At 43.9% G+C, this 60,529-nt stretch overlaps 2 protein-coding genes across 3 annotated transcripts; both read left to right on the top strand.

Moving 5' to 3' along the window:
- The first annotated feature begins 226 nt into the window (after positions 1-226).
- LOC115200065 (synapsin-1) lies at positions 227-20,518 on the top strand. 2 transcript variants are annotated; one of them, XM_029762764.1, is made up of 13 exons: positions 227-1,269; positions 4,973-5,030; positions 6,607-6,698; positions 7,253-7,409; positions 10,981-11,070; positions 13,176-13,238; positions 13,360-13,502; positions 13,694-13,768; positions 13,856-13,958; positions 14,083-14,232; positions 14,420-14,489; positions 14,637-15,228; positions 17,689-20,518. In XM_029762764.1, exons 1-13 carry the CDS (start codon positions 950-952, stop codon positions 17,822-17,824), a joined length of 2,049 nt encoding a protein of 682 aa, XP_029618624.1. In that variant the 5' UTR covers positions 227-949; the 3' UTR covers positions 17,825-20,518. The 2 variants fall into 2 exon arrangements, with proteins under 2 accessions (XP_029618624.1, XP_029618625.1); XM_029762765.1 differs by having other exon boundaries at positions 228-1,269; positions 17,727-20,518.
- A 30,499-nt stretch (positions 20,519-51,017) lies between these two features.
- LOC115200064 (apical junction component 1 homolog) lies at positions 51,018-59,056 on the top strand. The gene is made up of 2 exons (XM_029762763.1): positions 51,018-51,201; positions 54,118-59,056. The coding sequence occupies exon 2, from the start codon at positions 54,172-54,174 to the stop codon at positions 57,421-57,423; it is 3,252 nt and encodes a 1,083-aa protein (XP_029618623.1). The 5' UTR covers positions 51,018-51,201; positions 54,118-54,171; the 3' UTR covers positions 57,424-59,056.
- Positions 59,057-60,529: the final 1,473 nt, after the last annotated feature.

Genomic DNA, 60,529 nt, shown 5'->3' with positions numbered 1-60,529 from the left:
AATTGCAGCCTATGATAATGCATCACAAACTCTCTAAAATCAATTCGTTTCTTTTAATATCAAAATGTAACCAGATGCCTCAACATATCGCTATTGTTACCGCTTTTTTCACTTTTTTCCTTCATCACGAGCATAAACAGATGGCGCATTTCCTGTATAAATTGCTTTACCACATCACAATTATTCATTTCCTACACTGTCTAAAGCAATGATTACATTGTAGGAGGTGAAGTGTCTGTTTTATTTCTCAGAATGCCCGCAGTCATTCCCCCGACACGAAAGCTACGCGCCTATCAATAGTCTCTCTTCAGCACCACCCTTCATCCCAACCTGCCCCGCTCGTCTCAAAGGATACAGGGGAGTGACGCAGGAGGATAGAAGGAAAAACTGCGCCGAACCTCGAAAGAAGGATTGGGTAGGGGGTGCTGCAATAAGACAAATTATGTACACCCAATTGTAAGTCCCGGATCCTCCTTTCATTAGAACTGAGACCGAAGCACGTCCTGTCTGGTCAGAGGACGTGGAAGCCAGACTCACCTGGTATCTATTTTACGCAGCCACCCACGAATCTTTTGATGGATGCGAATCGAATGTGGACAATTATTTGAGGTAGGCGAAGGTTAGATATTCGTGTTGACTGTTTTCTCACCGTGACCAGTAGACATATCCTTCCTCGAGTCAATTGAACAGGTCTAAACCTTGAAGCAGGTACAGGCCACTCCATCGGTAGAATTATAAAAAAACGAATTTAATTGAGATACCCATTTTGACAACCTAACCGTTTTTTCTTCTGCGACTCAGGATTGATTCATTTCCAACTGATCCTTCTATTCAAATGGAAAAATAGGTTTGGTTATAGGCTATTGGTAGGTTAATCCATCCATTGTTAATTTGCATCAGAGGGGAGGATTCGCCATATACATTTTCGTATACTTTTTTGATCTTCAACATGAATTACCTGCGTCGTCGGCTGTCGGACAGCAATTTTATGTCCAATTTGCCCAATGGGTACATGACTGACCTACAACGCCCTGACCCGCCTCAGCAAGACCCTGCAGTAGTGTCGCCTGGACCACCAGAGAGGCGTATGTCTACCAGCCAGCATTCTGAGGGCACTGGAAGCGGAGCTGGCTTTTTATCCTCCTTTACTAAAGCTGTCAAACAAACCACTGCCGCTGTCGCTGAGAAAGTCAACGAGGTAGCAGACAAAGCAGGCGTTGCCTCTGGTGCCAAGATACTCCTGGTTATTGATGACCAACAGACAGACTGGTAAGGAGAGTGATGTGTAAGGTTAGACGCCATTATACTCAAATGTGGGCCAGTAGCCTATGCTTCCAATAAACAGGTCATAATTAGGATATACTTCATCTTTACTATAGTCATAACACACACACGCATGCATATAGAGCGAGACAAAGTGAGACTAATACAGTGTATATGTCAAAGACAAGGTTTCCACAGTCATTACCTAAACAGGACACAGAAATTGCTCGTTTGCACCACCAGCGCATTCCAGGTGGTCTCGCGTGTGCCAGGCATGGCAAACGAGACTATGCTACATATTCAGATGGTTCTGTCGTGCATAATGTCATTTTTGTTTTGTTTTTGGTATGCTTAAAGGGATGGTTCACTCAAATTACACATTGGTTTCCTTTCCCTGTAAGCAGCCCATGGACAAGGTATGCCCGTGTCACACCCTGGCCGAGAGCTTTGACTTAACTAATTTCAGTACCATAGAACTGACTACAACACCCTAGGTTTACACCAAGAGCATAGCATCAGGTTATTTGAGAATGGGCTTGAGTGGAAATACATGAAAGGTAAATCAGAGGCAGGTAATATGTCAGACACACTGAGAAATATGACTGTCTACTTAGTACCTCTGCCTAGCTTTGGCAGTTATAGCTGCTATATGTAACTTTTTGGGTAACCCGACCAAGTTCACATAGAAAGATAAGTTCTTGATTGTCATTCTCATTGAAAGTCTAAGTGGTAGATCTGTTCTATGTTTGCTATTTCTATGCTTCCCTCTATTAAGTTTTGTTTTGGCGTCTTTTCATTTCGGTTTTGTACACCAGCTTCAAACAGCTGAAAATACATTTTTGGTTATGGAAAATATATACTGCTCAAAAAAATAAAGGGAACACTTAAACAACACATCCTAGATCTGAATGAAATAAATAATCTTATTAAATACTTTTTTCTTTACATAGTTGAATGTGCTGACAACAAAATCACACAAAAATAAAAAATGGAAATCCAATTTATCAACCCATGGAGGTTTGGATTTGGAGTCACACTCAAAATTAAAGTGGAAAACCACACTACAGGCTGATCCAACTTTGATGTAATGTCCTTAAAACAAGTGAAAATGAGGCTCAGTAGTGTGTGTGGCCTCCACGTGCCTGTATGACCTCCCTACAACGCCTGGGCATGCTCCTGATGAGGTGGCAGATGGTCTCCTGAGGGATCCCCTCCCAGACCTGGACTAAAGCATCCGCCAACTCCTGGACAGTCTGTGGTGCAACGTGGCGTTGGTGGATGGAGCGAGACATGATGTGCTCAATTGGATTCAGGTCTGGGGAACGGGCAGGCCAGTCCATAGCATCAATGCCTTCCTCTTGCAGGAACTGCTGACACACTCCAGCCACATGAGGTCTAGCATTGTCTTGCATTAGGAGGAACCCAGGGCCAACCGCACCAGCATATGGTCTCACAAGGGGTCTGAGGATCTCATCTCGGTATCTAATGGCAGTCAGGCTACCTCTGGCGAGCACATGGAGGGCTGTGCGGCCCCCCAAAGAAATGCCACCCCACACCATGACTGACCCACCGCCAAACCGGTCATGCTGGAGGATGTTGCAGGCAGCAGAACGTTCTCCACTCAGACTCTGTCACGTCTGTCACGTGCTCAGTGTGAACCTGCTTTCATCTGTGAAGAGCAGGGCGCCAGGGGCGAATTTGCCAATCTTGGTGTTCTCTGGCAAATGCCAAACGTCCTGCACGGTGTTGGGCTGTAAGCACAACCCCCACCTGTGGACGTCGGGCCCTCATACCACCCTCATGGAGTCTGTTTCTGACCGTTTGAGCAGACACATGCACATTTGTGGCCTGCTGGAGGTCATTTTGCAGGGCTCTGGCAGTGCTTCTCCTGCTCCTCCTTGCACAAAGGCGGAGCTAGAGGTCCTGCTGCTGCCCTCCTACGGCCTCCTCCACGTCTCCTGATGTACTGGCCTGTCTCCTGGTAGCGCCTCCATGCTCTGGACACTACGCTGACAGACACAGCAAACCTTCTTGCCACAGCTCGCATTGATGTGCCATCCTGGATGAGCTGCACTAACTGAGCCACTTGTGTGGGTTGTAGACTCCGTCTCATGCTACCACTAGAGTGAAAGCACCGCCAGCATTCAAAAGTGACCAAAACATCAGCCAGGAAGCATAGGAACTGAGAAGTGGTCTGTGGTTACCACCTGCAGAACCACTCCTTTATTGGGGGTGTCTTGCTAATTGCCTATAATTTCCACCTGTTGTCTATTCCATTTGCACAACAGCATGTGAAATTTATTGCCAATCAGTGTTGCTTCACAAATGGACAGTTTGATTTCACAGAAGTGTGATTGACTTGGAGTTACATTGTGTTGTTTAAGTGTTCCCTTTATTTTTTTGAGCAGTGTATTTCAAAGGGGTGTAGATGGTACAATGATTCTCTACACTATACTTGCTTGTTTTGTCCCATTAACTGAAGTTAAACGAACTATTAGAATTTTAGCAACCAGGAAAGCGATTTCTACATATTGAACCTTTAATATTTTGTTGTGCATATAGAACAGTATTACCTCCAATTTACACAGTTGAAATACAGCAGGCCCATCTTTTTGGGCTTGTGCCTGCTGTAACTAAAGTAAGCTAACTGGCAAGCTACGCTGTTGTTGCTAGCTAGAATTTGTAGTAAGCCTTTGTTGACACTTGGCATTAACTGGATAACTAGTGTAGCTAGAAACGTAAATAACAATGGATTCATTTTTGAAATGAAGCAGCTGCCTGCTAGCTGTTGAGAGTCAGTGGAGTAGATAGCTAGATATGTTGTGCTAAATAGTGATGCTAACTTCAGCTAGCAAGCAAACTGGCAGTATGGGATAATGGAGAGTGAATTAAATTATTTATTCATCTTAAGATAGCTAGCTTGGTAAAGCATTTAGTGTTGTGTGCATTGTGCTTCACTTACCCATTCGTTTAATATGCCAGCCAACTAATGAGCAGTTGCACATTGTCAAACTGAACCTAACAAAAATAATGATTCTTCAAGCCCAAAACTCCAATCCTCAATGTGAAAGATGTGGTCTTGCTCTAGATTTCTATATTTATTATGAAGCGTTATTGTTTGTTAGGAAGCTCATTTATTTCTTTCCCAATTTTGTATTTTATCAACTATTTTAGCGTCGCAACAAAATGGAGGGATACATAAAACACAATCAAATTGAATCCAACAAAAACAGGTTTCAGTGGAGGGAAAGCATTTCCATGATGACCTTAATTTAAATCATCTCATCCAAGTAATACCTCTCTTCACAAAACCAAGGCTGCGCCTTCCGCTGGACTGCCCACCACCAACAGTTTATAAAGGGGCAGGGAAAAACAGTGAGCCAATCACATCACTCAATGAATCGAGCAATAAACAAGCTCTCAGTTAGGAGCATATGGGCAGCTAGAATTTGCACATCATGTTCAAATCATCTATAAGTGACTTTGTTGAGCTTCACACTCAATTTGAGATACTTGTGTAAGATACAATGATGATTTATTATTCCAAAATAGTTAATGTTTTTCTGTTTTATTTGATGTACGTACATGTCACCATCGTTTGAGTATGCTTGTGTGATAGGAAAGCATTAAAAACTGCTGTCCAAAGTAGGCCACGTTGCTATGCAAGTCAAATATTTTTCTACCCCTCTTGACCCCCTCTTCTCTATAGGGCAAAGGTCTTCAAGGGTAAAAAGGTTCATGGTGAATTCGACATTAAGGTGGAACAGGTGGGTTGCTCTTGCACCATTGTTTTTCTCATTGTCTCTTTTCCCTGTAGAATTATTTTGGTGACTGGTTTTTCCATACAAGGCATTAAAGACGTGCTTTTTAGCTTGACATTTTTGTAGAATAAAGGGGTGTTTGCGTGAAATAAAGAAGGACAATTTAGAATAGAGTTGATTTTATATTTGAGTCATTTAATAGATGATGTTATCCAGAGAACCATATTGTAGTGAGTGCATACATTTTCATTTGTGCTGGTAACCCATGGGAATTGAACCCACAACCCTGGCGTTTTATGTGCCATGCGCTACCAACTGAGCCACACAGGAGTTGGAGAGGTGATTTGAAGTAATACAACACCCAATGAGACTCACAGGTAACCTCATGATGGGCATTATTGAGTGTAGGGATTGAAGCACACAGATAGACAACCCTTGCATCTAGTGACATTATCAGACTGTACATTGGTGCTGCAGACCTGCACTTACTATATGCAATAAACAATGAATCAAAGAAAACACAAGACATGATTCACATATTGAACTATGTTAAGTGGACTGAGAGTTGGATAATCATTAAGTGTGATAATATGTTGTCACTCTGAATCTCATAACAATATCTATGGAAAATAAGATGATATTATGGACCCCAAAAAATGTATACCCGGTGGTGGAGTTAATACTACCATCTGTGCTTTGTAAATGAGGACTTGAATATGTTTTGGGATTCTTTTTTCCATGTCTCCTATTTCTGTCTTCTCCTTTTATGTTGCATTAGAGTGTTTCCGCTATGTGCGCCATGAGTCTCTCAGCAGGAATAGCCCTGTGCAATGAATGTCTCATTATCTGCAGAGGTGATAGTCGTTACCCTGTACAATCTTCATAGTATTTGGGGACAAAGCCATTGAATTAATACAGTAGGATATTCCACACCATCTGTCTTCTAGATCCAGCTGTCTTAACTCTATCATCTAATTTAATCACGTCTGACAAACGTCGATTTCTGGAGTGAACTATAACCTTAGAATGTCCCTGTTATTAGAATCACAATGCTGTTTGACTGGGATTGCAACCTGGTCTCAGAGCATTTCGTATTATTCCGTACATTATGTTACGAATTTGCAAAACATACAATATGCTAAGAGTTAGGGTTAAGGTTAAGTTTAGGAGTTAGGTTAAAGGGTTAAGGTTAGGGTTAAGGGAAGGTTTAGCTAAAAGGGTTAAGGTTATGGTTAGGTGAAGGGTTCGCTAAAATGGTTAAGGTTAGGGGAAGAATTAGCCAACATGCTAAGTAGTTGCAAATTAGTTAGTTAGCTAAATACCTTAAATTGTCTGGGATGAGACTCAAACTCACAACCTTTGGGTTGCTAGATGTTTGCGTTATACGTACACTCATCCAGCCCTACCAACCACCTTACTTTAGTTGTTGCCTTAAGTAACCATCTGTCTTATGTAACTATATGAAACGTAACATACTAACAACGTAATCATACTAAATGTGGAGTATCTCAGATTTCCATACAGAATAATACAAAATAATCGGAGACCAGGTTGGGGATTGACACTGATGTTTTCCATTCAGGCTGACTTCTCTGAAATCAACTTGATAGCTCATGCAATGGGGGCCTATAGTGTTGATATAGAAGCAATCCGGAATGAAACCAAGGTCACCAAGTAAGTCTACTGTACATCCTTTGAATACAGTGTTCTACATGCTGTTTAAAGGCTGAGTGCATTCAAAAACATGATTTTCATGTGTTTTATATTTCCACACTATGAGGTTGGAATAATACTGTGAAATTGTGAAAATTATGACAATGCCTTTTTAGTGTAAGAGCTGCTTGAAAAGACCACCTGACATTTCTGCCTGTTTTGGTGGGATGGAGTTTTGGTCTGCCTGGTGACAGTCCTAGCTAAATTCTTGCTTGAGAAATTGCTCTTTCTGAAGAAGCTATTTTTGTTTCTTTTTGACCATTTTAATTGAAAACTGTCACAGCAAGGTACTTAATTGTTACCCAGAAATGATTTGATATTGAGAAAAAAACTGCTGCAATGGATCTTTAAGATAGTTATTTAAAAAACAAAGATCATCAGTGTGTCATGATTGCTGGACATGCAGGATTTCTTGCAAGTTTCAAGTACAATACCAGAATAAAATGTTCATATGTCTGTCTGAATATAATGTATTGGTAATTTGTGGAATTGTTTTGTATTTTCTATTTTGCAAGATGTTTCAGGCCTGACTTTGTGCTGGTTAGACAGCATGCCTTCAGTATGGCCAAGAATGGAGACCACCGACACATAGTGATTGGGTTGCAGTACGCTGGTCTCCCAGGTGTAAACTCTCTGCACTCTGTCTACAACTTCTGTGACAAGCCATGGGTGGTAAGTAGTGTTGCCCGGTATACTGAAACTTATTTTTTGATGCTAGAACATAAAAAATGGTTTGGTACTAGAATTTTTGTTACTTTTGGTACTTCTATCAAATGTGTCTAACGTTGTCTAGTAATTGAGAGAGGATCAAGTCTGTCTATCAGCGCAGCCGATGTCCCCTTTTAGAGCAAGCGCACCGTGCCTGCTCCACTTAAGGAGTCCTTATACATTCTGGCAGAACTCGGCTATGCGAAACGAACGTCTGTGCTTGCGTACTCCCTAAAGACCTTCGCTTGAAAAGAAGAAAAAAAGCGGCAATATACTGTTGTTTGTCCCTCTTGACCCACCATAGCAATAACATACCCAGTAACACTTTCTCAAAATAGGTAGAATTAATCTAAAATAAATCCAAAATCTATAATTAATTTAGACGATTTTGCCGAGGAGGTCCTTTTACATCAATCTAAGATGTTTGGTGCAGTATTTCTCAAGTGGAAAAATTTGCATGAAAACTAGTCTTCTCTGGTTGAATGACAACGAGCACTTAAATTGAATAATCCCGTCCATAGCTCCCACCCCTACTAGGAGTAGTACTGTTGACCAATCACCGATGAAGGGGCGTAGACTTTGGCTACCGAACCTCAACTTGAGTCAAGAAAACAAACCCTGCCAAAGACCAAAACGTCAGAAAATATCATCATAATATATGCGCAAACTGTTTCGTCTGGGAAGCATACGGTAAGCTTAACTCATTGCTAGTTCTAGCCTGTCCCGAGGAACCACTGCACAGTCTGGGCTGCATCATGTTAGCTCCCCACTCCATTGTGCTGCAGAAAAGTTAACACACTTGAATAATGGAACACTGCAAAATGTTGTAGGCTAACTTTCCATTCTAGCTTACAGTTGAAGCTAATATCAATTCACTACCCTACTACTACAAGCTGGTTTCAGTGGTGATTTTAGCATGTACATTTTTCATTGGGGCAAATGTTTTTATATATTATGTAGACGCATTCCAGCAAAGCCAATAAACAACACAACAGTAAACAATACATGAATTGCACTATAATGGTGACAAACAGTGCCACAAACTGTTAGGGCCTACATAAAGCTGTCCCAACAGCAGAGCTTTATTTTCAGCATCATGGAGTGAATTCTTACCACCGCTACACCTCACTATCAGCTGAGCATTATCTGGCAGCAAAACAGTTCATTCAACCTCATTTACTGACTTAAAAAAAAAATATATAGCTGATATGGCTGACTTGCTTAAACAAATGTTGTTTCTACTGACAATTGAGATGTACAAACTATGGCATAAGGGAAAGAGGCAATTCGTAATTTCGATTAAGACATTAATGAGCGAGCTAAGACGGACCTAGTCAATATAATTATTTGTTCAGCGCTTTTGAAATGTACAGTGACAGTATTCCAAACATGGGCCGCTCTTACAGTATTTTCCCTGTACACCAAGTCAGAACCGTAGGATAAATACAGGAGGAATATAAGCAGACAATTTAAGCTCTTTAAAATATTAGATTATGACATTTCTCTAAAACAGGCTATAGGCTACATGTGCACTACCAAGTCAGAACAGTAGACAAAGTTATGAGGGGGAAAGGGACCAAATTATTAGAGTGAGGCACATGGGCTACTAACAGCTAACTACACAACATAGACTTTGTATTACTTTCTTAGCTACAGTATACATATCCTCCTGGCATATTACATAATTTATGCAGCAGCATACAATACATTTTTGGACTCACCTTGTTGGGCCTTGCTCATTTGAACAGGAAGGTGGCTCGGACATGTGTGCAAATTTTGTCACCAAAGTCTGGCATTCTCTGGATTTATGGTGCTTTCAAGACAACTGGGAACTCTGAAAAAAAACTAGGTTGAATCATGACGTCAGTGATCTTCAGAAAGAGGCCAGAGTTCCCGACTTGGAATGACCATTCAAAACGTATTTTCCCAGTCGGAGCTAGTTTTTTTCAGAGTTCCCAGTTGGCTTGAACTCACTGAAGTCTGAGATTTCCCAGTTCCGAGTGTAACAGTGTAGGTTCCGTCCCAACCTGGGCTCGAACCAGGGACCCTTGCACACATCAACAACTGACACCCACGAAACATCGTTACCCATCGCGCCACAAAAGCCACGGCCGTTGCTTCAAGTCTCAGAGCGAGTGACGTCACCGATTGAAACGCTATTAGCGCGCACCACCGCTAACTAACTAGCCATTTCACATCGGTTACACAAGTTTCCAGTTGTTTTGAACGCAGCGAAAGTCATGGTGTTGCATGTGAATGTTTATCCTTTTAAGTTTGGAAAAGGGACCCTTTTACCCAGACTTGGACCACACACCCTCTTCACTGAATAGCAGGCTACCGATTGCTTTGCAACGCTTGCAGTTAGCCACTGATTCCTTACAAACCACTCATTGTTGAATTTGCGATTTCCAACTTGTTGTGGAATGTTTATGTCAAATGGCTGATGAGCACCGAGCCAATCACAGTGCAACTACAGAACATTACCAACCCCTACACTCTGTATTTTCTGCTGGCTGCCCCACCACCTCAGAAAGCACTGAGCTAGGCTGAAACACCTGCATTTTGGAGCTGCCTTACTCAAGAAAGAAAAAAAGAGACCATGTTTGTATGCAGCTTTATTAACTCAATTATAGATTTTTTACATTGTTTGCAAACTGATATGTGACAGGTATTAATGCTAAAATAACATGCAAAACAGGCAACGGCTAGCCCCACCTGCCCTGAATGACGGGTCGCCACTGGCTGATTTCAAAGCGGATTGTCACCAAAAACCATTCAGTCATTGCAAAAAACGTTATTCGTTCACTTCGTCTCCCACACCTCAGTCACATCTCTCCTGTTTCTCCCTGTGTGTGAATGACGTCATTTGATCTTAAAGAGACAGTGCACACTTTGATAAAAGAAGAGATTGCTTCTTCTATACAAATGTTTTTGATCAGTACAATAAAATAGGTCCCAAATAGAAAGGAAACAGAACATTTTTCATCTGTAGCCCCATGAAATCAGCAAAAATAAGCTCAATAACTCAATGCATGCACACATTCCTATTGAATATGCATTCACCTGTATTGTGAATAGGCCTAGTCTACAGCTTGATTTAATATTTAGATTAACATTATGTAGTTAGATTGGTAAAAACAAAGTCAAATTGTTTGTACGCTTGTATAATTGATTCATTAATACATACATGGCTGTCTCTGAAAAATTGACATCAAACATTTAAAATGTAATGATATTTGAACTCAAAAGATCTGTCTGGATCAAGTGCCATTATGTGACTTAAGCTAATACGCCTTCTTTTTCTGCCATGGTATCGTTTTGGAATCCTTTTTAATATTGTTTTGGTATCGAGTATCGTGATGTATTGTGATACTAAACCTGGTATCAGTATCGAAGTCAAAATTCTGACAACACTAGTGGTAAGTATGGCAATATAAAGCAGATTAAAACGTTTTTTTCTTGAGCTAGACAGATCATGACTATTAATTTTACTGTAAAGGTAACGTGTTTTCTGTATTATCATGTCTTGTTTCAGTTTGCTAATATGGTGAGATTGTACAAACAACTGGGACCAGAGGAATTCCCACTGATCGAGCAGGTTTACTATCCCAACCACAGGGAAATGGTGGGTGTTCTGCCATCTGCTTCTCTCTACTCCTCCCCCACCACGGCATGGCCATGTCCTCACACTAAACAGACCTAAGCACAGACTATTAGGTTGCCCCTCTGTTTGGATGACACACATGCTTCTGTGGCCAGTAAGACAAGGACAACGGAATAGCTAGTTCACATCTATTTTCTCAGATCTAATTACAGCATTCAATCTTAATACTGGCTCTGATTAGACTCATAGTGCATGTTTACAGGTCCTAGTTGAGCCAGAGTGGATCTGATTATTCCTGTGCCCTACGGATCCCCTCAGTAGCACTGCACTGAGATCAGTGTCTGCGTTGCCGCAGTGCTGTCCCCCTCCATGACTACAGTCGCAGGCCTGCTCTCGGCTCAGCTCGCCTCTACGATCAACATGAATCACTCCATAATCACTCCAGTTTTCCTTTTCCTTTTTGGGCTCATGCTGGCCTCATGAAGTAGATGTACACTACCTTTCAAAAGTTTGGGGTCACTTAGAAATGTCCATCTTTTTTTAAAGAAAAGCACATTTGTTGTCCATTAAAATTTACATAAAATTGATCAGAAATACAGTGTAGACATTGTTAATGTTGTAAATGACTATTGTAGCTGGAAACGGCAGATTTTTCATGGAATAGCTACATAGAGGCCCATTATCAGCAACCATCACTCCTGTGTTCCAATGGCACGTTGTATTAGCTAATCCAAGTTTATCATTTTAAAAGGCTAATTGATCATTAGAAAACCCTTTTGCAATTGTGTTACCTCAGCTGAAAACTGTTGTTCTGATTAAAGAAGCAATAAAACTGGTCTTTAGACTGGTTGAGTATCTGGGTTCGATTACAGGCTCAAAATGGTCAGAAACAAAGAACTTTCTTCTGAAACTCGTCAGTCTATTCTTGTTGTAAGAAATGAAGGCTATTCCATGCGAGAAATTGCCAAGAAACTGAAGGTCTCGTACAACGCTGTGTACTACTCCCTTCACAGAACAGTGCAATCTGGCTCTAACCAGAATAGAAAGAGGAGTGGGAGGCCCCAGTGCACAACTGAACAAGAGGACAAGTACATTAGTGTCTAGTTTGAGAAACAGATGCCTCACAAGTCCTCAACTGCCAGCTTCATTAAATAGTACCCGCAAAACACCAGTCTCAACGTCAACAGTGAAGAGGCAACTCCGGGATGCTGGCCTTCTAGGCAGAGTTGCAAAGAAAAAGCCATGTCTCAGACTGGCCAATAAAAAGAAAACATTAAGATGGGAAAAAGAACACAGACGCTGGACAGAGGAGTTCTGCCTAGAAGGCCAGCATCCCGGAGTCACCTCTTCACTGTTGACATTGAGACCGGTGTTTTGAGGGTACTATTTAATGAAGCTGCCATTTCTCAGAACAAGAATAGACTGACGAGTTTCAGAAGAAAGTTCTTTGTTTCTGGCCATTTTGAGCCTGTAATCGAACACACAAATGCTGATGCTCCGGATACTCAACTAGTCTAAGGAAGGACAGTTTTATTGCTTCTTTAATAAGGACAACAGTTTTCAACTGTGCTAACATAATTGCAAGATGGTTTTCTGAATGATCAATTAGCCTTTTAAAATGATAAACTTTTAGCTAACGTGCCATTGGAACGTTGGAGAGATGGTTGCTGATAATGGGCCTCTGTACACCTAAAAATCTGCTGTTTCCAGCTACAATAGTCATTTACAACATTAACAATGTCTGCACAGTATTTCTGATCAATTTGATGTTATTTTAATAGACAAAAAATGTGCTTGTCTGTCAAAAAGAAGGATATTTCTAAGTGACCCCTAACTTTTGAACGGTAGTGTACAGTAAATGTTTTAATTACAAGGGTTCTCACTCAGTTGATTTCACTGTATCATCTTATCTATCTAGCCCATTAACTTGATGTGGCTTTCTTATTTAGCTGTATCCTGACTCTTTTAGCAAAGAACAGCAACTTTGAGTTTATAGTTTACTCAATTAGCAATTTACTAAGAATCTCTGTGCTGCACAGTCCCTTTAGTCAAACAAACCTACATATCTGGAGACTGTGTAGTATGATGTTTGCCAATGGAGGATGTTGTGTTGTCTTTTGCTCCAGATCACCACTCCTGGTTTCCCTGTGGTGGTGAAAATGGGCCACGCCCACTCAGGGATGGGGAAGGTAGGATTGGACTGCTCTTGTTACTGTTTTAAATGAGATAATGTAGGCCTGGATCAGTGTTTATGCTTCACAAGTCATTACTATGAACATAATCTATTTCAATCGTATCTTTACCCTGTAGGTGAAAGTGGACAATCAATATGACTTCCAAGATATTGCCAGTGTTGTTGCCCTGACCAAGACCTATGCCACATCTGAACCTTTCATTGATGCAAAGTACGATGTCCGCATCCAGAAAATTGGAGACAATTACAAGGCCTACATGTGAGTGAAATAAATGAGCTCCTTTGTTTGGTGTGACTGAGGTCAATCCATTCTACAGATTTCCAAGCTATTTAGCACAGGCTACAGATCAAAGGCCAACAAGGTCCATTTAGACTGCATATCCCAACATTGATGTGAATTAGATGATCAAGAGAGAACATGCTAAATGGTAGATCTTGTCTTTTTAACAGGCGGACATCGATTTCAGGGAACTGGAAAACCAACACTGGTTCAGCCATGCTGGAGCAGATAGCCATGTCAGACAGGTGAGTGCTATCACAGACTGGGCCTTTGTGCATCAGACAGACAGCCGTGTGTTTCCTAGTTAGTAACAGTGTTCTCCAACATTGTAGGTATCGAATGTGGGTGGACTCCTGCTCTGAGGTGTTTGGTGGTTTGGATATGTGTGCTGTGGAGGCTCTGCATGGGAAAGATGGCAAGGATTACATCATAGAGGTAAAGGATTAGAAGTATTTTTAACTATTTACATTATGTTGCTCTTATACCTGTGTAGTAACACTGTATTTACATTGGCAACAACATTGTATTAACATGTCATTTCCCCCTCTCGTTCCCTCAGGTGGTGGGCTGCTCCATGCCCCTGATTGGAGACCAGCAGGATGAAGACCGTGCACAAATTGCAGAATTGGTCGTCTCCAAAATGAACCAGACAGTCCCACACACTGCAAGTCCCTCTCCTGTCCGCCCCACAGCTGCACAGCCCGCACAGGTGACACACTGTTGCTAACCACAACTCAGTTTATTACACTTAAATGAGTCAACAATTGTCAAAAGGCGTGTGTTTAGATGAGTGGTCTCTTTTGTTAATTGGCCAGTATATTTGGTCAATTGATCAACTAAAAGTGAATTTGTAACCCATTAACTCTGTGTCTCATTGTGATATGTTGGCCATTCAGAAAGCTGCATCCCCTCAGCCCATCTCACAACCCAAAGTGCCACAGGCTCAGCAACGCCCTCCTCCCCAAGGTAAGAAAATGGCTCTATATTAAGGCCCCAAATCCCAATTGACACTGTTTGCTTTTGTTCATTAGCTGGTAATAAGATAGCTACATAGTTGTTTTTAAATGACTGCTTGATAGGGACTCTAGATAAACAGTGCTCTGTCTCCTCCAGGTGGCCCACAACAAGCCCCCACCAGCACTACTGCCCCTCGCCAAGGCTCCCCCTCCCAGCAGCGCCCCTCACCCCAAGGCCAGCCCCCTGTCCAAAGCTCCAACACCCAGAGCCCCTCTGCCCAAGCAACACAGCAGGCCAGACAGGCCAACCCAGCAGCTGGGGCCCAGCAGCGTCCCCCAGGGCAGGGGCAGAAACCCTCCTCTGGTCCGGGCTCTCCCCAGCGATCCATGAGCCAGGGGGGCTCCCCTCAGAGCCAGAGGCCACAGCAGTCAGGTCCCCAGCAGCAGCAGAGACCCCCCCCTGGAGGCCCGGGCCAGAAGTCCACAGGGGGCCAGCCCCAGCAGAGGCCCCAGCAGAAGCCAGGTCAGCCCGCCAGGCAGCAGTCCCAGGGAGGAGGTCCCCAGGTCCCACAGCAGCAGAGGGCTCCAGCCCAGCAAGGTCGCCCCGGGGCCCCTACCACTCAGCAGCCCCGCCCTAGTGCCCAGGGCCAGGGAGGCCCCGGAGGGAAACCTCCTCTGCAGCAGAAACCCCAGCCCCCTCTGAAGCCCAGCCATGACCACCCTGCTATGGGAGCCACCCCCCCACTGAAGTAAGCAAAGCTCTCCTAAAATATTCCAAAACATTCAATACAATATATTTTTTGCTAAGTGTATCCCAACTGTATTACTCAATAGCTCAATATTTCAAATCAAATCAAATTGTATTTGTCACATGCGCTGAATACAACATTTCACCTTACAGTGAAATGCTTACTTACAAGCCCTTAACCAACAATGCAGTTTTAAGAACAATACCTAAAAAAAATAAGACATAAAACTAACAAATAATTAAAGAGTAGCAGTAAAATAACAATAGCGAGGCTACATACAGGGGGTACCGGTACAGAGTCAATGTGCGGGGGCACAAGTTAGTCAAGGTAATTGATGTAATATGTACATGTAAGTAGAGTTATTAAAGTGACTATGCATAGATAATAACAGAGAGCAGCAGCAGCGTAAAGGGGAGGGGGGCAATGCAAATAGTCTGGGTAGCCATTTGATTAGATGTTCAGGAGTCTTATGGCTTGGGGGTAGAAGCTGTTTAGAAGCCTCTTGGACCTAGACTTGGTGCTCCGGTACCGCTTGCCGTAGGGTAGCTGGGGTCTTTGACAATTTTTAGGGTCTTCCTCTGACACCGCCTGGTATAGAGGTCCTGGATGGCAGGAAGCTTGGCCCCAGTGATGTACTGGGCCGTACGCACTTCCCTCTGTAGTGTCTTGCGGTCGGAGGCTGAGCAGTTGCCATAACAGGCAGTGATGCAACCAGTCAGGATGCTCTCGATGCTGCAGCTGTAGAACCTTTTGAGGATCTGAGGACCCATGGCAAATCTTTTCAGTCTCCTGAAGGGGAATAGGTTTTGTTGTGCCCTCTTCACGACTGCCTTGGTGTGTTTAGACCATGTTAGTTTGTTGGTGATGTGGACGCCAAGGGACTTGAAGCTCTCAACCTGCTCCACTACAGCCCCGTCGATGAGAATGGGGGCGTGCTCGGTCCTCCTTTTCCAGTCGTCCACAATCATCTCCTTTGTCTTGATCACGTTGAGGGAGAGGATGTAACATCTTCCTGTTGTTTTTGTCAGATGTAATATGACACCAGTCAGCCACACAGGATGCTCCATATATCTCACTCTAGATAAAGATGGTTATATAACTGATGAGAGGATTCTGTGTTCCAGATTTAGCTTTCATTTCTTTTTATCTCCACCATGGGGACTGATGTGCATGATCCTGTTATTCCTGTAGGCTAGATATTGAGATAAATATTGAATTTGCAAATAATCTATGTTTTGTAATGGGATATGTTATAAGATCGTTATTTGATCGACATTACAAATGTTTGGACTGGGTATGCATGAATCACTCATATGCATAAGTCTTGTGGACTGTTTTTGTATTATGTAAAATCATGCTCAAAGGAATGTTTTTTCACACTTCGTGTACTGCACACTATTCAACAAGCCTTTTTCCAGTGACTGCCATCATCTAGAATTTCCTGCACTCCTTCAACCCTTTTGTTTGTCAAACCTTGGGAATTTGTTGTAGCCTATATGTTGTGCTCCCCTTTATCATTGCTCTACAAAATAATTTGCAGAAACTGTAGAAGTGTGTGTTAAAAGCTTTTACAATCAAGCATGCGATTATGCGCATGGCTGATCAAGTTTTGATTCAGATTATTCTTCACAGGATTCAACAATAATGTGTCCAATTTCAGGAAACACTGAAAAAGTATTACTTTTCCATTGAGGATCAGGAAATTACAAGGACTATTTATGATCATGCTAGATTTGATGGTCTCATTGACGAGAGGTTGGTATTAAGTACCATCAGGTATGGCCATGTTGAATTTTTTAGTAATTCTCTGGTGATGAATGAAACATGAAGTTTAGTTGATGCATCATTTAAAACTAGAGCAGTGTTCGCAGAGAAAGGAAGAGAGGAATCGCTACTAGGATACACAACAGTCGGTGTTTGGCGTTCGAAGGTGCTCTTTGGTATAGGAGTTAATTGGTCATAAAAAAACAAACAAGGAAGACCAAGGCACTCGTCATGTCATTAAAATACCTTTATCATTACAGCATGTTCAATAGAACAAAGATTTAAAAGAGCAGTGTTCCTTAGTGCATGTGATAGAGGGCCCAAATGTGGAAGGAGTAAGAGAAAGTGTTGTGTAGTACATTAGGACTGCATGAGGAATATGGCTTTAACAAGCCATTAACAGTCAAAGCTGCAAACAATTCCTTGAATTCATTTCTCTTTGTGCCCTCCAGAACTAGGAACCCTGGTCAAAATCAAAGTTGAAAAAGGAGCATGCCATTTGTCCATGACTGATCAAGTTGAGCTGATCAATGCACTGAATCAGTTATGTAATTAATTCTATTACATACTGAAAGAACTCGTGTCTCTCTCTCTCTCTCTCTCTCCTGCCATGCCCTAGTCTTACCATTCCATGAGTTTGCTGCATGACGTTAATAGCCTCTTCCTCTCCTCTATTGCCATTTCCTCTCTTTATAGCAAGTCCCAGTCTCTTACCAATGCCTTCAACATTCCAGAAACCCCAGCCCCGCAGGCCAGCCTTAGCCAGGATGAGGTGAAGGCTGAGACCATACGCAACCTACGCAAATCTTTTGCCAGTCTCTTTTCAGACTGAGAGATGGAGTAAGCCCCCCTCCCACACCGACAGAAAGACAGACAGACTGAAAGACAGACCCTTCCCCGCCAATGTGCAAAGGACCAACAGGACTTCACCTCCCTATTAAGGACATTGATGTACATTGATGTGAACATTCATTATAAAACATCCACTGCCTATACATTTCAAGACCACACATAGAATATAATACAGCTAGGTTTGTTGGTGTCAGTCTGAAACATTCCCAGTCACCTTCACATTCAAAATGATTTGTACACACACACACACACACACACTTCTCTTGTTGTTGCACGTGTGTTTAAATTTCTGAAAAAAGGGTGAAGATTCTTGTCCCTTTATAGTTTGTGTTGTTATATAATGGGACATTACATTTCAGTAGGTGGCCTGTGTTACTACAGTGACTGTTTGTATGGTATGTATTGAACGATATCTGCTTGGTCATCCTTTGATCATTTTGAATGTTTTTTTTTATGCTAATAGTGGGATCAATACACTGGTAATCTTCATGAAAGTGTTGCCAGTTTTCAGTTGTTACTGTAAAATCATAGTGACACATTTGACCAACTTTTGGTTGGCTCTCAAATGAACCATCACTAAACCATCACAGTAGGCCACTTCATTGTTACAGTAAAGCAACACTATAGCTGTTTGAGCTACCCATTTATTCTAAGTGATGTTGCTTTAGATGCATGTCAATAAAGGAGGTATGGTTGCAGTTTCAACCACTCACTTTGGCGCTGGTAATCGTGTTGTCACATGTAATTAGCTAGAGTAGTTAGCATTGCAAAAGTATGTGTTGTTTTTGTGAGAATGCCGTTGCTGCCTCCCTCTCCCTTCTCCTGTTACATTAGGACAAAACCCCAATAGCACTCATCTTGGAAAACATGCCTTACACAGAGTTCAGTCAGATCAAATGGTATTGTCTCAGGGATGTCCTGGTGATTGTGACACACGCGTGTCAGGAGTCAGGTCTTCCATACGTTGCACTGTAATTAGGATAGTGATCTACTGCAAATGATAGCAAAAGCATGTGTTTTTATTGAGGTAGAATGTATTTGTTATTTGAAATGTATTTGCACATGAAGTATAACAAAATCATACTTGAATACATGAACCAAGAGATGTTTTTTTTAAAATGTTAATGTCAGTTTGTCAGATTGCAGAGACACAGCCATCTTAGTGCTCTATTTTACCAGCCCACAAGGGCCTGGAATGCTGCTGTCTCTGGTGTCTGGGTGCCTGTGCTGTCTGTTCCCTGGTTCCCAACAGGGTCACAGCTTGTGAGCAGGAGGCCTAGTCCAATGAAATGCTCAGCCAAGGAATGTCCCATGGATCATGTAGGCAGTGTAAAATAAATGCACTGGGATTCCCCCTGTGGGTTATTCCACTGCATTATACTTCTGTTTGATTTTCTACTCATAACACTTTCTCCCCAAAATATCAGTCAATGACCCCTTTGATAATTGGTCAGAAAAAGAGCCCATTGCTGAGACCTCTTTCAAGGGCACTAAACATGTCTTCCAAAAAGAGTGTGTTCCATGTCAACATGGCAATATGTTGTTTTGGGGCCAATTCGGAAAGTCCCAATCTCCTTGCAGAACCCCTGTGCATCGGCCCCTTTGTGTATCCACAGTGACCCCTTGTGATAAGTGGTGCTTAAACGTGTTCATGTTGTTCTGTAAAACTGTCAAACCAAATAGAAATGTTGTACAGATAGTGACATACAAATTATGCAGATTCGTCACCCCCCCCCCGCTGCTGGCTGTGCTTGTTAATATTGTGTGTTTTCAATGAATACTTTTTTGCCATTTCTGTCATTCATTTTTGGGGATTAAGCCCTTTTTTAGTACTGGCATTTATGGTCATGGATTATTTCTACTTTTTGAAGAAGCTTTTTTTAACTTCAGTTTCTCTTCTATTCTTTGTTTTTCGAACGTCTATTAAACTTCTTATAATAGGACTCAATGTAAGTCATAACTCAGCAAACAGAATTGTCATGGTATACCATTTTGTGTGGATCACAGAAACCTCAAATGATACCTCTTACAAATCTGTGAAATTGACTTGTCTAGATGAAGGCGTGATTGGCATGCATTGTTACTGTTTTACTCTGCTCTCTGCCTCTGCTTGTAACAGAGTGGTATGCTTTCCCTCCCTATAACTCATAGCTATGTTTGGAGTTATAATCCTCCTGTGGATTATACATTGGGGTGATAATTACAACAAGTGGTTATCTTGATGAATCCTATTTGTTGATATTCATAGACGTGTTTGTTGACGTGGTACATGTTTCTTTTAAATATTTACATTCTTTTTAATGGATATATTTGAATGTATGTTTACAATTGGTAGGCTATGCCTTTTTCCTTTGGTAAAGTGGTTTTCCTGTTTCTAAATGCAGATGTTTTATTTTGGAAAGGTTTTATCTGTTATCTGCACTATGAATTTCTGTGAAATTGACTGTCAATATTGATGCCTGCCAGATGTATAAAATAAGAAATCTATATATGTATCTAAAATAAACAACAATCAAGAGGAAATATTAAATATATTGTAAATCATGGTGGAGTGTTAAAATACATGTAGAAACGTATCGTTGATGTTATTTGCAATGTAGCTGAATAATTATGTGAAAATGACTATGCTATCAACGTGCACATATTCAATAAAGTTCAAGACCAATAGTAACATTGATTAAGCATTTTCTTTATGTTCAAATGAGGAATGATTCAGATGAAGAATAACTTATGATTGAGTAGATACGATATCAGCAAGCCCAGTGCAAAACTGTGAATGGCCAATGGCTCATTTCCTCTGTGGAATGATAGCATAGTTGCATACAGTACACACAGAGAGATAAGCTATTCTATACGTAAGGTTTGACTCAATAACATTGGTGTAATAAGGTTTAGCTCTACCAGTGTGACCACAAGGTGGTGCAGGGTTGCAGTCTGACTGACCAGCCAGTTGAACGCTCAAAGGCCTTTACAGTATGTACTGTGAACTTTACCACACGCACAATGCACCAAAATGAGATCCTAGTTTCAAAATACAGTATCTAGAGTGGAGTGGCCTAAATTATTGGTGTCTTTTCTGATAATGTCTTTCTTATCATATTGTTGTAAGGACAGAAATAATGTTTTATTGCTTGGAGAACATGTTATAAGAGAAAGAGACATACAATAAATAGTATACCACAGGTTGGAGCCAACTTAACAGGAATAAATGCAACAGGCTTGAACCATATTACAGCAACAAGAGCTGTAGAGGATATTGTAAACGTCTGGTAACCTTGTAAGATTTCTACTTTCATGCATGATATGCCAGCTATATGAAATGGATAATAAATGAAGTATGGTGAGACAGAAAATACGATTTGGTGCCAGCATTACTACAAAATACTATCCACTTTCAAATGATCATATTCATTCAAACTGAGCCAGCATGCACAGAAAATATCTAAAGCTGATCATGGTAGGGCTTCTTTTTTTATTACAGTGCAACAAGTATGTTCATTCAAGGCTCATATACAGTACAAGCAAACACACAAGCCCTGTAAATTCAATAGAAATGTCTTACATTTACATTTTACATTTAAGTCATTTAGCAGACGCTCTTATCCAGAGCGACTTACAAATTGGTGCATTCACCTTATGATATCCAGTGGAACAACCACTTTACAATAGTGCATCTAAATCTTTGGGGGGGGGGGTTAGAAGGATTACTTTATCCTATCCCAGGTATTCCTTAAAGAGGTGGGGTTTCAGGTGTCTCCGGATGCGAGCTTCAACTGGAAGCCAGTGGAGAGAGCGGAGGAGCGGGGTGACGTGAGAGAACTTGGGAAGGTTGAACACCAGACGGGCTGCGGCGTTCTGGATGAGTTGTAGGGGTTTAATGGCACAGGCAGGGAGCCCAGCCAACAGCGAGTTGCAGTAATCCAGACGGGAGATGACAAGTGCCTGGACTAGGACCTGCGCCGCTTCCTGTGTGAGGCAGGGTCGTTCTCTGCGAATGTTGTAGAGCATGAACCTACAGGATCGGGTCACCGCCTTGATGTTAGTGGAGATCGACAGGGTGTTGTCCAGGGTCACGCCAAGGTTCTTAGCACTCTGGGAGGAGGACACAAGGGAGTTGTCAACCGTGATGGTGAGATCATGGAACGGGCAGTCCTTCCCCGGGAGGAAGAGCAGCTCCGTCTTGCCGAGGTTCAGCTTGAGGTGGTGAGCCGTCATCCACACTGATATGTCTGCCAGACATGCAGAGATGCGATTCGCCACCTGGTTATCAGAAGGGGGAAAGGAGAAGATTAATTGTGTGTCGTCTGCGTAGCAATGATAGGAGAGACCATGTGAGGATATGACCGAGCCAAGTGACTTGGTGTATAGTGAGAATAGGAGAGGGCCTAGAACAGAGCCCTGGGGGACACCAGTGGTGAGAGCACGTGGTGCGGAGACAGATTCTCGCCACGCCACCTGGTAGGAGCGACCTGTCAGGTAGGACGCAATCCAAGCGTGGGCCGCACCGGAGATGCCCAGCTCGGAGAGGTGAGGTGAGGTCTTACCAGACAAAGGCAGCATCTACCCCATCCAGCCAAATAGATCTAGATAATATTGTTATTACTGCTTTCCCCTCTTGGTCTCTTTACTCTGGACAGAGGACTTGCTTCATGGCTTGTTTGTTTTAAGCTTTATTTTGTATATTAATAATCCAAGTACTGTCACGACTTCTGCCGAAGTCGATGCCCCTCCTTGTTCGGGTGATGCTCGGCGGTCGACGTCACCGGTCTTCTAGCCATCATTGATCCATTTTTCATTTTCCATTGGTTTTGTCTTGTCTTCCTACACACCTGGTTCCAATCCCATTAATTACATGCTGTGTATCTAACCCTCTGTTTCCCCTCATGTCCTTGTCGGAGATTGTTTGTGGTTATATGTTCGTGAATTTTCGTCTAGGTGTGCGACGGGTATGTTTACCCATGTTTATTTTTATGTACGTTGGTTTTTGGAGTTTGTTTTATATAAATTAAACTACTCCAGTTACACCAAGTTGGTTTCTCCTGCACCTGACTTCCCTGCCGCCTACACACACGACAATGACAGAATCTCCGACCAAAATTATGAAGTCAGCAGGAGAGGATACCCCGAACATGGAGATGGAGGAGCGTGTCCAGGAGCAAGCGAAGAAGCTTCACCATCTGTGCGCCGCCATGGATCGCGTTGTCCAGAATATGGACTGCTGGGAGAGACAAGGAGTTCTTCCAGCGCCTCCACCAGCCCAACCGGGGTCTATACTGCGCGCCCCTTGTCAACCTGAACCCGGTGGAATCCGTATATCCATGCCTCAGGGGTACGACGGAAATACTGCCGCCTGCCAGGGTTTCCTCCTCCAATTAGACTTTTATCTGGCCACAGTCCACCCAGTTCCATCAGACCGTGAGAAGAGTTTCGCCCTCGTCTCGTGCCTCACCGGGAGAGCCCTGGAATGGGCCAGCGCTGTGTGTGGAGGAGGAGATGCGGCGTTGGACCGTTATGAGGAGTTCACCCGCCGTTTTTGGGAAGTCTTCGACCACCCACCCGAGGGCAGAGTGGCGGGTGAGCGCCTCTACCATCTGAGGCAGGAGACGTGGAGCGTCCAGGATTTTGTCCTGGAGTTCAGGACCCTGGCAGCCGATGCGGGATGGAATCACGGGGCCCTGATCGACCATTACCGCTGCAGTCTGCGTGAGGACGTCCGTCGGGAGCTGGCCTGCAGAGACACCACCCTCACCTTCGACCAGCTGATGGATCTGTCTATCCGGCTGGACAACTTGCTGGCTGCTCGCGGACATCCAGGTCGGGGTCTGGTGGTTCCATCCTCCCGCACCCCCTCTCCTATACCCATGGAGCTGGGAGAGAGGGTGCACAGGGAGACTGGAGGGGGTTCCCGCTTGTGCACCATCTGTGACCGCAGAGGTCACACTACTGGTCGGTGCTGGGTAGGTTCTTCTGGGAATCGATGTAGCAGGCAGGGCGCTCTGGCGCCACCCCAGGTGAGTAGGCACCATTCTCATCCAGAGCCCTCAGTTGCTCATATATTTGTGTCTGTCACTTTTCCTGATTTTAATATATATATATATTTTCCCCCTCGTTCCCAGCATAAGGCGCTAGTAGATTCAGGCGCGGCTGGGAATTTTATTGATCAAGTGTTTGCTCATAGTTTAGGGATCCCCATTGCACCCATGGATGTGCCTTTCCCCGTTCACACATTAGATAGTCGACCATTAGGGTCAGGGTTTATCAGGGAGGCCACAGCTCCTTTCAGTATGGTGACGCAGGGGGTCTCAAGGAAAGAATTTGTATTTTCCTTATTGACACTTCTGCGTATCCCGTGGTGCTGGGTCTACCTTGGTTAACGTGTCATAACCCAACTTTTTCTTGGCCACAGAGGGCTCTCACGGGGTGGTCACGAGAGTGCTCAGGTAGGTGTGTAGGGGTTTCCGTTGGTGCTGCTACGGTGGAAAGTCCAGACCAGGTCTCCACCGTGCACATTCCCCCCGAATATGCCGATTTGGTTCTCGCATTCTGTAAAAAGGCGACTCAATTACCACCCCATCGACAGGGGGATTGTGCGATAAATCTCATGTTAGACGCTGCACTTCCCAGGAGTCACGTGTATCCCCTGTCGCAAGCGGAGACGGTGGCTATGGAGACATATGTCTCCGAATAACTGCGTCAGGGGTACATTCGGTCCTTCATTTCACCCGCCTCCTCGAGGTTCTTTTTTGTGAAGAAGGATGGAGGTCTGTGCCGTGCATTGATTATTGAGGTCTCAATAAAATCACGGTGGGGTACAGTTACCCGCTACCTCTGATCGCCACGGCGATTGAGTTAATGCACGGGGCGCACTTTTTCACCACACTGGATCTCAGGAGTGCGTACAACCTGGTGCGTATCCGAGAGGGAGATGAGTGGAAGACAGCATTTAGTACCACCTCAGGGCATTATGAGTACCTCATCATGCCGTACGGGTTGAAGAATGCTCCATCAGTCTTCCAATCTTTTGTAAACAAGATTTTCAGGGACCTGCACGGGCAGGGTGTAGTGGTGTATATCGATGACATTCTGATATACTCCGCTACACGCGGCGAGCATGTGTCCCTGGTGCGCAGAGTGCTTGGTCGCCTGTTGGAGCATGACCTGTATGTCAAGGCTGAGAAATGCCTGTTCTTTCAACAGTCCGTCTCCTTCTTAGGGTATCGCCTATCCACGTCAGGAGTGGAGATGGAAAGTGACCGCTTTGCAGCCGTGCGTAATTGGCAGGTAGCGGCTCCCATTACCTCACTGTTTAAGGGGGATCCGGTGCGCTTGCGGTGGTCGGCTGGGGCGGACAGGGCTTTTAGGCAACTGAAGGCTCTGTTTACCTCGGTTCCTGTTTTGGCTCATCCGGATCCCTCTTTGTAATTCATAGTGGAGGTGGACACGTCTGAGGCTGGGATAGGAGCTGTGCTCTCTCAGCGCTCGGGTAAGCCACCTAAGCTCCGCCCCTGTGCCTTCTTCTCTAAGAAGCTCAGCCCGGCGGAGCGAAACTATGATGTGGGGGACCGGGAGCTGTTGGCTGTCGTCAAGGTTTTGAAGGTGTGGAGACATTGGCTTGAGGGGGCTAAACACCATTTTCTCATCTGGACTGACCACCGCAATCTGGAGTACATCCGAAAGGCGAGGAGACTGAATCCTCGCCAGGCAAGGTGGGCCATATTTTCCACCCGTTTTGTGTTTACCTTCTCTTACAGACCAGGCTCCCAGAACGTTAAGGCAGACGCACTGTCCCGGCTGTATGACACAGAGGAGCGGTCCATAGATCCTACTCCCATAATCCCAGCCTCTTGTTTGGTGGCACCGGTAGTGTGGGAGCTGGACGTGGACATTGAGCGGGCGTCACATGCAGAGCCCGTTCCCCCTCAGTGTCCAGCTGGGTGTCTGTACATTCCGTCTGCTGTCCGCGACCGATTGATCTACTAGGCTCACACGTTACCCTCCTCTGGTCATCCTGGGATCGGTCGGACGATGCGCTGTCTTAGTGGGAAATACTGGTGGCCCACTTTAGCTAAGGATGTGAGGGTTTATGTTTCCACCTGCTCAGTGTGCGCCCAGTGCAAGGCTCCTAGACACCTACCCAGAGGTAAGTTACAACCCTTACCCGTTCCACAGCGGCCGTGGTCGCACTTGTCGGTGAAATTCCTAACCGATCTTCCACCTTCACAAGGTAACACCACGATCCTGGTCGTTGTGGATTGTTTTTCTAAGTCCTGTCATCTCCTCCCTCCTCCCTACAGACTGCGGAGGCTCTGTTTACACACGTCTTCCGGCACTACGGGGTGCCTGAGGATATACTGTCTGATCGGGGCCCCCAATTTACATCAAGGGTCTGGAAGGCATTCATGGAACGTCTGGGGGTCTCGGTCAGCCTTACCTCGGGTTTTCACCCTGAGAGTAACAGGCAGGTGGAGAGAGTTAGCCAGGATGTGGGTAGGTTTCTGAGGTCTTATTGCCAGGACCGGCCGGGGGAGTGGGCAGCATTTGTGCCCTGGGCAGAGATGGCCCAGAACTCGCTTCCCCACTCCTCCACTAACCTCTCTCCTTTTCAGTGTGTGTTGGGGTATCAGCCGGTTCTGGCCCCTTGGCATCAGAGTCAGACCGAGCCTCCTGCGGTGGACGACTGGTTCCGGCGAGCAGAGGAAACCTGGGACACCGCTCACGTCCACCTTCAGCGCGCCGTACGGCGCCAGAAAGTTGGCGCAGACCGTCACCGCAGTGAGGCCCCGGTGTTTCGCACCGAGGGACAGGGTCTGACTCTCAACCCGAAACCTGCCCCTCCGCCTGCTCTGCCAGAAGCTGGGTCCGCGGTTTGTGGGGCCGTTTAAAGTCCTGAGGAGAGTGAACGAGGTATGTTATAGGTTAAAGCTTCCCCCCCATTACCGCATTAACCCCTCGTTCCATGTGTCTCTCCTCAGGCCGGTGGTTCAGGAGGCAGAGGTGCGGGAGGTTCCTCCGCCCCCTCTGGACATTGAGGGGGCCCCGGCGTACTCCGTATGATTTATCCTGGATTCGAGACGTTGGGCGAGGGGCCTTCAGTACCTTGTGGACTGGGAGGGGTATGGTCCGGAGGAGAAATGCTGGGTTCCGGTGGAGGATGTGCTGGATCCTTCCATGCTGCGAGAGTTCCATCGTCTCCATCCGGATCGCCCTGCACCTTGTCCTCGTCCCCGAGGCAGGTGTCGACGAGCGGGGGGGGGGGGGGGGGGGGGGTACTGTCACGACTTCTGCCGAAGTCAATGCCCCTCCTTGTTCGGGTGGTGCTCGGCGGTCGACGTCACCGGTCTTCTAGCCATCATTGATCCATTTTTCATTTTCCATCGGTTTGGTCTTGTCTTCCTACACACCTGGTTCCAATCCCATTAATTACATGCTGTGTATTTAACCCTCTGTTTCCCCTCATGTCCTTGTCGGAGATTGTTTGTGGTTATGTGTTCGTGAATTTTCGTATAGGTGTGCGACGGGTATGTTTACCCATGTTTATTTTTATGTACATTGGTTTTTGGAGTTTGTTTTATAATAATTAAACTACTCCAGTTACACCAAGTTGGTTTCTCCTGCGCCTGACTTCCCTTGAGTGCTCTTGCTGTGACTTGGCCTGGATAAAAGGTTGGAAAGTCAACCCATGGCTGTGTTGCATAACTGTCTTGTAAAAGAAAAGTCCCTGAGCTCTGTCAAAACTCCATGGTTGGCCCATGCAGCAGAAGGACATAGCTAGGGAAGGATGAGGGAGTTCGATATTTTAATTACATCGTGGATCAATTTATGTTTCCCTTGAAAGTTTTCATTATACACTAGTGTGTCTGGAGTGCAGAATCCAATTTCTGCAGGATGTTATATGGGTTCTAACCGGCTAACTTTTTCTGAAAGGTCACACTGGATTTTAAAGCTCTGTCTGCCTGCATTTCTTATCTAGATACTCAGAGCGCTGCTGTTTCCAACCCGACTATAAATCTTCTTAAATATCTGATGACCTATAGAGAGACCTTCATCTCGACAGTGATGAGATGATTTCATGTTGAATAAGTACTTGCACGAAATCCCTCTCTGATCTCCTGGCATACAAATGGCATAGTGTCGTTTACTGCTACCTCTCCACCTCTCGAGTTGATACAATATGACATGAGAATCGCACTGACAACCACATGATGTAGAGTGGAGGTGGAGTGACAGTGACATATGAGATGTTGTCAACCCTATCTATCAGAAGGAAGAAAAGTGTTTCAATATGACAAAATAACACACATTCCAGTGCAACTTTTTATATTAGTTCAAGGAGCAAATACAGCAAACTTATTAGGAAGTAGTTCAGGTCTACAGCTCCACTCAAGCCCTGCCTGGTACTGTTAGTCAGTAATGTAGTGTCGGGGGAAATGTCTTTAATGAGTTCAGCTCTCATTATCTTGCTAGAGATTAATACAATTTCTGTGATAACATGAGCCTTGCATTGTCACTGATAGGGAGGGAGGGCGAAGACAAAGATGGCAGAGAGAGTAGGGGGCCCTGACATCTCTTTCTCTCACTATTTCTAGAGCGGACCTACTTTTTTAATTTAATTTTACTAGGCAAGTCAGTTAAGAACAAATTCTTATTTTCAATGACGGCCTAGGAACAGTGGGTTAACTGCCTTGTTCAGGGGCAGAACGACAGATTTGTACCTTGTCAGCTCGGGGATTCAAACTTGCAACCTTTCGGTAACTAGCCAACACTCTACCACTAGGCTACCCTGCCGCCCCAAACTTACTTAAACAGCCCCGAGACACCGTGAGCACAGGTGCATCTGGTTCTGACTGTCTCTGATACCCAGACAGACACAGTAATTAGCAGGATTCACATGATAAGAATAGATATTGACAACCTAAAACAGAACAATCCATCATCTGACATATCACATTAGGGAATGGTTGACAAATGGACATGTTTTGAGCCCTTCATAGATATTTACAATACTATTTTATTTAACCAGGCACATCAGTTCAGAACAAATTCTTATTTACAATGACGGCCTACCCCGACCAAACCCTCCCCTAACCTGGATGACGCTGGGTCCCTATGGGACTCCCTATCACAGTCGGTTGTGATACAGCCCGGAATCGAACCTGGGTCTGTAGTGACACCTCTTGCACTGCGATGCAGTGCCTTAGACCGCTGTGCCACCCAGGATCTTTACACAGTAATGAAATGTGAAATTCAGTCAAAGCTATGAAGTGTGAACAATCATATTTAGCGAGATTACCTGCCACTGTATGCTAACTAAGTTCTTGTTTAAATAAAAACACCCGGAAAGTAAATCTGGAGATTTGCTAGTATCAAATCAAATCACATTTTATTTGTCACATGCGCCGAATACAACAGGTGTAGACCTTACTGTAAGATGCTTACTTACAAGCCCTTAACCAACAATGCAGTTAAGAAAATAAAGTTAAGAAAATATTTACCAAATAAACAAAAGTAACACAAGAAAATGACATAACATTAACGTGCAGCAGCAGAGAGAACAGTCTATGACTTGGGTAACTGGAGTCTTTGACAATTTTTGGGGCCTTCCTCTGACACCGCCTAGTATATAGGTTCTGGATCAGGCCTGCCACTCTGGTGTCGTCAGCAAACTTAATGATGGTGTTGGAGTCGTGGGTGAACAAGGAGTACAGGAGGGGACTGAGCACGCACCCCTGAGGGGCCCCAGTGTGGAGGATCAGAGTGGCATATGGGTTGTTGCCTACTCTTACCACCTGGGGGTGGCCCATCAGGAAGTCCAGGATCCAGTTGCAGAGGGAGGTGTTTAGTCCCAGGGTCCTTAGCTTAGTGATGAGCTTTGTGGGTACTATGGTGTTGAATGCTGAGCTGGTCAATGAACAGCATTCTCAAATAGGTTTTCCTTTTGTCCAGGTGGGAAAGGGCAGTGTGGAGTGCGATTGAGATTGCGCCATCTGTGGATCTGTTGGGGCGGTATGCGAATTGGAGTGGGTCTAGAGTTTCCGGCATGATGCTGTTGATGTGAGCCATGACCAGCTTTTCAAAGCACTTCATGGCTACCGACGTTACACCAACGGGACAGTAATCATTTAGGCAGGTTACCTTCGCTTTCTTGGGCACAGGGCCTATGGTGGTCTGTTTGAAACATGTAGGTATTACAGACTCGGTCAGGGAGAAGTTGAAAATGTCAGTGAAGACACTTTCCAGTTGGTCCACGCATGTACACATCCTGGTAATCCGTCTGGCCCCGCGGCTTTGTGAATGTTGACGTGTTAAAGGTCTTGCTCACATTGGCTATGGAGAGCATGATCACACAGTTGTCCGGAACAGCTGGTGCTCTCATGCATACTTCAGTGTTGCCTGCCTCGAATCGAGTATAAAAGGCATTTAGCTCGTCTGGTAGGCTTGCGTCACTGGGAAGCTCGCATCTGGGTTTCCCTATGTAGTCCGTAATAGTTTTCAAGCCCTGCCACATCCGTGAGCTAGTGAGTTTACCCTAAAGTTACACTCTCTCTCTTAATTTTTTGCAGGAAATATTTGAGTACACAATCGTTTAATTATAATTATTTTGTGTGTATCTACCAACGGCCTGTACAGGTCCGAAAATATACATCCGTTGTTTTGTTATTTTTGTTTTACTCTGCCTGCAAACACGCTGGATGATTCATAATCTATTGAAGAGCTTGAACGATTCATTGACGAGAGATACGTACGAGCTCAAAGAAACATGTCGCTAGCTTCGGAGGATTTAAGCACTGTTAAGGACAACAAACCCAATCAACAATACAAATGAAATCCAAGTTGGCCAAGCGGTATCAACGATCAAACCATTCCCATACAAGAGGGGGGAGAGGTTTACGGATATGAATGTTGACTTGTTGAAATCCATCAATGAAAGGATTGTCAAACTTGGTATCTTGGATATACTACGAGAGGACATCAATGCATTATGTGCCAGTCTAATATTCAGCCAATGTCAGATTGATGATCTAAGGAAAGAGAACACGGTGCTGTAATCTTTTCAGGGATACCGGAGAATGACAACAGCGGAAACTGTGAGGACACTGTCTGAGACTTTATGTCAACTCAACTGAAACTGCCCACAGATGTTGTGCGTAATGTCTCTTTCTCCAGAGTCCATAGAATGGCTAAGGCATCTGGGAATAGGCCACAGGCTATTATTGCATGCTTTTAACATTTTAAGAAAAAGGAAATGGAGCAGGGGCAGAGAACTTATAAACACTGATTTTGGAATGAATGATCATTTCCCCATGGAGATCAATGAAAGGAGAAAAAACAGTATCCCATCATGAAGGTAAATCTACAGGTTATGATCTTATGGATTTTTTTTACTTTGCTATGCTGCTCCTCAGATTGCAGCTCCACTGAAATACATATTTAATTGGTCACTGGAAAAGAGTACATTTGCAAATGTATGGAAGCATGCTAAACTGTGTCCAATCCCAAAAGACAGCAAAGAACCCATTACTCCTGCTAATAGTCAACCAATTAGTCTACTCCCTTCACTCAGTAAGATATTGGAGGGTATTGTGAGTAGACAAATATGGGAGCACATGGAAAAGAATGATCTGATTACAGCCAATCAGCATGCTTATCGCAAAAAACATTCCACTGCCACTGCATTGGTTGACATGACTGACCAGTGGCTCAATGCTATGGATAATGGCAGGTTTGTGGGTGTACTATTTTTAGATTTTAGTGCAGCATTTGATTTAGTGGATCGTGAAATAATTTTGACAAAATTATTGCATTATGGGTTTAAGGAGGCAGCATTGAATTGGGTACAGTCATATCTGACAGGAAACAGTCCACCTATATCAATGGGTCGTTTTCTTTCCTTCATGCTTTAAACTGTGGAATACCGCAGGGCAGCTGCCTTTAAGGCCACATCTTTACTTAACCAACAACCTTCCTTATGCCTTATCTGAAACTCAAGCTACTATATTTACAGATGATACTACGATTTACAGTGGCAAGAAAAAGTATATGTGAACCCTTTGGAATTACCTGGATTTCTGCATAAATTGGTCATCAAATTTGATCTGATCTTCATCTAAGTCACATACAATAGACAAACAGTCTGCTTAAACTAATAACAAAAATGATTGTGTTTTTCTTGTCTATATTGAATACATAATTTAAACATTCACAGTGTAGGTTTTAAAAAGTATGTGAACCCCTAGGCTAATGACTTCTCCAAAAGCTAATTGGAGTCAGGAGTCAGCTAACATGGAGTACAATCAATGAGACGAGATTTCCCTATAAAAAAACACAAAATTTGAGTTTGCTATTCACAAGAAGTATTGCCTGATGTGAACCATGCCTTAAACAAAATAGATCTCAGAAGACCTAAGATTAAGAATTATTGACTTGCATAAAACCTGGAAAAGGTTACAAAAGTATCTCTAAAAGCCTTGATGTTTATCAGTCCACGGTAAGACAAATTGTCTATAAATGGAGAAATTCAGCACTGTTGCTACTCTCCCTAGGAGTGGCCGTCCTGCAAAGAAGACTGCAAGAGCACAGCGCAGAATGCTCAATGAGGTTAAGAAGAATCCTAGTGTCAGCTAAAGACTTACAGACATCTCTGGAACATGCTAACATCTCTGTTGACGAGTCTACGATGAGTAAAACATTAAACAAGAATGGTGTTCATGGGAGGACACCATAGAAGAAGCCACTGCTGTCCCAAAAATATATTGCTGCACATCTGAAGTTTGCAAAATTGCACCTGGATGTTCCACAGCGCTACTGGCAAAATATTCTGTGGACAGATGAAACTACAGTTTAGTTGTTTGAAAGGAACACACAACACTATGTGTGGAGAAAAAAAGGCACAGCACACCAACATCAAAACCTCATCCCAACTGTAAAGTATGTTGGAGGGAGCATCATGGTTTGGGGCTGCTTTGCTGCCTCAGGGCCTGGACAGCTTGCTATCATCGACAGAAAATGAATTCCCAAGTTTATCAAGACATTTTGCAGGAGAATGTTAGGCTATCTGTCCGCCAATTGAACCTCAACAGAAGTTGGGTGACGCAACAGGACAACGACCCAAAACACAGAAGTAAATCAACATCAGAATGGCTTCAACAGAAGAAAATACACCTTCTGGAGTGGCCCAGTCAGAGTCCTGACCTCAACCCGATTTGAGATTCTGTGGCATGACCTCGAGAGCAGTTCACACCAGACATCTCAAGAATAAACTGAAACAGTTTTGTAAAGCGGAATGGTCCAAAATTCCTCCTGACCGTTGTGCAGGTCTGATCCGCAACTACAGAAAACGTTTGGTTGAGGTTATTGCTGCCAAAGGAGGGTCAACCTGTTATTAAATCCAAGGCTTCACATACTTTTCCCACCCTGCACTATGAATATTTACACGGTGTGTTCAATAAATACAATAAAAACATATAATTGTTTGTGTGTTATTAGTTTAAGCAGACTGTGTTTGTCTATTGTTCTGACCTAGATGAAGATCAGATCAAATTTTATGACCAATTTATGCAGAAATCCAGGTATTGACAAAGGGTTCACATACTTTTTTTTGCCACTGTAAACAGCAAGACAATCGGTTCAACAGCTCTACAAGTAGATCTGGGAAATATCAGGGAGTGGGTATGTCGTAACAAACTGATTTTGAACACCAAGAAAACCAAGGTTATGTTGGTCTGTTCAACCAGCAAAAGGCCAACACAGCATGGGATACAATTAGGTATGGGGGAAGTACAAATTGAGGTGGCAGAAACCAAACTACTAGGGGTGCAGCTAGACAACTGCTTATCATGGTTGTCTCAAATAACTCATCTATGAAAAAAAAAAAATATTCAAACTGCATGCATGATCAGAAGGATAGCTAAATATTTACCGGGAAAGATTCTTAAACAAACAACCCAAAGGTTAATTGGAAGTCAGGTTAACTACTGTTCTGTGGTTTGGGGAAATGCATCAGCAAGTTAAATTAGGAGGCTGCAGTTTGCACAGAACTAAGCAGCAAGGATTGTTTTAAGGTGGAGATATGGTTCTTCTGTTGTAGTCATGCTCAATGCTCTTGGTTGGTCATCAATCAACAAGATAATTGAAAAAACATGCTTATTTTATTTCTCAATGTACACCATTTAAAATGGCCAATCTCTATTCACAACAGTATTCAGTTGGTAAGAGACAAACATTCAGTAAATACTAGTGTTCTGCCCTCACATTGTGTAAGCTACAAAGCTTGGCAGACAGCTTACACTCTTCCAATAAAGAATCAGGGAGGCACTGGTACCATTAAGAATCTTTAGTAGAAGATATTTTGTTTGTAAAACTGTAACAGATACAGAAAGGAGAAAATGTATCACAAAAATCACTCTACACATTCACACAAATGGATACAAATAAAGAACAGCATTTCTATCACGAGCTAGCAACAAGAAAATAAGGCTAGCTTGCCAACATGACCGTGCAGAAATTATGACAATTTACATCACAGGAAAGGTGCCACAAAACATATACACACAATCTAAGTGTCCATATAGTTTAAGAACTATGCTTTAGCTCCGTCACAAGAGATATCTGAACACTTAAAATAGCCATATACATCCAAAACCCAAAGAAGTTAAATTCCGTCACGAAACGTTAACTAGCATGCTAACACACAATGTTAAGTTAATGCGATAGTTAGTGCAATTACCTTAGCATCATCGGAACTTAGAAAACTAGAATAAACATGTACAACAGGACAATGCAGGACATGTACAAACATGTACAACTCAGGACAATGCAAATTAATTACTTAAAAATCATACAATGTGATTTTCTGGATTTTTGTTTTAGATTCCGTCTCTCACAGTTGAAGTGTACCTATGATAAAAATTACAGACCTCTATATGCTTTGTAAGTAGGAAAACCTGCAAAATCGGCAGTGTATCAAATACTTGTTCTCCCCACTGTATAATATATACATATATATAATAGACAATATAATACTTTGTACAGAAGTACAGCTATCAGAACAACTAGGACTAGATTGTACACCATCTATGTGTTATCCAGACAGAAAAGAGAAATAGGCAAAATAACATTTTGATTTAGTAATAAAGAAATTGAATAATGTATCTTGAGCAAACCAGAAACCTTTCAATATATAAATTCAAACAATACTTTAGAACCATTTAAATATAATAAATAGGAAGGTTGTGCGGGGCTATGGTAGATGAAGGAATCAATCAATATTTTCAGACTGTTACAGTATTTATCTGGTCAATATGTCAGTGTGTTATGTCTGTTTGTAACAGTGTGTTATGTGAAAATGTGATCGTATTATAAATTGTATTTGAATGTTTAAGAACTCTTGGAAGATTTGTCCAAATGACGACTAAAAACGATCCTAATAAAATCTAATCAAACATTGTCACAGTATCCAATGAAGGTGGCGCCCCTCGGCGGTCGTCGTCGCCGGCCTATTAGCTGCCACCGATCTATGTTTCTGTGTCTTTTGGTTTTGTCTGTCTATCCCGCACCTGTTTCGTGTCTGTCATTAGTGGGGGGTTATTTAGTGTGTATTTTCAGTTTGGGTTCTCGTGCGGGATTGTTTATTGTCCACTCAGGACAGTTGTGTGTGTGGCCTGTTTCGCTGGCCTGTGTCAGATATATTACCGGGCTGCGCCCCATGCGCTTTTCTCTCGTGTTTATTTTGGGAATGTGTTTTCCCTGGAGGACTTTCTTGAGCGCCCTGTGCCTTTCGGCTATTGTGTTTTTCCCCGTGGCATTAAAACACTGTTGCTCCGGCCCTCTGTCTCCTGCGCCTGATTCCGCATCTCCACTGGTCCTAGAATTCCGTGACAGAATCCCGCACCCTCATGGAGTCAGCAGGAGCAGAAGCGCCGTCCATGGCTGAGCAGGTCTCTCAACACGCCAGCCTCCTCCACCGCCTAGGCTCGGCCACGGACCAGGTGTTGGCCCGGTTGGAGAGCTGGGAGAGAGGTGCTTCCCCAGCCAGACCAGCTTCGGTCCCTCACCCTGCGCCCCTACCCACACCCACTGAAGTGGGTGCCGGCGGTATCCGGATCACACCTCCCAGGGAGTTCAATGGGACGGCCGCTGGGTGCAAGGGGTTCTTGCTCCAGTTGGAACTGTACCTGGCGACCGTCCCCCCCCCCCCTCCGACGAAGAGAGGGTGAGCGTCCTCGTCTCGTGTCTCACGGGTCGAGCCCTGGAATGGGCCAATGCGGTCTAGGATGGTCCAGACTCGGCTCGGGGCGACTACCCTGAGTTCACCCGCCGCTTCCGGGCGGTTTTCGATCATCCCCCGGAGGGCAGGGCGGCGGGTGAGTGGCTATTTCATCTGAGACAGGAGACGAGGAGCGCTCAGGATTTCGCCCTGGAATTCCGGACTCTCGCCGCTGGATCGGGGTGGAACGAGCGGGCCCTGATAGACCACTATAGGTGTAGTCTTCGCGAGGACGTCCGCCGGGAGCTGGCTTGTAGGGACAACACCTCCACCCTAGACCAACTGGTGGATTTGTCCATTAGATTGGACAACCTACTGGCTGCCCGGGGACGTTCCAGTCGGGGCCTGTTCGTTCCGCCTCCCAGTCCTCCTGCTCCACAGCCCATGGAGATAGGGGGGGCTGCGTCGAGGAGGACCGGAGGGGGGGGTCTCTCCTGCACCCGCTGTGGGCGCAGAGGACACACTGTGGACCGGTGCTGGAGAGGTCCACCCGGGAGTTCGGAGGGCAGGCAGAGCACTACTTCGACCCCCCAGGTGAGTCCGCACCAGCCACACCCAGAGCCCCCTGTCGACCACATGTACACCTCCGTTTGTTTTCCTGATTTTTCCCCTCACTTCCAGTATAGGGCACTAGTCGATTCAGGTGCAGCTGGGAGTTTTATGGACAGTGGGTTAGCTAAGAGGTTAGGGATTCCCCTGGTTCAGCTGGACCACCCCTTCCCCGTGCACACCCTAGATAGTCGACCGCTAGGGTCAGGCCAAGTAGGGGAGGTCACAGTGCCACTGGTTATGCAGACGTGGGGGGGTCATGAGGAACGTATCAGCCTGTTCCTCATTGACTCCCCGGCGTTTCCGGTGGTACTGGGAATCCCCTGGCTAGCCACTCACAACCCTCAGATTTCGTGGAGGCAGAGAGCTCTTACGGGGTGGTCGAGGGAGTGCTCAGGTGCATAGGAGTTTCCATCGGTGCGACTACGGTAGAGAGTCCAGACCAAGTCTCCACCGTGCACATTCCCTCAGAGTATGCCGATTTGGCTATCACCTTCAGTAAGATGAAGGCGACTCTATTACCCCCCCATCGACGAGGGGATTGTGCGATAAACCTCCAGGCCGACGCGGTCCTTCCTAGGAGTCACGTGTATCCTCTGTCTCAGGAGGAGACAGCGGCTATGGAGACATACGTCACTGAGTCCTTGAGACAGGGATACATTCGGCCATCCAAGTCCCCCGTCTCCTCAAGCTTTTTTTTCGTGAAGAAGAAGGAGGGAGGTCTGTGCCCGTGCATTGACTATAGAGGTCTAAATGCTATCACAGTGGGTTTCAGTTACCCGCTATCTCTCATTGCTACGGCAGTGGAGTCATTTCACGGGGCGCGCTTCTTCACGAAATTAGATCTCAGGAGAGCGTATAACCTGGTGCGTATCCGAGATGGAGACGAGTGGAAAACCGCATTTAGTACCACATCGGGCCATTATGAGTACCTCGTCATGCCGTATGGGTTAAAGAACGCTCCCGCTGTCTTCCAATCCTTTGTGGACGAGGTCCTTAGGGACATGCTCGGGCAGGGTGTGGTGGTGTACATCGATGACATCCTGATCTACTCCGCCACATGCGCCGAGCATGTGTCCCTGGTGCGTAAAGTGATTGGGCGGCTGCTGGAGCATAACCTATACGTCAAGGCTGAGAAATGTGAGTTCTCCAAACGAGCCGTCTCTTTTCTGGGATACCGCATTTCCACCTCGGGGGTGGTGGTGGAATGTGACCGCGTTACGGCTGTGCGTAATTGGCCAACCCCAACCACTGTGAAGGAGGTGCAGCGGTTCTTGGGGTTCGCTAATTATTATCGGAGGTTTATCCGGGGTTTTGGCCAGGTGGAGGCTCCCATTACCTCACTGATGAAGGGGGGTCCGGTGCGGCTACGATGGTCAGCAGAGGCGGACAGAGCCTTCCATCGTCTGAAGATGCTGTTTACCAACGCTCCTGTCCTGGCGCATCCGGATCCCTCTTTGCCATTCATAGTGGAGGTGAACGCGTCCAAGGCTGGGGTAGGAACTGTGCTATCGCAGCGCTCGGGCGTTCCTCCGAAGCTCCGCCCATGTGCATTCTTTTCCAAGAAGCTGAGCCCTGCGGAGTGCAACTATGATGTGGGGGACCGGGAGCTGTTAGCCGTGGTCAGGGCTTTGAAGGTGTGGAGACATTCGCTTGAGGGGGCACGTCACCCTTTTCTCATCTGGACCGACCACCTTAACCTGGAGTATATCCGGGCAGCGAGGAGGCTTAATCCCCGTCAGGCAAGGTGGGCCATGTTCTTTACGAGGTTTCACTTTACCCTATCGTACATTCCAGGTTCCCGGAACTGGAAGGCTGACGCACTGTCGCGTCTCTACGACACCGAGGAGCGGACCATCGATCCTACTCCCATACTTCCCACCTCCTGTCTGGTGGCACCGGTGGTATGAGAGGTGGATGCGGACATCGAGCGGGCGGGTCGGTCAGAACCCACTCCACCTCAGTGTCCCGTGGGCCTGAAATATGTTCCGCTTGGTGTTCGCGATCGCCTGATCCGATGGTCCCACACTCTACCCTCCTCGGGTCATCCTGGGGTGGAACGGACAGTGCGGGGCCTGAAGGGGAGGTACTGGTGGCCCACCTTGGTTGAGGATGTTTGGCGTTATTTCTCTTCCTGTTCGGTATGCGCCCAGTGCAAGGCTCCTAGACACCTGCCTCGAGGGAAATTACAGCCCCTCCCCGTTCCACAACTGCCTTGTTCTCACCTCTCGGTGGATTTCCTCCCGGATCTCCCGCCGTCCCAGGGGAACACTGCGATCCTGGTCGTTGTGGACCGGTTCTCTAAGTCCTGCTGTCTGCTCCCTTTTCTCGGTCTTCCTACAGCCCTGTAGACCGCGGAGGCCCTGTTCACCCATGTCTTCCGGCACTATGGGGTGCCCGAGGACATCGTATCTGATCGGGGTCCCCAGTTCACGTCCAGGGTGTTGAGATCGTTTATGGAGAGGCTGGGGGTCTCGGTCAGCCTGACCTCGGGTTTCCACCCCGAGAGTAATGGGCAGGTAGAGCGCATTAACCAGGATGTGGGCAGGTTCCTGCGGTCGTATTGCAGGGACCGGCCAGGGGAGTGGGCGCAGTTCGTACCATGGGCCGAGATGGCCCAGAACTCTCAGCGCCACTCCTCTACTAACCTGTCACCCTTCCAGGTTGTATTGGGGTATCAGCCGGTCCTGGTGCCATGGCAACAGAGCCAGACGGAGGCTCCTGCGGTGGAGGCATGGGTGAAGCGCTCTCAGGAGACCTGGAATGGGGTCCAGGAGTGTCTAAGGAGGGCTGGTGAACGACACAAAGAGAGCGCTGACCGCCACCGCAGTGAAGCCCCCGTGTTTAACCCGGGGGACAGAGTGTGGCTCTCGACCCGGAACCTGCCCCTCCGCCTGCCCTGCCGGAATCTGGGTCCGCGGTTTGTGGGGCCATTCAAAGTCCTGAGGAGGATAAACGAGGTGTGTTACAGGTTACAACTCCCTTCATATTACCGCATTAACCCCTCGTTTCATGTGTCTCTCCTCAGGCCAGTGGTAGCTGGTCCGCTGCAGGACGATGAGGTGCTGGAGGTCCCCCCGCCCCCCCTGGACATCGGGGGGGGCCCGGTGTACACAGTCCGAGCCATCCTGGACTCCCGAAATCGGGTAGGGGGCCTGCAGTACCTCGTGGACTGGGAGGGGTACGGTCCGGAGGAGAGGTGCTGGGTTCCGGCAGTGGACGTTCTGGATCCACCTATGCTGCAGGAATTCCACCGTCGCCGTCCGGATCGGCCGGCGCCTCGCCCTCCAGGCCGTCCCCGAGGCCGGCGTCACGGGAGGGGTACTGTCACAGTATCCAACGAAGGTGGCGCCCCTCCTCGGTCGGGCGGCGCTCGGCGCTCGTCGTCGCCGGCCTATTAGCTGCCACCGATCTATGTTTCTGTGTCTTTTGGTTTTGTCTGTCTATCCCGCACCTGTTTTGTGTCTGTCATTAGTGGGGGGTTATTTAGTGTGTATTTTCAGTTTGGGTTCTCGTGCGGGATTGTTTATTGTCCACTCAAGACAGTTGTGTGTGTGGCCTGTTTTGCTGGCCTGTGTCAGATATATTGCCGGGCTGCGCCCCGTGCGCTTTTTTCTCGTGTTTATTTTGGGAATGTGTTTTCCCTGACGGACTTTCTTGAGCGCCCTGTGCCTTTCGGCTATTGTGTTTTTTCCCGTGGCATTAAAACACTGTTGCTCCGGCCCTCTGTCTCCTGCGCCTGATTCCGCATCTCCACTGGTCCTAGAATTCCGTGACAAACATCCGACGAGTGTCAGAGCCGGTGTAGTAGGATTCAATCTTAGTCCTGTATTGATGCTTTGTCTATTTGATGGTTCGTCTGAGGGCATAGTGGGATTTCTTATAAGCATCTGGATTAGTTTCCCGCTCCTTGAAAGCAGCAGCTCGAACCTTTAGCTCGGTGCGGATGTTGCCTGTAATCCATGGCTTCTGGTTGGGATATATACATACGGTCACTGTGGGGATGACGTCGTCAATGTACTTATTAATGAAGCCGGTGACTGAGGTGATATACTCCTCAATGCAATTGGATGAATCCCAGAACATATTCCAGTCTATGCTAGCAAAACAGTCCTGTAGCGTAGCATCCACGTCATCTGACCACTTCCGTATTGAGCGAGTCACTGGTACTTCCTGCTTTAGTTTTTGCTTGTAAGCAGGAATCAGGAGGATAGAATTATGGTCAGATTTGCCAAATGGAGGGCGAGGGAGAGCTTTATATGCATCTCTGTGTGTGGAGTAAAGGTGGTCTAGAGTTTTTTCCCCTCTGATTGCACATGTGACATGTTGGTAGAAGAGGTAAAACGAATTTAAGTTTGCCTGCATTGAAGTCCCCGGCCAAGAGGAACGCCGCTTCTGGATGAGCATTTTTTTGTTTGCATATGACCTTATACAGCTCGTTTAGTGCGGTCTTAGTGCCAGCATTGGTTTGTGGTGGTAAATAGACGGCTACGAATAATATAGATGAGAACTCTCTTGGTAGATAGTGTGGTCTACAGCTTATCATGAGGTATTCTACCTCAGGCGAGCAATACCTTGAGACCTTTTTAATATTAGTCATCGCACACCAGCAGATATTGACAAATAGACACACAGCCCTTCCCTCGTATTTTGCAAGTAGAGCAATTGCATATTTGGTCAGTTGTAAAAATAAAAATAAATGTTGATCTCATAAATTGTGATTGCTTTTTACATTCTTCAACCAAGCATGATTAGGCTTGTATGAGCCCTTTGTTGAGGTGGTTTCAGCATTGACGGGAGCTGTCCTATTGTGGACGCCAGAGCTATAGCATAATTAGAAAGAGCTCATTGATTTTATTAACTGAAGCACTGAAGATTTGTTGTCTGTCAAGTCATGAATAAAGCCTTTTTAACAGAAAGGCATGAATGACCTCTCATTGATAAACTTGCTCTTGAAAAAAATCTATCAATAAATTAACAAATTACTGTATGTATAATCTAAAAGCTCTGATTACATTTAAGTTAAACTTCCCATGACAATGGATTCCTCCGTGTCATAGAATCCATTAGGCTCAGATGTTTGGCTAACGTACTGATACTCCAGTGAAATTGGCACCATACAGCACAAAACCAGGAACATGCACATTCATGTGATATTTAGGATACTTTTATTACCTGTATAGTGGGATATTGGGATAGTCTGTAACTGTCTGAACCACTAGAACACATTTTTTCCTTCATCATTTTCTAGAAGGGGTAAGTTCCAATTTTCCATGGTGCTCTTCGAATGATGGTCTGTGTTATGTTTGCACACATGGTCTAAGCCCACTGAGTGTTTCTCTGGCCAACATGACAGATGATGAAAGATGAGAGACTGGAGTGTGTGGCACAGATTTAATTAAACCGCTTCCCAGGATGCCTCTGCCACTCAGGAGACTAGCAGAGACGAGTTTGTGTTTGCAGAATGCAGAAGCAAATAGTATTTTCTATTCTTACATTATATAAGAATAGACAATATAAATCTATATTCCCTAAATGCTGCTTTGAGGAACTGCCCTAAGGGTTTGGTTCCTGTTATGGTTATATAACATTACATTCCCCAACAGCATAGCATCCTGCATAATAGAAACCTCTCATTGATCATTCTTCATAATATGGACTGGATGGGGAAGTGATTGGATTTTGTTTACCTCATTGCATCAACAAATGAGGTAGAAAGATTTAACCCCTAGATCCAATCTACAGTGAACTCATGGACTGTTACATATTTACAAGCTATTTTCATTCATCTCCAGCTCCTGAAGTAGATTTTTATGGTCTCCATTGGTGGCTCCCATCAGCACTTTACTTCATTCCCTTTGAAATCAATGCAGACTTTTTTGCTCCTACTCAGTATGGGTTACCATGGATACTGCTCCCAACTGTCTTAGCTTTTTTTTCATGAACTAGTTGATTGGTACCGTGAAAAAACATTTTCCCCTTTCTGATTTTCTTTATTTTTGCATATTTTTGATACTGAATGTTATCAGATCTTCAACCAAAACCTAATATTAGATAAATGGAACGCCTGGAATTCCACAGGAGAATGTCAGGCCATCCATCTGTGAGGTGAAGCTGAAGCGTAGCTGGGTCATGCAGCAAGACAATGATCCAAAACACACAATCAAGTCTACATGAAAATAGCTAAAAAGCAACACATTTGAAGTTTTGAAATGGCCTAGTCAAAGTCCAGACCTAATCCCAATTGAGATGTTGTGGCAGGACTTGAAACGAGGAGTTCATGCTTGAAAACCCACAAATGTCGCTGAGTTAAAGCAGTTCTACATGGAAGAGTGGGCAAAAATTCCTCCACAGCGACGTGAGAGACTGATCAACAACTACTTCCGTTTGGTTGCAGTCATTGCAGCTAAAGTTGGCACAACCAGTTATTGAGTGTAAGGGGGCAATTACTTTTTCACACAGGGGCATTGGGTGTTGCATAACTTTGAAATAAGTATGTAATTGTTGTGTTATTTGTTCACTCAGGTTCCCTTTATCTAATAGTAGGTTTTGGTTGAAGATCTGATAACATTCAGTATCAAAAATATGCAAAAGTAAAGAAAATTAGTATGGGGGCAAATACTTTTTCACAGCATTGTATATCTACATCTCTATCTATCTACCTAAACTCAGCAAAAAAAGAAACATCCTCTCACTGTCAACTGCATCTTTTTTCAGCAAACTTAACATGTGTAAATATTTGTATGAACATAACAAGATTCAACAACTGAGACATAAACTGAACAGTTCATGTTCCACAGACATGTGACTAACAGAAATTGAATGTGTCCCTGAACAAAGGGGGGGGGGGTCAAAAGTAACAGTCAGTATTTGGTGTGGCCACCAGCTGCATTAAGTACTGCAGTGCATCTCCTCCTCATGGACTGCACCAGATTTGCCAGTTCTTGCTGTGAGATGTTACCCCACTCTTCCACCTGCAAGTTCCCAGACATTTCTGGGGGGAATGGCCCTAGCCCTCACCCTCCGATCCAACAGGTCCCAGATGTGCTCAATTGGGTTGAGATTCGGGCTCTTCGCTGGCCATGGCAGAACACTAACATTCCTGTCTTGCAGGAAATCACGCACAGAACGAGCAGTATGGCTGGTGGCATTGTCATGCTGGAGGGTCATGTCAGGATGAGCTTGCAGGAAGGGTACCACATGAGGGAGGATGATGTCTTCCCTGTAACACACAGCGTTGAGATTGCCTGCAATGACAACAAGCTCAGTCCGATGATGCTGTGACACACCGCCCCAGACCATGACTGATCCTCCACCTCCAAATCGATCCTGCTTCAGAGTACAGGCCTCGGTGTAATGCACATTCTTTCGACAATAAACGTGAATCCGACCATCACCCCTGGTGAGACAAAACCGCGACTCGTCAGTGAAGAGCACTTTTTGCCAGTCCTGTCTTGTCCAGCGAGAGTGGGTTTGTGCCCATAGGCGACGTTGTTGCCGGTGATGTCTGGTGAGGACCTGCCTTACAACAGGCCTACAAGCCCTCAGTCCAGCCTCTCTCAGCCTATTGCGGACAGTCGGAGCACTGATGGTGTAACTCGGACAGTTGTTGTTGCCATCCTGTACCTGTCCCGCAGGTGCGATGCTTGGATGTACCGATCCTGTGCAGGTGTTGTTACACGTGGTCTGCCACTGTGTGGATGGTCAGCTGTCCATCCTGTCTCCCTGTAGTGCTGTCTTAGGCATCTCACAATACGGACATTGCAATTTATTGCCCTGGACACATCTGCAGTCCTCATGCCTCCTTGCAGCAGGCCTAAGGCACGTTCAATGCAGATGAGCCGGTACCCTGGGCATCTTTCTTTTGGTGTTTTTCAGAGTTATTAGAAAGGCCTCTTTAGTGTTCTAAGTTTTCATAACTGTGACCTAAATTGCCTACCGTCTGTAAGCTGTTAGTGTCTTAATGACCGTTCCACAGGTGCATGTTCATTAATTGTTTATGGTTCATTGAACAAGCATGGGAAACAGTGTTTAAACCCGTTACAATGAAGATCTGTGAGGTTATTTGGATTTATCTTTGAAAGACAGGGTCCTGAAAAAGGGACGTTTCTTTTTTTGTTGATTTTATATATACACTGAGTATACTAAACATTTAGAACACCTGCTCCTTCCATGACATAGACTGACCAGGAGAATCCAGGTGAAAGCTTTGATCCCTTATTGATGTCACTTGTTAAATCCACTTCAATCAGTGTAGATGAAGGGGAGGATACAGGTTAAATAATGATTTTTAAGCCTTGAGACAATTGAGACATGGATTGTGTGTGTGCCATTCAGAGGGTGAATGCGCAAGCCAAAATATTTAAGTGCCTTTGAATGGGGTATGGTAGTAGGTTGCTGCGAGGGGTGCAGAGCTGTTGGCCAGGGTTGGGGTTGCCAGGTGGAAAGCGTGGCCAGCCGTAGAGAAATGCTTATTGAAATTCTCTATTATTGTGGATTTATCGGTGGTGACAGTGTCTCCTAGCCTCAGTGCAGTGGGCAGCTGAGAGGAGGTGCTCTTATTCTCCATGGACTTTACAGTTTCCCAAAACTTTTTGGAATTAGTGCTGCAGGATGCATATTTCGACCAGGTCGATTAGAAAGGCCTGCTCGCAGAAGTGTTTTAGGGAGCGTTTGACAGTGATAAGGGGTGGTCGTTTGATCACGGACGCAGGCAATGAGGCAATGATCGCTGAGATCCTGGTTGAAAACAGCAGAGGTGTAATCAAGTCACATATGGTGTCCAGGACACAGTTGGGAGCTGAGGGGGGTCTTTAACAAGCGGCAACAGTGAGGGACTTATTTCTGGAGAGTTGGATTTTTAAAAGTAGTAGCTTGAACTGTTTGGGCATAGACCTGGATAGTAGGACAGAGCAGAACAGAACAGAGTATGCAGGCCATGGAAGAAATGGGACATTTTCAGCTTCCAGGAGTTGTGTACAGATCCTTGCAACATTAGCTGGCATTATCATGCTGAAACATGAGGTGATGGCAGCAGATGAATGGCACAACAATGGGCCTAAGGATCTCATCATGGTATCTCTGTGCATTCAAATTGCCATCAATAAAATGCAACTGTGTTCGTTGTCCGTAGCTTATGCCTACCCATACCATAACCCCCCCCCAACATGGGGCACTCTGTTCACAACATTGACATCAGCAAACCGCTTTCTCACATGACACCATACACGTTGTCTGCCATCTGCCCGGTGCAGTTGAAACTGGGATTCATCTGTGAAGAGCACACTTCTTCAGCATGTCAGTGGCCTTCGAAGGTGAGCATTTCAAGTTTCAAGTTTTAATGTCACATGCACAGGTACAGAGAAATGCCTTTCTCACCAACTCAAAAAAGGCATTTCACTACACTTGTGCATGTGACATTAAAACTTGAAACTTGAAAATTATCATTTTGAAATTTGCCCACTGAAGTCGGTTATGACACCAAACTGCAGTCAGGTCAAGACCATGGTGAGGATGACGAGCACGCAAATGAGCCTGAGTGTGGGTTTTTGTGTTCCATGTGTTAATCTTCCATGAGATGTTGGCACTGTCCTGCACTACATTTGTATAGTCTCCATTGATTTTTGACTCGCCCATCTCTTTATGTAAATTTGGTCTTTAACTATTTGAATCAGTTATCAATGTTCGATTCATGAATGTCATGTCTAATTTAATTTATTTTACTTAAATTTATTGTGATACTTCTATCTCAAAGTAAGCTTTGAAGCTTTGAGACAGTTTCTGACAGTTTGTGCAGAAAGTATTCGGTTGTGTAAACCCACAGTTTCATCAGCTGTCTGGGTGGCTGGTCTCAGATGATCCAGCAAGTGAAGAAGCCGAATGTGGAGGTCCTGGGCTGGCGTAGTTACATTAAATAGTACCCGCAAAACACCAGTCTCAACGTCAACAGTGAAGAGGCAACTCCGGGATGCTGGCCGTTTAGGCAGAGCTCCTCTGTCCAGCGTCTGTGTTCTTTTGCCCATCGTAATCTTTTCTTTTTATTGGCCAGTCTGAGACATGGCTTTTTCTTTGCAACTCTGCCTAGAAGGCCAGCATCCCAGAGTCACCTCTTCACTGTTGACGTAGAGACTGGTGTTTTGCGGGTACCATTTAATGAAGCTGCCAGTTGAGGACTTGTGAGGCGTCTGTTTCTCAAACTAGACACTCTAATGTACTTGTCCTCTTGCTCAGTTGTGCACCGGGGCCTCCCACTCCTCTTTCTATTCTGGTTAGAGACAGTTTGCGCTGTTCTGTGAAGGGAGTAGTACACAGCGTTGTACGAGATCTTCAGTTTCTTGGCAATTTCTCACATGCAATAGCCTTCATTTCTCAGAACAATAATGGACTGACGAGTTTCAGAAGAAAGGGCTTTGTTTCTGGCCATTTTGAGCCTGTAATCGAACCCACAAATGCTGACGCTCCAGAGACTCAACTAGTCTAAAGAAGGACAGTTTTATTGCTTCTTTAATCAGTACAATAATTTTCAGCTGTGCTAACATAATTGCAAAAGGGTTTTCTAATGATCAATTAGCCTTTTAAAATGTTAAACTTGGATTAGCTAACACAACGTGCCATTGAAACACAGGAGTGATGGTTGCTGATGATGGGCCTCTGTACGCCTATGTAGATATTCCATTAAAAATCTGCTGTTTCCAGCTACAATAGTCATTTACAACATTAACAATGTCTACACAGTATTTCTGATCAATTTGATGTTATTTTAAAGGACCAAAAATTTTTTTTTTCATTCAAAAACAAGGACATTTCTAAGTGACCCCAAACTTTTGAACGGTAGTGTGTGTATATATATATATATATATATATATATATATATATATATATATATCCCAACAAAAAATGAATGCAATACACTGTTCTTGATGTTAACATGTAGCCTATGTTGTGAAGACATGCTTGATGCATTTTTCCTCACTGAAATACTCAACACCACTTTAAACTGCTTCAATTAGGGGTTCATAAGAAAATCTCTGCTACACTAAATCCCTGTGCAAATTTCATCACCATACAAAATGTCCCAAGAAAATTCACGGTGATGAGGATAAAAGAGATTCAAGACTCTATACTGTTTCTCACTCATGAAAAAGCCCAATCATCCTATCTGTCTTCGAGCCAGCCAGCCAGCCTGACGAAATCCACTCCACTCCAGGCTTGACCCCAGGCTGGGCAAAGGTGGAGGCTTCAGTTCCCTATTAGTTTGAAGCCTCAACACTACTGCCCTCTTGGCTGTGTCTAGATCATCACCCTATACTCGTGGACTTTTGAGCCCAGAGGCTAGTGCCTCATTGCAGCATCAAATCAAATCAAATTTGATTGGTCACATACACATATTTATCAGATGTTATTGCGGGTGTAGCAAAATGCTTGTGTTCCTAGCTCCAACTGTGCAGTAGTATCTCACAATGGTTGCTCAGGTTTGTTTGAGCAATGCAGATATATATGGGGCCTTTGAGAAGAGACTGGTTTAGTTTAATTTGTTGACTGTTTAATCCTCTCAGTCTTGACCAATGGATTTATGGAAAGTCTCCCAAAGGATTCTTCAGATTCACAACACTGTTCTTAACTCAATCCCTAGAGTCTCAGCCTGGGGTAAAGCCTGGCCTGATTTAAAACATCTACATATTTTATAATGAACTTCCATGGACTGTAGGAACTCTTAGAAACCACACATAATTAAAAATCCACACATAATTCAAGGCCCAAGCCTGTGTATGTAAAATATTCACCACCAAGGGGAGCACAGACATCTTGAGATTCCCTCGAGAATTTCACTTGAAAATTTTAAACTGAATGCATTTTCTTTACAAGCACATATGCTTATATTTACCCCGACAACCCCCTCTAATGTATTTTCTGTGTTTTGGTCCTTTTTGCTTATTTTACTTGAAGGTGAAGCCTTTGCTTCTGATGGGCTGCTGGATCTGCTATTATTGGCTGGCTATATTATAGTGAATTGGTCTACATGTCTTTGAAAGCTGTAGTCTACATCTCTTATATAATTGTATTGCACTCTATGCCGGATATAGAAATGTCCATCTAAGAGACACCGAGACTTATGCAACATGTTCATGTTGGGGACCACTCATCCCCCAGCGGCAGTATACCAACTCATATAGACTTTTCAGAGTACAGAGGACTCTTCAATGACTTTGGCAACATGGCTATTTGGAGAGCATACTGGTAGTTGAAAGTAGTCAAGACCCAAAGTGGCTCAGTTTACAGACAGAGGGCAGCAGTCAAGCTCCGTGCGCAGTTCCATTTTGCTACTATTTGGTGTTTGTCTGATTGATCCCTTTGAGAGGGGTCTCGAATCAACACAAGACCATTGATTTCCTCCCTCAAGAACCTCTGCAGAGGCTGAGACACCTGCTATCACACAGCTGACAGTAACTGATGTCATAGTGTGGGGCAGGAGAAGGTGATTCACTCTCTGGGAGACTGGATGCTAAAACACATCACAGAGTGAGATCCTCATTGCTGTCATTCTGAATCATATCTTATACACGTGGGATGAGACAGATGGAGGACTCAGGCTCATCAATGGGAGTTGTTTTGCAGTGCTCTGATAAAACTGATCGCCCAGGCATACATTTTTATTTATTGCAAGTACAGTGTCAATGCTCTCTAATGATATTGGAAACTGATTTGGTGCTGTATGTTATGAGCTCAGAGAGATAGATGCAGAGGGCTAGTTCTGCCCTCTAACAAAATGGGTACCACTGCAATTGAGCATCATTTTAATCTCCAGTTTATGAGCACTGTCTGTATGCTACATGTTTCTCTCCTCTCTCTGTGAGACTGCTTTAGTAAGCAGTTTTAATGCTGCAGCTAGTCACATGCTGCTCTGGGGCCCACACAGTGCTGTCACCATCATCAATTCAACTAATGCAGAAACTGTGTCTAGGTGAGATTTAGGAGCAGGTGTGGGGAGCTGCAGTCATTACCCTGTGCTGATGAGAGGTCATTTTCAGAGCTTTTGCTTTGCTCTGTTGTTTTTCACTTCACTGAAGCGCCCCACATCATTTTGACATGAATTCACCATTTTATAATCAGTAGCCTTTCTATTGTTGTGCAAGAGATTGTTGTGAGAGAGGATAATCATGTGACAAAATGAGTGAAGAATGTGAGGCTTAGTGTGAACACAGCAGGGGACTGTTTAGGTGTGGATTTGAACATACTGCTATGCCTCATCTCATATAGTAGGCCTACATTTTTGGTGAGGATATAATGGGCTGTTTAATCAATAACATACTATTAATTAATAAGCACATAATGAAAAGTTCATTTTCATTGACATGATATTTGTGTGAGCTAAGTGAAAATGATTCAATGAGTGAATTATCTTCCCATACGAACAGTGATGATCCCTTTTGGAAAAATTAGCCTTCATATTTGTGTCTGCAGCTACTTTCGTGAACACAGATAGGAATTAATTCTCCTCGCATCTAGGTTTCCATCCAATCAAATTGACTTGTTGCAGATAAAAATCGGTGCGTGATGACGTAGTGCACATAAAAATACATTTTGCGTAAAAATACAAGATAAATAGCATTTTCAACTCGACTGATTGTTTTCTCCCAAAGAGATTGCGTTATATAGCGAGTGTACCCACTCTGGTATTGGCATGTGCACTCTAGCCAACAGCTCGCAGGTACATTGCGGGTATAGCCTACTATGAGATTATGGACAAAATAGCGAGATTGTTTGTATTTGTCAAATGGCAGCCAAGCATCGATTATCATGTCACCAGAATAAGACTCGATAATTATTGGAAAGCAGCATCAAAGCTCATTACCTTGCACTTGCACCACCCTGCGAGATTCATCATAATGTATTTCATCTGTAGCCTAATAAATTGTTTGCTTTCCCAACGAGTCGTAGTGGGAGGGCCACACAACATGTCATCGCATGACTAAGTTTACATCGATATGATGGTTATTTTGTCAATATCTGCGCATAAAAGCGTTTCCAACAACATTTCTCGCATAATTAATTTTACCAACACAAAATTGCCTAGTGTAGGCTATTTAGTTTTGTCGACATTTGGAAAGTTTAACGACTAATATTATCTTTCCATCAGGACTTACATTACATTACATTACATTTTTTTATCCGACATGTACTTTACTCGCAAAAAAGGGTTGGATGAAAATCTGGTCAGAGACATGGATTTAAAGAGCGTAAAAACCCCCTCATAAACGCGCACGAAAGCAGACACTCATACAAGAACGAACACACAACTTGCACGCGAGCGCATCATTGTACGCCCATAAACGCAGCCTCAGACACACCCCCTTCCTCAGAATGCTTCAGATAAACCATGAGGGTGCACTCAATCACTGCGTGAGGACTGTGATGTGGACAACATGTAGCACAAGATGCAAAGATGGCATGATTATTATAAGAGATACAGATAGGCTGAACCGTACAGGAGAAATGGATTGATAATGTAGCCTACAGATGATGGAAGCGGATCATTGGCGAGAAGGGTAAGATGAGATCCACTCCTATTTGATGATGGAATTAAAACTCTTCCTTTTCCTCTGAGTACGGCCACAACATTTTGGTATATTTGAGTGTGCGATTACCTCTTGCAATGATGTCATCGATGCTCAAAGACATTGGGTCAGCTTGGGAAGGATGCGAGCGCAGTGAGCAGGGCCGTGCCGCATCAATAAACTAGGAAAAAGTGTGCTTCAGATCGCAATGATAAGAAATCAAGCCCTTTTAAATGTAGCAATCTGATCATGACACTATTACAATATGCCGTATTATTGTGACGACGCATTTCCCCACAGTTGTCTCTGTGGAGTAGATGTTTACTTTTTTTTAACTAACGTGGAATATATGTTGAATTTACGTCTGTGCCCAGTGGGAAAGGGCTATTTTCTCACACTGACAGATGGCCATTTTCAGATGAGACTATACAAACAGAGTAGGTCTTTCATGATTCAACATTATAATGTTAATTGTCTTTCTAGATATCTGGATGTCTGTAACATCAAGATTTTCAAAAAGTTACACATTCCAGAGATCCACAATAGTTTAGCTCAAATATGTGTTTTATTTTTTAATTATGAGCCTCTCTGGATAAATAACTTTTTTAACCATAACATGAGGCCCACTTTACATACCATTTTTGGTATGGGGCACTAAAGCAGCTCCCAACAGGGTATTTAATTAGCTAAGTAGTTCTTTATTGTTCATCAAACATTGCTCACTTGTCTTTTGTAAAAAAAAGAAATTGCTGTCACTGTGATGACTTACCCTCTAAAAAGGACATTCATTAATCAGCATGAGAGTGCCATGTTTCGATGGACAATGGCATAATAGCCGACATAATGTTGGAACAAGGGTATGATTGCACACACGCACACACACACACACACACACACACACACACACACACACACACACACACACACACACACACACACACACACACACACACACACACAAACAAGCATGTATGCCAATTTACCTACTTTCTGAGTGATACTGTATATTAATAATGAATTCTATCCTTTAATTCTATTTTGGGTAGCATGGCTGACACAGATGTCAAATTGATTAGAGAATATTCATGCTTCAGTGGAATTTGAGCGGTGGCCATCACTAAGACATCTGGATATTTATGAAAAATAAATAATTATGAACATTTCTCTTGTCAAAAAAGATGTGGTTACACTTCATCTTACAGTCTGCCACAATATTTATCAGGTATTGTCTCAGAAATAACATTTCAAAATAGTAATAACATTATAATAATCCAATAATTATATTTTGTTCATTTAAACAAACACACCAGTGCATATGTATTTTGATACCAAGTTGTTAGCAGTTGTATTACACTAAATGTTACGATTTTAAAAAACAAACGTATTTGCTGAATGTTGAAAGTTGTTTTGAAAATCTTAATTAGAAGATGAATCAGTGACTGTAACCATGGTACATTATTTAATAGGTAGGTCTGTAGGTCTGGTAAGGTTGGGATGGTTGTTTCAAAATATGATATTTAGGTGTGTTGTGGAGACATCACGGGGGAGATAGTTGGTCAGTCCTATCAACTCAGGATGAACAGATGGTATCTCAGGGTTAGCTCATGGGCGAGAGCCAACAAGGGAGCCTCTCTGTATGTCTCTCTGTCATGAAAATATGCTTTAAAAGTCAAACGGAAAAGCATTAGAAGCAAGTTCTATGTGCAAAAACATAAAAATGAATGCTAGTAAATGTTTGCACAGTTTGAAACATCAATGCTTACATACTCGCTTATTCTTGGTTTTAAACAGACACTATTTCTCCATATAAACAGTGGTGAACTATACCCCTTTGTTTATTATGAAGTACTGTTGTTTATGATATGAATGGCAAGCTATGTACTAGTGAAATGCTCTGTGTGTACTGCAAGCCACTGTGCCACTGTATCTATTCTGTTTCAATGAATTAAGTTATCTTTCAAAATCAATATATTGTGTGAAAGAAAGAGTCAGTGATCATTCTACAAATCAAACCATTCACATCTTACATAGCCTTTTTTTATGGATTGACTGTCATCTACAATCAACGGAAAGTGATTTATTTACTGAGGAGTTGCCCTTCACTATTATACTTTTTGTGTGTATGCTTTTGGATCCTTACACAATCATTCCCAAAGTGCTTGAAACAAACCATTGAATTATTCAGTGTGGTTTAGTGACTCCTTTTCTCTAGAGTGAATGATTACAGTTACAGCTTAGCACAGTTTTGCACTCTTTTCATGACCAAACTTTGTATGCAAGATCCAACTAAGAGAGTCTGATTTGAGATTAAAATACAATACTGATTAGGTAACTATCTCTGTTAGATAGGCAGTACTTTCTTGAGGGGAACGTCCACAACGTCCATTTTATCTCTCTTTAAAATGTATATTTATGGGCCGTGTGTATATTAGTGTTGTGTCTCTCAAAGTGTTGATCTCGTGCAAGAGAATCATCTTCGATGTACTGTAGATACTGTGTAAAGCATCTTGGCAATATGATGGGCAGTAAAATCTAAATGTCCCACTCTCCTAAAATTACAACAACCTTTGGCAGGGATTTGAGTTCTTTAAATCAAGACCTTGATACAGAGCACACTGCAGAAAAGGACATCACAGCATGCACGATACAATTCAATCCTTCCGTTTTCTTCTCAAGCTGTGTGAAAATCCTTCTTTTCATTGGATCTGGAAGGAGATAGGCCATAGGTCTACAGTATGGAAGATAAACCTACTGACTGTTATTATCATTATATTATTTATGTTGGTAATCTCCGTCATCACAACACCTTAATGTCTGTGTAGAACCACTGTTACATTGAAAAGAAAATGTGTATGTGTGTATGTTTTACTATGGATCTAAAATGCTTCTCTATCTTTCTTTTCTCAGGTCATATTGATCTTGAATCAATCTGAAGGGGGAGATCGGAGGAGTCCCTCTAAGATGACACGCACAGATCCCCCTGATATACTGGTATCCACTCTGTATCGGGACATCAAATTAAACCCCATCACTGGGCACTCTCAACAATGTGACTCGCAAATGATTGACAAACTGGAGCGACATACGGAGACCATCAACAAAAGACACTGCCGTAGCTTTGACTTCCTCGAGTCATTGGATGACCCACAGTCCTTTTCTGCCTCAATGGAATACCCTTACAAGAGGACTGAGCATCAAGGGGTGCATAAAGAGGTGACCTGGAATGGCCTGGATCATCCAGGACACCTCCGTTTCTCCTCCCCTGATCTGTTTAACACTAGACTACCACCACCACAGCATGCTAACCCAGACAAAACCAGTCAGGCCGCGAGGTCAGATTCAAAGAAGAGGACTAGATCTAAAAGTGCCCCCAGAGTCAAGACCACCTTTACCCCGGTGCCCATTTCAGTCTCCCCACCAGCAAACAAGAGGGGACGAGATGTCTCACAGGCTGTACCAGACCCTCTAAGGACATCTGAACCACACCGGGACTCTTACTCCTCTAACCGGGCTTTTTTGAACGAGGTACACCCTATAAAACTGCAACCACGCTCTCCCCTCTATGTCTCGGACTGTTTCTCAGAGGTGAGCAAACAGGATCAGCCTGCCATCACTCCTCACGTCAGGTGTCGTGTCGATATCAAGCCAGATGCGGCAGTCCTGCAGCACACAGCCAGGAGGTCTCAGAACATGAGGACTGAACATCCCTGGCAGAGATATTCCTACTCCAGTCAGAGTAGAGGTCTGTCTGTGCCACGGCAGGTACGGACACCCACGCCAAGCGAATGTTACAGTGGGGATTATAGACAAGCATATCAGTACACTACCTGCATGACCCCCAGCTACATTCAGCCAGTAGACATGCGAAGGGTGCCCTCCCCTATAATGCCAAGGGAATACTTGTCAAGGGAGCAGAGGACTCTCTCAAACCCCAATATACCAACTAAATTCTTCTACACTGAGGATCCGACTAGATATCCTGTCCATCCGTCTGCTAGAGCGTACTATCAGGATGATAATTCCAGCCTCACCAGCCAAGGCAGTACTCTTAATAGTCAGTATGTGCATGATCCAAGGACTCGCTGGGTTCACACTCTCCCAGTCCGACCATATTACACAGAGCAACACATGTCCAGCAGAGACCCTGGGCAGGCTGTCTATACCAGACCTTACTCTACAAGCGAAGCAGGGCCATACTTTGCTCAAACACCACAGGCAAGAGCATACTATGGGGAAGATCCCAGAGCATATCCTTGTCAGTCAAATGGCTCCAAGGTGTTCTACAGCAAGCCGTACAACCCCCCAGCAGGACAGTATATTCCATGCAAGGCGTATCACACGGAGGGCCGTCGACAACCACAAATGTCCCAGGCTTATGCAGATGACTGGTATCGTTCAAGTATATCTGGATACTCCAACCAGTCCTCTCAGCTGACACCACAGAGAGTAAGACAAGAGCCAGTAATGTCCCCCTGGTTTGCAAACAGTTATGTGGAGCCAACCAGACTGGTAGCAGAAGTCAGAAACCATTCCAAATCCTGGGACAATATTCTTTATCCTCGTCATGACAGGGAGCAAACAGTACCCCGTGGACGCAGCTATGAGAATCTGTTTTACCAGGGGAGACATCCTCTGTTTCCTAGTGATACATCACAGCCAGTTATACTCAATCTATCTAGTTCACCAAGGCGCTATGCTGCCCGGTCCATCTCTGAAAACTCCTTAGAGAAAGGACCAAACAATCCTGGAAGGAACACTAAGGCTGGGCTATGGTTTGCAACTCCTGAGATCACGATAACCGACAATGACATACGTGCACGCAACCACAAACAGCGAGATGCGCGTTCAGCCAGCTGGGATACACTGGATTGTGAAAAGGCACCGACTCAAAATGTTCTTCATCATCAAGAGCAGCCATCTGAGTCAGCGGAACTGACCAAAGACAGAAAACACAACAATTATTCTCTGCAGCAGAGCCTAGAGCAACTGGACGAGCTGCTAGCTGATCTTGTCATTGATTACAAACCACCGACCAACAGGAAGCCTAGTCAGGATCTATTGAACCAAATAAAACAGTTGATTAGTGAGGATGATGAAAAAGGAAAGATAAAATCTTCGGGCCTAGAGAGTCTAGGAGGCCTAGAGAGTATAGGACCTCTCAACACACCACCCTCCTCCACTAAAACCAGCCCTGACACTATCAAAGACCCAGACAGTGGGTGTGATGGCTTACAGAGCTTACAGAGGAGTCCAGAGGAGTTCTCCCCAGACCACAGCACAGACGACAATGACACCATGATGTGTGCCAACAGGAAGTGCAAGCGGACAGAGACCCTGTTCAATGCCTGTCTTTACTTCAAATCCTGTCATAGTTGCTACACCTTCTACTGTTCCCGGAACTGCCGCCGGGATGACTGGGACAGCCATAAAGAGAACTGTCTGTATGGACGTATCAGCAGTGTGTGCAGACACATGATGAAGTACTGCAGAGAGAACTCTGAGATCCATAAAGCCTTCTCTCGCATTTCCAAAGCTGGCTACCTTTCCAGAGGGAGAGGCATTCTTTTCCTGGGCTTTGCTAACCCAGGGACTGCTGACAACTTCCTGAAGGTTGGGCTTGAGAGCCTCGTCATGTCCCCCACATATCTGTCTCTCAGAGAGCTGGACAGCTTCAAAGACAACCTGGGGGATTACTGCAAGGACCTGCAGCAGGCTGGCAATGAGTATGACCCCAATGAATGTTTCCTCTTGAATGTATCCATAGCTGTTGGTGAACTAGTGCCTAACAGACCCTCACCAAGAGTCCAAACACCAACAGTCCGAAAATATGCAAAGATTTCGTTGGCCTCCTCCAGCCCAGATAAAAAGGTCTTCAAGAAGGAGAGTGACATGGAGACACTCATTCTGACCCCGCCTCCAGGCACACCTGATATTGACAAAGAGGGAAAGGAGGGTATGAAAGCCAGAGAGATCTGCTTTATCAATATCCAACGTGAGCTCAGGACCAGGGGAGTCTTCCTGCGTCATGAGTATCCCAAAATATACAATCAACTCTGTGAGTTTGTGGAGAGCAACAAGAGATTCACACCCACTACCATTTACCCCATAGATAAGAGAACAGGGAAGCAGTTCATGTGTATGATCATGGCTGCTTCTGAGCCCAGAACGCTAGACTGGGTAGGCACCCCCCATCTCCTGGATGATATTATATAGTACTGTACTGTGCACCTCTGATGTCACCTATATGTACATGTAGATACATGTAATTTAACAGATATTTATGATGAATGTTTGTAGATACATATGTATTTTACATCAGAAAGGAAGATTGTTAATAAGACTACCGTTATTAATGTTTGCATTAATGTTTGCAATCACTAAGACTGATTAAAACAATGTGCAGGAAAGTGTTGACTGATGTTACACACACACAAACAAACAAACTATAATGTAACACTTTATCATTGTTGGTTTTTGTTGCAGTAGCGTTGTTTTTATCCTGTTACACTGAAAATAGCTTGATCTGCATGTAAAATGGTCATACTGTATTTACAAGTCATTATTTTGTTTTTAATCCCTGTTTAGACAAGGTACTGTCTGTGTTGATACCACATGAATTGGGTTGGGTTGTCAGGCACAAATAATTCACAATTATCTAGAAAAATACCACTGCCTGGCTGAATATAACTGAGGTAGGCACTGCTATTCAGAACCTTTCTAAAGCAATCTAGATTAAAGCTACAAAGCATCGTTTTGCTCCAAATGTAGAGCTCCACTAGTGTTCTACGTGTTGAAGCTGTTCTCAGCAGCTGTAATATATATACATGAAAAATACTGACAGTTGTATTTCTGCACATGCTTCGTTATATCCTGAAAATATTTGAATATCAAAGTATGTCTTGACATTGCTGTGCTGTGCCAGAGTATGGGTATACATCTTAGTTAAGATGATTAATATCACTGCTGATAATAATGCTTTCATTATGTCTACTTATGGATAGAAAAATCAGGTGTCTACACCTATGCTCTGAATCCCCTCCCCCCTTGAGTTTTGTTTTAGGCATTACTTGCATCCTCTTTCATCACTTTATTAACATTCTATTGATTCTACATTGTTCAATTCACTGTAACACGCTTGATAACTTGTTAGATTGTGGCCTTCAGTAGAAAATGCATTTGACAGAAAGCAATGTGTGGATTTGTTTTGTAAGGCTTGACTCTTGACTGTAAATGAATGTGGTGCATTTGCTTGACATTGCAAATGAATATTTACTTTGCTTAAAGCATGTTATTTATATTCAGGTATTTTAAATATTGATTATGCTTATGAAAAACTGGCAATGGTTATAATAAACTGACATTCAATTCTTTGAATTGTAATATTATGTTTAAAGAATAAAATACTAGTACTATTATTTTTGGTTTAGAAAATACACCTTGCTTTTGGGATACATATTTATGGTATAATTAACACATTTGTTGAAGAATATACATTAATATCCTATACCGCCTAATGTATTTCATACCTTTAAACGAACACAAAAATGCAATAAGGAGAAGAAACAGAAAGAGCAACTTTCATATTTGAATAGTAACATATTGGTAATGACAAGCTGGAGCGTTGAGCTGCTAAAAGCTTCTATTGCACTTGAACATAAATTATACAGAACGTCTCCTAATGCATCTAGCTACACAGCACTGAAACGAGCATGTTAAATGTCCATTGATAGAGCCTGAAAATCTAAGTTTGATCTTTTACATCATATTTCCCCCTGCTAGATGTTACCCAATTTTCTATTTTGTGATGTTTATAACCCATGTATAATAAACACATAATGAAGACTGACCCTTCTCTTTGCATTTGTATTCTAGAGTAAACCATGCAGAGCCCTGTATTCAGCCACCTCTTAAGTAAATCATACAGAACACTAAAACAATGATCATACAATGTGATCAATTGATCAAGTATTTAGTCTTTCCCCTTTTTGTTGGTTTTACAAGCTGCGTCAGTGTCTTTTGTTGATGGTCTCCATGTGTTGTTCCATTTTGACCAATTTATGCACAAGTAGATGGGAAGCCTGTAGTTATTCACACTTCTATCAGATAGCCCTGAAGGACATTCAGATGACTTCAAGATTGATGAGCAACTGACACATCCTCTTCTAACTAATGCATAGACAGACTGTAAATCAAATTAGCCATGGCACATCCTCTGCACTGGAAACTAGATATCCGGAAGGACTACAGGCCATTATACAGACAAAGACAATACAGATAGTCATTTAAATGTTTAATCAATATTCTATTGCCATTTTGATAGTGTCTCGTAAATTGCCAACAGACACTATCCCATCACGATAGCACACCACCCTTCAATATGCAGGTAAATGTGAGAAACCAGCACTACTTCTGCTGGTCTTAAAACAGACATCTCAATATTCTTATGTAAGACAGTTTTCATCTTTGTTTTTCTTTACAAATGGAGATGGATGGCGAGAAAAACCTGGAGACAAGTCATTTTGAAGAGTGTATAAATTCATGGAACTTGATCGCCACCTATTGATGAAATTTAGACATTGCTAAAGTGGCAAATCAGGAAAGTCAAATTATTGTATTTCATGTTATTTGAAAACCTAGTTTGTAGTTTATAGCATACAAATCTGACCTGCATTTGTAAAAATAGTATGTTTTCTTTATTCAGGTAGTATGCCTAGTTTGAACAGTAGGGATGCCTCCTACACATTTACAGTGAAAAAAAAAAGGTGGGCTTGTCATGGACAAAGATTTTCTAGATTTTGCATCCCCAGCAAGAAAAGGTCAGGGACTCACAGCCTTGAGTCTCCAAGAGCATCATATGCACAGTTCATATATCCTCCTGACCCAGCAGAAAATATATCTATTGCAGGGTTGTGCGCTATAGTGATGGGATAGTGTCTGTTGGCAATTTATGACCTGGTCTCCACAATCACCAGACCTCAACCCAATTGAGATGGTTTGGGATGAGTTGGACCGCAGAGTGAAGGAAAAGCAGCCAACAAATGCTCAGCACATGTGGGAATTCCTTCAAGACTGTTGGGAAAGCATTCCAGGTGAAGCTGGTTGAGAGAATGCCAAGAGTGTGAAAAGCTGTCATCAAGGCAAAGGGTGGCCACTTTGAAGAATCTCAAATATAAAATATATTTTGATTTGTTTAACACTTTTTTGGTTACTACATGAATCCATGTGTTATTTCCTAGTGTTGATGTCTTCACTATTATTCTACAATGTAGAAAATAGTAAAAATAAAGAAAACACATTGAATGAGTAGGTGTGTCCAAAC

This window comes from Salmo trutta, chromosome 9, assembly GCF_901001165.1.
Source record: "Salmo trutta chromosome 9, fSalTru1.1, whole genome shotgun sequence".
In the NCBI taxonomy this organism is placed as follows: Eukaryota; Metazoa; Chordata; class Actinopteri; order Salmoniformes; family Salmonidae; genus Salmo; species Salmo trutta.
This window is presented reverse-complemented; position numbering and strand designations above follow the sequence as displayed.

Coding starts and splice junctions, on each gene's coding strand:
- LOC115200064 (XM_029762763.1), top strand. CDS start 54,172: ATGACACGCACAGATCCCCCTGATATACTGGTATCCACTCTGTATCGG.
- LOC115200065 (XM_029762764.1), top strand. CDS start 950: ATGAATTACCTGCGTCGTCGGCTGTCGGACAGCAATTTTATGTCCAAT. Junction 1,270..4,972: donor GATGACCAACAGACAGACTG/GTAAGGAGAGTG, acceptor TCTTCTCTATAG/GGCAAAGGTCTTCAAGGGTA. Junction 13,959..14,082: donor GCAAGGATTACATCATAGAG/GTAAAGGATTAG, acceptor TCGTTCCCTCAG/GTGGTGGGCTGCTCCATGCC.